General features: G+C 42.7%; 1 protein-coding gene across 1 annotated transcript; it reads left to right on the top strand.

The window, feature by feature from the left end:
- Positions 1-25,383: 25,383 nt before the first annotated feature.
- Positions 25,384-60,881, top strand: FGFR3 (fibroblast growth factor receptor 3). Its single transcript, XM_065404990.1, has 19 exons — positions 25,384-25,447; positions 25,719-25,724; positions 33,982-34,151; positions 39,765-39,888; positions 40,305-40,495; positions 46,689-46,833; positions 47,529-47,537; positions 48,691-48,707; positions 49,453-49,481; positions 49,592-49,729; positions 50,703-50,849; positions 50,952-51,073; positions 52,512-52,622; positions 53,782-53,972; positions 55,307-55,429; positions 56,602-56,672; positions 58,128-58,265; positions 60,296-60,401; positions 60,717-60,881. The coding sequence occupies exons 1-19, from the start codon at positions 25,441-25,443 to the stop codon at positions 60,879-60,881; spliced, it is 2,010 nt and encodes a 669-aa protein (XP_065261062.1). The 5' UTR covers positions 25,384-25,440.
- Positions 60,882-72,089: the final 11,208 nt, after the last annotated feature.

The following is a 72,089-nucleotide window of genomic DNA, read 5'->3' as shown; positions in this document are numbered from 1 at the left end:
AGGCCTATATTTAATAATATTAATAATATTTAGGACTTTTCATCAGTAGATCTCCAGGCACTTTACAAAGGAGGTCAGTATCATTATCACCATTCTACAGATGGGAAAACTGAGGCACAGAGAAGGGAGGTGCCCATGGTCACCCAGCAAGCCAGAGCCAGGAGTAGATCCCAGATCTTCTGAATCTCGGTCTGGTGCTCTGTCCACCAGGTCATACTGAGACTTCTAGATTTGAATGTCTTGACCACGGTTTACCTTTGCAGGTACTGCATAAAATCCCTTTACAATTTTCTCCTCTTCGAAGTGAATCGGCTACAGTCTCAGCTGAGCTTGCCCATCTTCAGTCAGTTGTTGCTCAGAGGCAGCTCATTGGGAAGAGAGCAGTTTCAGAATCTAGCCACTGATGCTCACAGACTCTCTTGGGTGGAGAAGAGTAGAATGACCGGGTGGAGAAGAGCAGAATGACCATGCTGAGCAGGGGCCTCAACTGTGCCTCCATTCAGCTCTTTAGCCATTCACTGGCCAAATGCATTTCAGGGAGGGGAGCACTTACAGGGCTGCCTCTTCCTTCCCCCATTGCTGCTGCAATCATTATCAGATGGAAGGGGTGGGAGGGCATGTCAAGTGGATGGGGCAGCAGAAGGAGTTGGGGACTCCAGAAAGACCAAAGATGGGGGGGGGGGGGGAGAGATTGTATTTCCGTTTCTTTTGGCTACTGATTCAATTAAATAACACCTTTATTTGGATCCGAAGCCAAAAGAAATCCAGCCATAAAACCTCTGTCCCCAAAAATGTTTTGAATCTTCCCCCTGCTGAACCACATGCACACACAACCCAGACAAAAATGAAAATAAGTCCCTGGATGTGTTTATTGATTTTGTACTATGACTTCAACATGTCTATTATTTAGTGAAGAAATAAATTTGTCTTTGACTCACTTTTATTTATAGTTATGGTGGTAGATGTGGGTCTTAATAAGGAATTTGAAAGAGAAGGTCATGGGCTACTTGATCAACTCAGGCTCTTCATGGGTGGGTGGGAAACCACAGAGTAGATAGTTGTATATGAAGCAGATGGCTTGTTGAGGTTGGCATCAGTGCCTGAATAAAGGGATTGGGGTTGATATAGTAGTTTGGTGTTCTGGAGAAGGGATATTTAGGTCCAAATCCATAAGGTATTTAGGCTCCAGTTTTCCATTGATTTCAAATACTTTTGTGGATCTGGGCCTTTGTGATTAAGGCCACTGAAGCGGGGCTTAGGAGACTAGGGTTCTGTTCTCAGCTGTCTCACAGTTTGCATGTGTGACCTTAGGCAAGTCATTTGATCTCTCCGCGGCTCGGTTCCCCATCTGTACAATGGGGATAATGCATCTTTTCGGTTACCTTTTGTTATCTTGTTTGTTTGGACTGAAAGCAGCTGGGGGCAGGGACTGTTTCGTACTATGCGTTTGTAGAGTGCCTAGCACAATGGGCTCTGATCTGGGTTGAGGCTTCTGGCCGTACCATAATACCAAATAATACATTGACCTATCTATCTGAAATAATACCATGTGATCCAGTACTTCAGTGTGACTGAAACACAAATCCTCCTTACAAGGAGCCATTTAGAGTAGGATAATACAGAAGATGGAATGTGTTAGTCCTGGCAAAAATGCCTGAAACATTTTTTTTAGGTATTCTCAAAAATGTGTAAATATTTAATTTACTGTTCATTGGGGGAAGGGGGGGAAGGCTACTGTAGAATTAAACAAGTCCCAACACTCTTTGCCAACCTGCTTCTTGAGTGCAGCTACCTTTGGGGTGAAAAAGTAGCAACCGTTTAACAATGCAGAGCAATACCACACAATAGTTAAGGACAGAAAGTGAAGAAGAATACTTGAGCTGAGAGGTGAAAACATTATCTACTATCCATACGAAATTGGAGAAAACTAGGTAGGCAGAATTTCATTCATGGATTAACCAGACTAGAGTTTGGCTAGTCTGAGGCTAACACACAGCTCTGCCAAAGAGCCGTTCCACGTTTTCAAGACCACAGGTGGTGAGGACCTTAGTTTTATATCTCATCTGAAAGACAGCATCTCCAGCAGCATAGAAATGCACCATTGGGTCAGAAAGGATTTGTAAGGCCATCTGTTGAACCATTAACGCTATTCCCTGCACCACCGTAGGTTTTCCTAGCCAAGTTCTGAGAAAACTCAACATGTCTCAGCCTGGAGATATGACCAAATCACAACCCAGTATGTTGTTTTAGGCCATTGTAAACCCAGCAGTAATCCTCAATATGATCAGAAACTGCCGTTTCAGTGATTCAAGTAGGAAAGCAAATATGAAAAGAATCAATTTCTTTGTCCTGGGCAAAACGTACATTCTTCTACTGTTGTGTTGTGTGCAGGTTGGATTCCACCCCACAAGTGATTGCATCTAAGTCCCCATATATGGTACAAATATAATTGTCAGGGAACATGGTGACAACACAGTTGTCCCCTGACCTAGCTATGACACAGTTATAGGTTTTGATCCTGTACTTACTGAGGTCAATGGTAAAGCTGCAGTTGATTTCAGAAGTGCAGGATCAGGCCCCAGAGTTGTAGCATGGCTGGGACCTAACTGTGTCCCGGTAGCTGGGTCAGTCTTTGACCATCTAAAGCTTTAGCTTAGTTAAATCACTTCCACTCTACACACGTTGATTATGCTGAAACTGTGTCCTCGGTTATATTTGTAGCGTGGCATATGTGAATCATTGGTGAAAATCTTTGGAATCAGTAGTGATATCTAAACACGCAGTATACCAATCCATGAGACAAAGCCTGCTGGGGTTTTTTTTTTTTTCTCTGATAAATCCCCTTGAAGTCAGAGAGAGTTTTTTCTTCGGTAAGGGCCGTGGGATTTGGCCCAATCAACAAAAGATAGTCATAGTCTATATTCAGTTGTCAGAGGGCAAGAATGGCCTTTCTGGTTAAAGAACTGCCCTGGGACTCAGGAGATCTGGACTGAGTTCCAGCTCTACCAGACACTTTGTGTGATGTTGGGCAAATTGCTTAATCTCTCTGTACCTCAGTGGCCTATCATTAAAAAATGGACAACAATACTTCCTTCTCCCACCCTTTGTCTTGTCTATAAGATTGTAGGTTTTGGGGGGCAAGGACTGCCACTTACTGTGTGTATGTACAATGAGGCCGTGATCTCTTGTTGGGAGCGTTTATGTGCTGCGCTAATACAAATAATCTGTCCATCCTAATTGAATGGGGAGGGGAAAGAGATTCTCTGAGAGCTCATTCTCAGCTGTCACACCAAGAGTGTTTTTAAAACTAGCAATTTTGGGGGAGTGGGAAGGGAGGTTTGGTGGTATAGAGAAAGGTTTGAAAAACTTTGGTGTGGGAAGGAAAGAGAAAGATGTCAAAATCAGGAGATCACATAGGGTAAGCAGGTGACTGAAAGTGGCGAGGGACCTTTACCTAAGGAAGCTAGTAAATATATTCAGAAGTTATAAAACAATGTACAAATGTCTGTAGATCACAGAAACCAAACAGACTTCTATTTTACTCCAGGACACAGGAAATGACCAGTCTTGGAAAGTGCATTTCCTTACGGAATTATTAAGGGAGTTTGGAACAGAAGTGTTAAACTGAATCTGGCATTTCTGTAGCCGAATCTGTTCCAGAATTTTGGACTGATTTGTGAAAGAGTATGATTTGGTAATGTTAAAATTTGTTTTTTTGAGGGGTGGGAACAGAGACACGCATGACTTCCTTGAACTCTCTCTTAATTTATTACGTGTTGTTAGAAACCCATTGTAATAGATACGGTTACACAAGACCATTAAAAGATCAATTCTGTTGAACTTGATGCCCTGCTGCTGGAAATGATCAAATGTTGCATTTGATCGGATTTGTGTGCGTGTATGTTATTTTTAAGCCAACAAGTTCTGATAATTTAGGGTTTGTTTTCCACGTCTGTTTTGTATAACTTCATGGACTTAATAAAAATAAAGAACTGACTGTATTTCCTACTAAAGAAGTGGAACAGACATCACCATGGCATTTGAGTGCAGCAAGGTGAAAATAGAAATTTGTGTAGAAAAAAAAGATCAAATAAGCTGAAAAAATCTAGAGGCCAATTTAACAGAATATTGAATTGGGAGCTGTCTACTCCCTTTAGTGATTGTTTTTTGAGAGAGAGAGAGAGAAATAAGAGACCTTCACTTTTTAAAGCTGAGGGATGAGAGCGAAGTTTTGCAGTAGATGGAATGTTGCAGCCTCTGTGCTAAATGTGCTTTTAAAACCCATCTCCATGATTTCTGGCTTAGGTTAAAATGGATAAAACTCAGTAAAACCCCACAGAAGGGGAAATTGGAGACTACAGACAAGCTTTTCAAACTGGGAAGCCTGGCACCTAAATCCACCCTTAGCACTGAAATAACTGGTGTGGTTTTGAAAGCTGTTGAGCAAACACAGCTTCCATTGAATTCAATGGATTGAGCACCTTTATAAAATCAGGCTACTAATTTTAGATTGGGATTTAGATGCCTAGCCTTAGACCCCTAAACTTCAGAAGTTTGGCCTTCGGTTTTGTTAAGTATACAATGAAAATACACCAAATTTATGTATTTTATTTTATTTTTACACTATTAAATATAACTTGTAGAGAGGAGTCTAAGCCCTGAAGACACTTGCTCTGAGCTCATCCTTAAGAATAAGGAACTATGGAAGGGGCCCATTTTATATCATTACAGGAAGACAATTTTTTTGTTTGGTCCTGTTTTACTCCCAAAATATGATCCACGGTATACATAAAAATAAGCGCCAGAAACCTTTACCATCTCCTAATGTGTTGTGAGAGGTTTTTTTAAGTGTATTTTTTTAAATTACTGAACTAAAGGCAATTGATAGTTTCATAATTAAAAACACAAACCCTAATCTCCACGTAGAGGAGTTTCCCTCTTTATATGGAGGAGAAGGTAGAGTGAAGAAACAGTGCCAGGAGTTTTGAGGTTGAATGCTTATTAAAGTTTTAGTGGGTGGGAAAATTCAATCAATACATGTTTAATGCACTGAAACTGGTGTTCGCTTTCACTAGCTGCACTGGAGAGTAGTTTTCATTTTGAAACTAGGACACTCGTAGTTGGAATGACAATTAATGCTGAGTGAATATGGTCCCAGTTGGAGGCCCATTTTTGAATAGAATGAAAACTCCCCCACCCCCAAACATTGGCTCCAGAGTGTAGTAGCTTCCGTTTTTAATTAGCAGGCCAGGCAAAATTTAGCTCATTGTGTCTTTCTCCTTTGGCCCAGTGGATAGCATGGATTTCTCCATCTTGTTGTCAGGAGGCTGTTCTTTTTATTTTGCTTCGTTTTTGGTGCAGGGGGCTTTCAGGATGCTTAGGATTAAACTCATTGTTCTGGGGTATTTACAGCCAGCTGCCTGCATTAAATGAAGATTAGAGGAGCGCACATTAAAAGTGCAAGGAAACTCAGAGGAACTGGGATTTGGTATCTGCATAGCTGTGAATTGAAGGGGAAAGGTTGGGGCTTTATGGATGGTAGATTTTTCTGATGCCATGTGATCTCGAAGCAGACTCCATAAAGCATCACTAATAAATGCCCAGGCTGGTCCTGGCTGGGAGTGAAAAAGAAACTATGTTACAGCTCTATGAATCTTTGCTGTTTCAGTAACTACCTCAGAAACAAAACTTAAATCTAAACTTCTCCATTTAGACCTGCTGAACTTTGCACTGTTTAAATGTTTGTCTCATGACACATCCAGAGCACTCACATGTAGACATTAACTAATTGTCTAAACGCCTCTCTGAGGTAGGTAAGTCTCAGTATGCGGGAGATTAACTGTTTTGGAAGGAGGTGGAGGAATTAAGGGGGAGGGAACACAATAAAAACACCCCAAAAACAGTCTTTAAATCTTTGCAACGTTTGCCTTTATAATGATGATGTACATGTTTGAAAGATTTTATAGCAAGGTTAAAAAAAATCTTGCATTTCCCTCCCTCTCCTACGCCTCTTGTACTACTTGTTCACTACTTAATTGCCTGAATCTTGTTACAAGCTTCCCAAGAGCCTAGCCAGTACCCTTCGCAACAGCCCAGCTGTGTGGGCTGGTCCGGCAAAGGGAGTAAGGATGTTGTGGTTATGGTCAAGGTTTGGATGCTGGGATGCTGAGGTTCTGTCACACCTCAGCAACAGGGTTCCTTACTGACCTTTGACAAGTATATGTCCTGCTCCCATAAAGATCAGTGACAAGACATCCATTAACTCCAGTGGGAACAGGATCCAGTCCTTAACCACCCTGTGCCCTAATTTCCCTACCTTTGTTGTGCGTTTAATATTTACCTACTTCGTAGGGTTATTGAGAAGCTGAACCTGGCAATTGTTGCAAGGCCTTCTGAGAGCCTTGGGTATAAGGAGCGCAAATCAAAATATTAACAATACATGCAACGTTGTGTTAGTGGCAGTCTCCTTTCCCCTTATGCTTAAAACGTTGTGAGGGCAGGAGGCTGGTTGCTGCTTTTTCTTGTATTTATGCAATTCAGCCTGCCTGTCAGTAGCTTCTCTCAGGTGCAGCAGGATATTCAGTCTTGTTCCTCCTTGTCACTTTGCCAGTCTAGCTTCCCCCTGTAAACGGCTCAGATCTTGAGGAGAGACCCAGAATGTGCTAAGCATGTGTGTTGCCATCAGCTGTTAGCCAACTTTGGAATGTATTAAAATGCAGCCTAAAACATAGCCTGCAAGTCAAACATGGCCCAAAGAGTTCTAAAAGGTAGCTCTCTATTCCTTCATCTTTAATAGGGAGCTTCAATCCATGAGGGCTACAGGTCCCAGGTATAGAGCTCCATCTTGATCCAGCAGTCGTCTTCTTGGATCAAGGCGGTGCATTGCATTCTGGGGCTTGTAGTTTCCATGGGCTGTTTTGAGCAACTATTTCTGCAGTCCCAATTCAGGTAAAATGGGCACCTCACAACATCCTGTGTTTGCAAACACAAAATCCTATGTGTTTGCAACATCCTGTGTGTTGATTAATAAGTCAAGGATACTTCAAACCTGTTTTTAGAAAATGCTTCTGAATCATAATTGGGATAAAATCAAGGTTGGTCGTTGTCGTTTTCATTTAAGTTCTGTTTAAGGATCCCCACATTGTGAAACAAATGCAAACACTTTTGAGCTATATAATGCACCAGATTTTAAGACGAACTCCCCAATCACTGTGGCCCACTGCTTTTAAGAGGAAAAACACAGAGCCCAAATCCTGCCCTCAATTCTGGACACGCAATAGCCATCGAAGTCCTGTGTCTAAGGGTAGATTTTAAATATTCCCAATTTGTTAGCTGTATCTAGTTTAGTATAATGAGACATGTTTGACTTGCTACCTTATGAGAAAGGAGAGTAAATATGAGCCAGAGTATGTCTGTAACTATTTTATGTGTGTTATTTTATTCCTTCTTCTGACTCGGTATCTCAATTAAGTGATTTAAAACAAAATACTGTAGAATCCTGATGAATCCTGTTTTCTACTTGGTTGATGAAACAGAAAGCTAATTGCTAGTAGTAAATCCATTCAAAGGAGGATAGGTGGGAGGGAGAAAAGTTAATATTACTCCTTGAATGCCATTTAATCTCTGAAACCTTTCATGCAGATGTAAATTAGGATTTGCACAACAGAGAGTCAACAGTGGCTCAATAGATGAGGCAGATTTGTAACATCTGCTTTTCCATCCTAGAAGCCCTTCAAATTCAGTATGACTGTATCCAGTCCAAACACTACTGATTTTTTTCCCATCGATCCAAGTTTATAAAGAAAACAATATACAAACAAAACAAAATCTGCTTATCATTTTTAATTACATTTAATGTTGTTTGTTTTTTTAATTAAGTCTTTACTAAGAGGACTAACATTTTTTTAAATACAGTTGTGGTCATATGATGGCAGTTAATCTGTTTGCTTTTTTTTAGTAAAAGAACATTAACTTCTTAGGAAGAAACCTAGGCCAGTAACAGTTCCAGAGTATGGAGGCTCCCATAGTGATAAACTGTTTTATACTGCAGTGGTTCTCACTATTATTTTGAAATGCATTTAAAGCTTTTTAAAAACAAAAAAACACAAACTACTGCTGAAAGATGAAATTGCTTCTTCAAAAGACTAAGGTCACATGTTTGCAAACTTGGTTTCCTAAAGTCAGGCCCCTAGATTGCTGTTTAGGCACCTATACATCTAACCTGATTTTTTTTCAATAGTGTGGAGCACCCAGGAGTTCCCGTTGACTTCAGTCAGGCAGCTGGGTGCCCATTGCTTCTGTGAATCAGGCCACTTCAGTGTTCTACTGTAGATGCCTGTGATTGTCAGGAATGTTGGGCAACCCCAATCCCTGTTCTTGTTGCCTGTGAAAATCAGACCACATACCTGGATTTAGGTGAATAACTTGGGCAACCAGTTTTGTGAATTTTGGCCTTTCATCATTTGAAGAATTTGTCTTCTTTCATCTGATCTCAGTCTTTTTTTAAAAGGTTTTAAAAAGATTGCAGAATAGTACTGAGAGGTGGCACCCTTTTGTTATTAAAGAAGCAAACAGTTTTTTGCCCTAGTAGTTTCTGAACTCCTGAACAATTACTGATCTTTGTTTCTTCCATAGAAGCTAATGCAAACACCTACCTAGTGAAACATCCCAGATGGCATTGTTATCTGAAAGGAAAGACACTGTTTTTCTTGGGTCAACACTGGTTACAGTCTGACACTGTGGAAAAATGTTCCATGAAGGTTGAGAACTGTGCATTGACTTTTTTTTCCCCATTTGTCAAAGATCTTACACAGAAAGCAACAAAATTGGTTTTGCCTGACAACACTGATCGTTTGATTCCTAACACATGTTGGCTCATTTATGTAGCCATTATATTAAGACTCTAATGGCATTTTCAACAAGGCATCACTGCTTCATTGGCATTATAATATCAAATCTATGTAATGTGATCTCTGCAAAGCAGTATAAATATCTCAGGGCAGTGATAGTCTATCTGAGCCACATTATCCTCGGGAGCATTGAGCAAAAGGACTGGAGTTGTTGGGATCACAGCAGCCAGAAGCAGAGGGGGGAGATTTTGTGTTCTGTAAAGTTGGAGAGCACTGCAGAATAATCTCATCATGATAGCCTGACATTGTTTGGTGACATTTCATCAACATTTGATGTTTGCTGCCCTGGATCAACTCCCCCACTCACTGCAAGGGTCATTCCCTTGAACCTTATCTTTACTGACAAGATGTGCTTTATAAACAAGCAATCCCACGATCTTAATTGTAACTGTTGCTCTCCCTTTCACCTCCCCTCTGTTTCTGTGTTACCACTTTTAATGTGATGTCTGGATGTAGATTGGGAGCTGCTTGGTGCAGGATCTGTTTCTTCTCCATGTTCTGTGACATGCCTAACACACTTCACTCACCCACCTAGAAATATAATCATTCAGTATCTCCACGCTAACATGGCAATGCAGTGTTCATGTCGCTGTGGATCTCTGATTGATGAGAACCTTGGATGTCCTTGCTTTGGGGAGTGTGGCTAGATCTTAACATACGCAGGTAGTGAGCGGGTTTATAATAGGAGGAGGAAGGAAGAATAGCAGGAGTACAATCAGGTAACACAAGAGTTCACCTGGTTCTGTTCTCTCTGACTCTGATTTTGATGCTACTGTAACTTCCTTGACTTCATGGAGTTACTCCTGACTTCCTCTGCCAGGAGATTGAAATTGGAATCTGGACCCATGGATTCAGTGCTCAGCTGTGTCTATTAGCTTCTGCCCTTAGCTGGGTGGGGAGAGAGTCATAGCTATTTGAGACTTCCTGATCCTGGAGCTTGCCAGAGCTGCTCTAAATTTTTTCAGTAGAGTTATGGCCCTCGCGGGACCAACTGCCAGCTGGGGATGGCTCATTTGGCCACATCCCCTTCCTGGAACTACCCTTACAGGCCCTATATGCTGGGGAAGGCAGAGGAGCTGGCTATATCAGCTCTCTGTTTCCCCCCCCCCCACCCCCACCCCCCCCGGCAAAGTCTGCTGTGACACAGAGGGCTGAGTGGGCCTCAGAGCTGTGTTCCCATTGCTCCACAGAGTCATCTGTATAATTTTGAGCTCAATTCCCATGGAGTGATCATAAATTAACTTTAATAGGAGAGCATACCTTGCATAGTTTGTATTCTAGGTGAAAGGTGGTTGGAGCAGGTTAGCCTGCAGGTAACAAGGTGTGTTCTTCACAATACCGAATTAATCAAACACTTTGATAAGATTGCGGAGTGACTATCTTTTTGTGTGAGGCTTCATGTGCAGTATGAAATACATGCACCTTAAATAGAAAGGAGGTGCAGATGATAAGAGGACTGATAATTCCATAATGTGACTTCCTTGACTTCAGTGGAGTTTCAGCAGGAATAAATTAAGTTCAACCTATGTAGCTTTCCCCCCTATGACATAAATAGCTTTCATTCAGCATAAAGAGAAAAACCACAGGAAATGGTAGAACTCAGCATGCCTTCTATTCAGAATTTTTTTTTTAACCTGTGTCTTCTAGAACAAAAATTTCCTCCAACCTTTGATTCACAAGTAGACCTCTGAATGAGGGAAGCAAAGATGTTTGAAGTGAAGGTTGAAAGTGTGTCCTATGGTACCTGGATATTTTGCCACATAGAAGTTATATATTGAGTCAGTGAGTGCTGTGGACAGATAATTATGACCCCTATTAACCCTTGTATGGAAGTCACCCTAAGAGAAGGGAAGTCAAATCTCAAGTCTGATGGAATAAACTGATTACCCAACAGAGTAAGGATGGTCTGGTGGGTAAGGAACTGGGCTGAGGTGCAAGGGATCTGTCTTCTATTCCTATCTCTGCCATAGGCTTCCTGTAAGACCCTGGGGAAATTATTTATTTAATCTCTCTATGCCTTAGTTTCTCTGCCTGTAAAATAGGGATAATACTTCCTTACCTCACGGGGATGTGATGAGGTTAAATTCATTGCTAGTTTTGGGGTGATGAGATTCTGTGAAGATATGGGCCATCTAAGTATATACGCACACGTTTCCTTACTTCTAGCTTCACACTATTGGCCAAGTACTATATTGGTGTAATCATCTTCCTCTAGAAACAGGACACCACACTCAATAGGCAGATGGTCTGATGCTGTATTTTACTCCCATGTTCCTACCTAATATGTTGTCACAACAGATTTGTCATGATAAAATATAGTTGCTGAATTAAGTAGTATAGAGTTTCTGTCTGTAGAATTAAAATGAAGGGATAGATATAGTGTTATTACCACTGTGCTTATTAAAATCTTGCATGTTACCTGCCCAGTTTTCAAAGAGTAAAATATCCATTTGAAAGTAAAATAGCAGAATCACTTAGTCCCTTGTTACTTAGGAACTGTAAAAGGATCCTGTAAAACATCGTTGTCGGGTTAAGAGGTTTAGGTGCATGACAGAGAGAGACCTAGAGAGAGACACAATTCTAACTGTACTGCTGCAGTTTAAAAACGACTGCATGAGTTAAAAAAAAATTGTTTCCAGGTTCATCCCAAACTGAGTTTTGATGCCTCAGAGGAGTAGACATCTGATGGAAATACTGGCATACTTAAACATTGGAACTAAAAACCACACAGAAATTATTGCTATGGATGAGCCAAGCAAATAGGGAGATACTTCATATCTTATAAGTGAATGCACGCACAGTCATTTGGAAGAGCTCAGCCAGTTGCTTTTTATTGTAGAAGACATTTCTTTATTAGCTCTTGTGGCATTTCTTTTTTTTTTTTTTTTTTAATTCTAACCCGTCTGAAAATTGCATCTTTGATCTAACAAATTTGCTACAAGGTCTTTCTAGCAGTGACATGCATTACTGCAAGAGCTGATCTTCATTAGAAGAGCCTCTTGGTAATTCTCTGCTCATTACTGCTTTGGATAAACTAATAAATGGTTGAATTTTAGTCATATCATGGGAGTCCAAAACCTAAATTACCTCCTCCTTTATAAGAACCTATTAAAGCTTCATACTCATTAATTCTAGCACTGTTGGCAAGTGACATATAAGCTCCCATAACCCTTGTGATAATTTATACCTCTGAAAATATTTGTTTGTAACTGTCTATGGATTTTGAAGAAACAGTGTTAGGTCATTTAGGTCCCAAATTATTTTTTTTTTCTTTTGGGGGAGGAGTTTTATGACCTAATTATAATAGAAATAGTTCATGAAAGTTTTTGAAAGAAACGGCATTGAAAATGGTATTCTCTTTGGACTGGGGATGGTCTTGTGGTTAAGGCACTGGACTGGGACAAAGGGGATCTGAATTCATTTTCTGGCTGTGCCCATAAGCTTCCCCTTTGACCTTGGGCAAGTCACTCAGAGTCGTACCATTTAAGGCCAGAAGAGACCACCACATCATCTATTCAGTTTGACCTCCTGTATATCATAGGGATAGGCCACCAACACCTCCCAGCACCCGCACGCTAAACCCAGCTGCGCCTCAGTGTCTCCTCTGTGAAACACTTCCAGTCTCCCATGCTTGTCTTTTCTTGTTTCAATTATAAGCTCTTTGTGGCAGGGGTTGTCCCTCTTACTGTGTTAGGCTGCAGTCACTATTGGGACCTCTAGGCCCTACCATAGTACAAATAAATAACTATAGTAACAGATGTTGCAAGATTAGAGAGCCCGGAAGTGAAACTAATGATTATTTTGACAGATCCCAAAGTTGTGCTAGGCACTTCACAGGAGAGACTGCCTAAAGTGGCATGTAGCCGATCTGCGACTGCCAGTAGTAAATATCTCTAACGATGGACACTAGATGGGGAAGCCTCTGAGTTACACCTCTACCTCGATATAACGCTGTCCTCGGGAGCCAAAAAATCTTACCGCGTTATAGGTGAAACCACGTTATATCGAACTTGCTTTGATCCACCGGAGTGTGCACCCCCCCCCCCCCCCATGAGCACGTTATATCCGAATTCGTGTTATATCGGGTCGCTTTATATCGGGGTAGAGGTGTACTAGAAGAATTCTTTGCCAAGTGTCTGTCTGGTGGTGTTGCCCACATGCTCAGGGTGTAACTGATGACCATATTTGGTGTCGGGAAAGGAACTTTCACCCAGGTCAGATTGACAGAGACCACCCGGGGAAGGGGTGGGTTTCGCCTTCCTTGGCAGCATGGGGCACGGGTCACTTGCAGGTTTAAACTAGTGTAAATGGTGGATTCTCTGTAACTTGAAGTCTTTAAACCATGATTTGAGGACTTCAGTAACTCAGCCAGAGGTTAGGGATCTAATGCTGGAGCGGGTGGGTGAGGTTCTGTGGCCTGTGCAGGACATCAGATTAGATGATCACGATTATTTCTTCTGGCCTTAAAGTCTGAGTCTATAAGCAAACTAGAAAAGAATCCTAGAAAAACAGACCTGTCTATTTTCCATTGTCCATATGGATTAAAATGTGTGTAGATAGATAGATATAGCTAAGTAACTCAGTTGAGATCCATTCGGGCAGCATTGTAGGGGGAAGGGCAAGGTACCATCCTAACAACCCTCAGCAAAACAAAGCTGGCAGAAATAACAGATGACGGTGCTGTGGCCACAGCAGAGACTTCAGAGTCCAGCTGTTGCCAGTCCAAAGCGTAGAGTAAGTGTGTCCTTTATTACAGTATGACTTTTGTAAAAAGAGTTTGTCACTTTGTCATGAAACAGTTTCATTAACACTTTAAAAGGGAGGCTTATTTTTAAATGGCTTTTCCATTCAGTGCAGTTTGCATTTGTCTGGGCTTGTTCCCGTTTGGTGAATTTATGATATAAAAGCCAAAATATACAAGTCTTGATCACTTGGCAAACAACTTGGGTAAAACCATGTATTTTATATGGATGAATTGTGCAGCTGCATGGGGTTTGTTTTCTAATGGATTAAAATAGCAAGAACTTCCATCAAGGTCAATAGACAAAGAACAGTACTGAGGCTTGCAAGTGTGAAGCTATATATGGGGTCCTTACATTGCAGGCCAGAAGTTAGCGCTATTGAAGTAATACTCAGGTTGTGGTGCAAACCAGCAAAACCAAGGAAATTCATAGTTAAAACGGAAAAGCCATCTTTAACTGGCTAGCAGTGTTTCTTTTCCTCAGCTGTGTTCTTCCCAGGGATCTCGCAGGTCTGATGTCAGTGAGGAGTTTTCCCACAAAACTGTTGTTCAGTGGGAAACTGGGTTTTTGACCAAATGAAATTTTTCATGCAAAGTGTGTGCTTTCTGCAGAAACTTAGTTTTTTTCATCAAAATACTGAACACTTGAAAACTGAAATATTTCAGTTTGTAAATGTTGCTGCAGTACCTCTTGGGGATTCTGGTTTGGTTGCCTCATATTCACATTTTCCTCTATGGGCCAGGCTCCCAGCCAGATGACATCTCCCATGAGGGGCTATGGCCAATGACTCGCATGATGTACCATCTCCCGCTCCAAGAGCGGAGACTATGGTGCATCATGGATATGTAGTCTGAGCACGAAGCCTGTAAAGAAGAATGGGAACATGAGGCACCTGACCTACAACTTCCATAAAACAACTGAGCAGCACTTATAAATTTAAGTATTTAAGTTTATGGCTGAAATATTTTGGTATTCAAATTTCCACTGAACATGAAAAATATCCAGGGGAGGCCAATTTTTTCACCAGCTCTAATCATAACACTTAATTGCCACAGGACAACCTATAGATACAGGCCCAGATCTTCAGCTAGTGTCAGCTGGTTTAGCTGCAGTGAGTACACCAGCTGAGGATCTGATCCACTGATATCCAATTACAAATCCAGACCTGAACTTCCTCAGATCTGGACAAGGATCTGAAGCTGAGCCAAATTTAAGGTGTATTTGAATCATAGGTTTGGACCCATCTTCTTTGAATGGTTCCATTGAAGTCAGTGGGAGTGTTGCAATTGACATCAGCAGGGCCAGGGTTTCACCTCCAGGTTCAGTGGCAGTTTACTGATTCTTCTTATTAATTGGTGTAAACTGGGAGTAACTCTGTTGAAGTAAATAGTTACACCAGTGTAAAATCAATGCCAGTGCAAAATCAGCCCCTGGAATTGCAGTCTCAATGTGTATGTATAACTGTTGTTAAAATTGATGGAAGTTAAACAAACTGCTTACCTATGAGAAACATCTAGGCTTTAAACTTATTTTCTTTTGTCACCGTCTCATAAAATTAAACACGACAGCATCTACTACAGTAACTGCCCAATATGCTGCAGCATTGTTGCCACAAGCTCTTGTGTTTTGGAACACCATGATTGACTATAGATACCTTGTGTCCAGCCGTAGGTTTGCTTTGTCTGTGCAGCTTCTGGCTGGATGGATAGATAAAATTCGGCTCCATTTTGAATGTAGTGGCCATTTCAGAGCTACTGAATGGGTTGGTTAACTTTAAAAACTCCTCCTGCCCCTTGTGCTCTGTCCAGCCTTCTCTCCTGGAGTCTCCTTCACCCATTCTGTGTGTACCATCACACCACCTCATATTTCTGAAACAAAGTCTCCATTAAGGTCCATGTGTTCCATGAAGCATTCCAGTGGTACTAACCATATGCCAGTCTGTGTGTGTTCTACATTGTAAAGTATGACCACGGTAAGGGCCAAATCCTTAGTCACGTGAGTATCCCCATTGAAATCTGTGCAGCGACTCAGGGGACTAGGATTTGGACTCTGGACCATGAGCCCTTCAAGTCAGGGACTTATTTGTTTGCCCCAGCCCACCCAGCATGCAGCATCATATGTGGTTATGACTCCACATAAGAATACAGCCTCACTGCACTGCATTTTGTAGGTTATCCCACATTTTGGCCATTTTTCTGGCTTTTTCCTGCCTCAAGAAGGAGTGGAGACAGCCTCTCTAGCCCTGCCAGAAAGCAAGCTGTACAATGGCGCTGTGTGTGCATGACTGCGATTCTAGTGATTTTTATTTATTTTATTATTATTTTTTGCCTTCCTGCTTGCTGGGGGATCAGGAGGAGGGCAGCGCTTAATTCTGACAAGCAGCAGGAATGGGAAGCTCTGGGAAGAGGAGAACAGCAGGAGTAGAACTTACATAACTTGTTGTGGAGAGGGCCCCCATGTTTCCCCTTTTTAGAGGGGAAGAGACGCATAGTGGCTTATAAAGTGTTTTGAAGTGAAAGATCATACATTAGCATAAGGGGTGAAGTCTTGCCCCTCTTGCAGTCTGTGAGAGCTTTGACATTGATTTCACTAGGGCCAGGATTTCACCCTAAATATCAACCTTGGGGTTATCCATTTGCCATAAGATACACAAATAAGGGAGCCAAAATCATCCTCCCTCATGAACTATTTGTCTTTTCTTTAAAAAACAAAACAAAAACCACCTGAATTTAAAATTGGCCAAAATAACATGTTGTTTAATTGAAGAAAGAGAAACAAAGCCCCACGCCTGATACCTATTGTAGTGAGCTTCAGCTTACAGAAAATGACTGTAGCTGAATTACAAACCTCAAAAAGACGGAAGGCTTTGTAATGGCAATGCTGACACAACTGCCCAAAAAAAAAAAAAACACCCAACCCCAAAAGGCCCAATCCTGCCTAGTCCTGCTTCAGTCCTGTTGACCTTTAGCATATTGCAATGTGAGGCTCTAGGGAACAAGTTGTAAACCTGGTGGCAGTAATTCCAGAACCATTTATTTCACTGACAGCACCTACTGTTTTCATACTGCAACTTTGCTTGAATTTCATTCACTTCATTGACCCTACTCACAGTGAGTAAAGCAAGCAGGGTTTGGTGCCAAGTCAGTACCTCTAAGTGAGCTATTAAAGTACCGGCAGTCCTCAACTTTATGACGTTTGAGTTACGACAAACGGCACTTGGGACGTTTATAAATTGTCATTGTGTTTCGACTTTACGACGTTGGTTTGACTTTACAACGCTCGATCCAACATTGTTCCTATCGGAAATTCGCGTTATGACATTTTCGACTTAAGACGCAATTTTCAGGAACCAATTGTGTCGTAAGTCTGAGGACTGCCTGTACTCGGTCTAAACAGCACCTGTACGGTGCTGAATGCTGTTATGTGACTAAGGTAAACCATTGCTTGTCACCAATTGATGGCATTTCTGCAGTTTTCATCTCTTGGCTCCTATGTGCATGAAATTAGCAAGGATATAGGTGCCATGGCTGCTGTCATCAGTCATGCTAGGCTCTTTCATCAGTGTTTGATGCCTGCTTTATTTAGTTATTTATTTTCTTCTCCATCACAGAATATCTGGGGAGCGAGACTGCCTTTCTGGAGGAATTGGTGTTTGGAAGTGGAGATACCATTGAACTTTCCTGTAACACCCAGGGCTCTTCTATGTCAGTTTTCTGGTTCAAAGATGGCATTGGGATTGCACCGACCAACAGAACTCATATTGGACAAAAACTGTTGAAGATCATTAATGTGTCATATGATGACTCTGGGCTATACAGTTGCAAGCCACGGCATTCCAGTGAGGTTCTAGGTAACTTTACAGTCAGAGTAACAGGTGAGTGCTGTAATGCACATTTTTTGTTTTGTTTTGTTTTTTATTCTTGCTTCTACAGATGGCCAACACCGCTGGTGTTCTGCATTCATTCTCTATGTTCTGCGGGCTTCTACATGAACTCTCAATTTTTGGCAAAGTCAAAGTAGGCAAAAGTAAAAACCACTTTTCTGTAATGAGTGTAAGATTCTGGAGATTCATATCATGGGAGCTTTGGAAATGCTGTTATACAGATTAAAACCAAAATCATCCCCCTGAATGCTTATAGATATTTAATTCACAGTACTTGGTAAAGTACCTTAAATGATACACACCCTTTTGAGGTATTTTATGGATGGGTAAACTGAGGCTCACTGAGGTTAAGTGACTTGTTTTCAGGGTCACAGGGCAAGTCAGTAGCAAAGTCAGGAATAGAACTCAGGAGTCCTGACTACTAATCCCCAGTTCTAGCTGATAGACAGTACTTCCTCCCTAACCACATGACGTAATTTTGCAGATTCATTTTAGAAATATCATTTTTGTAGACGATCCATTTGGGAATCTGGTACTTAATCTTAGGGCATTACATTTATTACTACATCCTTCTTGCGCTAATGTTGGCACACAGGGTGGAAACACAGACTTTCACGGATTCTATAGTCATAAGGGACATTGAGATAATCTAATCTTACCTCCTGTATAGCACAGGCCATAGAATGTCCCCAAAATAATTCCAAGAGCAGATCTTTTAGAAAAACATCCAATCTTGATTTTAAAAATTGCCAGTGATGGAGAATCCACCACAACCCTCGGTAAATTGTTCCAGCGGTTAATTACTCTCACTGTTAAAAATGTATATCTTATTCCCTCTGGCCCCTTCCATCCCTCTGTCATTAACTGCTGCTTCCATCTGCTCTGTGGTGTTGTGATGGACTGTTTTGCCCTTCCCACTAAGCATTCTTCATAACATTTCTCTTGGGCGCCCTCATTTCCTCACACCAGTTGGTTTCCACTTGACAGCTTCATGTGGAGTCTGTGTGTTGACATCCAGAGTATGTGCCCCAAATATGTGCAGTGTCCCCTTCTCATTCTAGTGGAAATGGACTATGGCATTAAATGGAACATATCAAAACTTTCAAATAAGTATGTATCAATGAAACAGCTACTGTCATTTGCCTAACCTTTTTAGCATGATTAAGATAATTAGGGCTGGATGACCATAAACTGCTCCAAACATAGATTACTGAACTCCAGGGTGCCAGAATGTCTCAGTTTCTGACAAGTAATTAGTAGATAATTAGCTAAGAACACCCATCATTATTGAAAACTGCTGGACAGGTGGTTGGATAAACATCAGTGTCATTAGTTGATAATAATCCTGATTTAAATAGATTAAGGCAGTGGTTCTCAAACTTTTGTATTGGTGACCTCTTTTCATACAGCAAGCCTCTGAGTGTGACCCCCATATAAATTAAAAACACATTTTGTACATTTAACGCCATTATAAATGCTGGAGGCAAAGCAACATCTGGGGGTGGAGGTAACATCTCGTGACCCCCCATGTAATAACCTCACGACCCTCTGGGGGTCATGACCCCCAGTTTGAGAACCCCTGGATTAGGGCCTGATTTTCAAAGTATCTACTGATTTTTGGGTCACCTAGGTTCAAAGTGCCCATATTTCCGTTTATTTCCTTCAGAGTTGTGAGTGCCAAGCATTTCGATAAACTAGACCCTGGGCCCAGATCCTCCAAGGTATTTAGGTGCCTAAAATACCTTTTGCGGATATTGGCCTGGGTGTCTCAAATTGGACACTCAAAAATGGAGGCACCCACTTTTGAAAATTTGTCCCTAACCTTTTACAGTACCAAGTCACTCTTCCCCTGCACCCGAAGTGATAACCAAACAGATGTAGTCTGGAGACATATACTCAGTCCCATCACAGGGGGTTCAAAGCTGGAACATTATACAAATAGTGAAATCCAAATTGTTTAAGGAAAAAGACATTTTCAGTGAATCTTGACAAACATCTGATTTTAATTGAACGTTATTGGAGATCACTGTGAACATTTCAGGGTCATATCAATTAAATAGTTAAAGAAGTATTTGGCCTGAAAGATTTTCTTTAACTAGGTGCGATTATTGGGAATAGGGAACTTCAGGTTGTTAGAAATGTTTGTGTCTTTTTTTTCTTTTTTTCTTTTTTTTTTTTTAAGTGACATTAAAATGCTTTTGAGTTCAAGGAGCAACAGAGGCAGGAAAGGGCAGCTGGCTATACAATCAAGTGAAACAGCTGTCAGACCAAAAAGTGGTAAAGTGAGAAATTGTTTTTAATAGTGGAAAGACTGATAATCTTGTGCTTTTAAAAGTTTAAGCCCCTGTGTTTTTCTTCTTGGCTAATAATAGCTAATAACAGCTTGAGAGCAAGTGAGTAACCTGAACCACCATTCTGCCAGCATTATGCATCTTTGATTCTGTTAGCTCAGTCTCATTACAATCAAAGTGCTGCTAATGTGGGAGTTTCAGTTTTAGCTGTCAGCCATGTTTGTTTTAAACTTTGAAGCCTTTGCATTGGGTGGCACTAGTGGCGCCTGTTATATTCGCTTATGTTTCTTCATAATTATTAGTGATTGCTTAGCGTTCAACTCCAAGAGTGAGACTGTAATCTGAGAGTGGGGTTTACATTCCTGCATTTTAAAAGTAACACCAGGGTTAGTTAGAATTCCTTAGATATCTAAATATTTGTTCGCTAAGATTATGTGCCATAATTACTCGGAGTTACACTGGTATTGGTAGTAACAAACTGGAGTTTACTCTGTAACTGAGCAAAAGTAGGTCTTTTAAATTTATAGACATGCATATTAAAATTTCCATTTAATAAATGGTACAGGTACCTAGTGTCTCTTTGAGAAAGAGCTTCCTTCTTAATGATGCTTCCAGGCCCTCGTTAGATTTACTCAGGAGGACCAAATTACTATGTTAATGTCCATCCCTTTCGGGGTAACAAAGTTCAACAAACAGTTCCTAGATCTGGTGTCCGGTCTCTGGCCCCTGACGCTGCTCATGCCGCTTTGCCAGTGGTGGGTAGGGGAACCCAGGCACTCCCCTCTACACTGGGTTCCAGCCCAGGGACCCTATACTTTCAGCCATGGTTTACATAGTCCCCTTGCCAGTGTTTCCCTGGGCCTCTTCCTACCCAACCTTTCTTCCCCACAACTTCCCTGGGTTGACCCTTCTTTCAGGGCTAGGATCCCAGGGTTTATTCTCCCCTCCCTCCCGGTTTCTTCCCCTGTTCCTAGAGAGAGTGATTGCGCACTCTCTCCCTGCAGCTCTCTTCTGCTTTTAACTTCCTGGCTTTGTACTAACCAGCTTGCTCCTGCTCACCTGGGCTTCATGATCAGTTACGCCTGGTTTTCCTTCCAGGTGCAGCCAGGTACCATAATTGGCCTCTCAGGTCCATATTAACCCTTTCTGGGCCTGTGTGAGGCATACACCCTCCATCACAAGGAGTAAAATGAATCAACTTTTTCATTAAGGTGGTTTGGAAATCAGGTTCAAAGTTATTGCTTTGTACCGTAAAGGTTAATTAAAGAATAGATTTGTGTATGAATAAACTTAGAACCTTTTAAGCTTGGTCTTTAAAACACAGGACCCTGGGTGTGGGTGGGATTCAACAGTTCACTAGTTAAGAAGGGATAGCCCCATTTCCCTCCTGCAAACAGTAACGCTTACATCCGTCTTAAAATAAATAAATCTTCAGAATTGATCCTGCATGCCAATTATTGACACTCCAGTTCTGCAATCCTCCCATGCACAGAACTGCCCTTGGAGCTGATGGGTGAGTGGAGTCCTGGCAGGACAGGATCTCAGGTTACTTGCTCTTTTCTCACAGTACCAAAATGCAGCTTTTGAAAACCCCAGGCCAAGATTTTCAAAAATGGGTGCCTAATACTAAGGTCCTGTTATCATATTTAGGCACCGACACAAGTGACCTGGTTTTTCAAAAGTAGTGTGTGCCCAGCAGCTCCCATAGAATTCAGTTCCAGTCTGGAACTCTCAGCACTTCTGAAGTCAGTCCACTTCTTTAGGCACCTGAATATGAACTTAGTCTCCTAACTTTAGACACCCATTTTTAAAACCTTGATTCTAGTCTTTCTGAACAGACTCAGCATTGTGAGTAAGATGAGACAGACCTTTTCTTTCTGTAGGTAATAACACTTACCCTGACAGGAAAGGAAAACACCATCCACAAAATCTGTTTGATTTCTTGTCAAAGTATAGTATTTAATTAAAAATGTGCCCCCCTCTTCTCCCCCCTCTCTCCCCCCCCGCCAGTTAAGACTGGTATATTTTAAAGCATATAAATATCATTATAATCATGCATGCCAAAATAAGGATTACCAAACCTCATGCTTTCAAGATGCAGGGTCAGGAAGGATTTTACCCCTTCCCCCTCCCTTGTGCAGCAGTGCACGTTTGGTCATGTTCTTGCCTTCATCAGGGTCTGTAGCAGATGTTGTCAAAAGACCCAGTTCAGCAAAGCACTCAAGCACATGCAAAACTTTCACCAAGTCCCATGGGATTTTAGTGGGACTTAAGTCCTGGGGCTTAGACACATGCTGAAAGTTGTGCACGTGCTTAAATGAATCTGGGCCAAAGACAGGATGTTAGGTATGATGCCCTCCCCCCCCCCCAATAATCTAATGCAATATGGTAACGCCTGTGTTTCTATACAGTGAATATTTCTGCAGGTCTCTCCAGATTCTGTAGAACAGTAATACCTTTGTTAGCTTTTTCACTGTATTTATCAGTCAGCTGGATAGAAGACGATACAGAAATTGCAAGAGCTCATCTTGTAACAAAGGATATTCTGCCTGACTTTGGCTAAATTGGATGCATTACATTTCTGGCCACATGTTGAACATTCATAGAATTTCCTACTGCCTAAAAATCTTCTGCCAATTTCTTTTACGGCTGTATCAAAATGTAAAAGCAGCTGCATAATATTATGCCTTTTTTATATTTATTGGAGATTATTTAAAGTAAGAGGCAATGAATAATGCTAAATCTTACAAACAGGCTTCAGGGTATAATTTTATTGATTGGTGGTTTCTAAACAAACAGTAGCCACTCAGAAAAAAAGAACTAACAACCTTTGTAGACAGCTCAATAAATGCAAACATGGTGTTAGGCGGTGTGAAATGACAGGGGTGAATACAGAAAATAATATAAAGACATTACATATTAGTGATATGCGCTCACCTGGCATGTGCTGGTTTGGTCTCAAAAAGAATATATCCCATTGCAGAAAGGATATAACCAAAAAAGAAGAGATCCAGAGAAGGGTAGTGAAAGTGTCTAGAAGCATGGAGCAACTTGGATATGAGGAGAGATTTTTGAAACATTGGGGTTGTGTAGCTTAGAGAGGAGCTAACAAGAGGTTTAGTCCGTCGTTGTTATGGGGGTTTTTACATCTGAAATATCTGATCCTGGCCATTATTGGATGTGGGGTATTGGAGTAGCGGACAATTGGCTGGATCTGGTATGACCATCTCAGTGTTAGTCAACTGTGTGATTGGGGGAGTGAGGAGGTAAAGTGCCTCATTGGGCCTCACACCCGCAAGGTGCAGTGGGAGCAGTGGCTCCCTTACATGATACCACCCAGAGGTGGCACGTGACCTCACGTGTCCCCCCACCCTCATTTCTGCCTTCCATTTGGCCCTGCTCCCTGAAGTGCTGATGTAGCAGGGCAGAGCCCACCCACTCCCATGCTGTCTCTAGCCCCCCCACCCCAAGAGTTACACGTCGTCTCTGATCCCACCTGGCACCCAGACACTTCAAAGCCCTTCTTCATGGTCAGGACTTTGTGGCTCCCGGAGGCAGAGCCAGAGAGCAGCTGCTTTGTATGACATGCACTGTTTGGAGCCAGGGAATTATTCCCGTCAGAAATCTACTGAGCTGTAGTAGCTGCAGAAGACTGCCATGTGCTTCCCTTGGGAGGGTTTTGTCCAGTACATCCATATAGATTGGACGCCCTGGCCATGACCCTAGTTTCCCCTCAAATCCTCCCTCCCTGTGTTTCTCTAGAGCAGCACAAAACAGGCAAGAGATGCAGATCAGCTGTGCCCACTGCCCCCCTCATCCCTCACCCCAGGTACTGCAGTTCAGCTTCTCATGCCTGTAGGAGCATCATGAACTGCCATTGCAAATGTGTGTGCTGAGTCTCCAGAGATGAAAACACTTAACAACTCCACTGGCAGGCAGAGCCGCACTTATGTAAAGTACCTGCTTTCCTAGGCTGGGTCTGCACTACATACATACTTCAGTATGAAAAATCCACACTCGAGCAACGTAGTTTTGCTGACCTTAACCCCCCATGTAGACAGTGCTGTGTGGGCAGGAGAGTTTCTCCTGCCAACTCTCACGGAGGTGGATTTATTAAGCCGACAGGAGAGCTCCAGTCAACTTCAAGCGCCTTCACCAAATGTGCTACAGAAGCGCAGCTGCAAATTTGTAATGTAGACCTGACCCATGTCTCCTGATTGTCACAACTGCAGCATGGTGCCTTCGTTACAGCATGATAAACGGGGGGGTTCCCTGTCCTTCTATCTCAAGCATCTTCCCCTTTGTAGTACTCCGTTCCCAAGAGTGTTACTAGAAAGACCGGCTCTGGAGAAGAGGTGAGAAGAGTCTGTGTCAGAAAAATACGGGTGGGGAAGATGAAATGAAAAGGAAATAAAATTCTAATTGAATCGCTCTTGTGATTTCACCATTGCACTAGTTCACTAGTCATGGTAGGCCTTCAAAGACTTAACACACATGCTTAATGTAATGCACCATTCATGATCCCATAGCAGTGTGGAGTCAATGGGACTACTCACAGTGTGTAATGTTATTCATGTTGGTAAGGATAGCTCAGTGGTTTGAGCATTGGCCTGCTAAACCCAGCGTTGTGAGTTCAATCCTTGAGGGGGCCACTTACGGATCTGGGGCAAAATCAATAGTTGGGGCTGCTAGTGAAGGCAGGGGGCTGGACTCTGATGACCTTACAGGGTCCCTTCCAGCTCTGTGAGAGAGGTATATCTCCATATACATACATAAGTCTTTGCAAGATCAGGGCTTCAGAGTCTTTCAGCCTAGACAGGAGCTGAGGTCCAGCTCCTCAAAAATCTTTAGGCACCTGGACCATGAGTTAGGCCCCTAAATACTTTTGAGCATCTGGACCTGAATATCTAAGATTTGAAATAACCAGGCAGGATCCTTCTTGGGAAAAATGCTTTCCGGCAATCTTTAGCCATCATAAAGAAGCAAAAAAAAAAAAAAAATCACAAGTCTTGGGGGAAGGAGGTTGTTTGTTGATTATTTTGGTTTTTTTGCTGATCATCTTTAACCCAAGATTGAGGGGAAACAATTCATATTTCTGCTACTTCTGCTATTTGGTTAGCTCGTCTGCATGGGAAAGTTGATAGCAGTGGAAAAGAGGAGAGCTTCCTTTATTGTTCTCTTGGATGAAATCTTAGATTCTGCAGAAAACAGCAAAAAAATCGCAGAAAGGCCCTGCAGTTAAGAGTTTCTGAGACACATAGGGCCTAGTTTTCAGTAGGGCTGCAGCTCCCCACCATTTTGGCATGCACACACCTGTGGTATTTATCCATCAATCTCCGTTCCCCAGACAAATGTGAAAATCCTCTCACTTGTGCCCAAAAATGCAGTTATGGAGGGTGGGTATGGAAGCTGCCTCTTGAAAGTCTGCTCCGTAGTGGTTTAAAAAAATGACTGAGTTTGATCTACTGTTTCTTGTAGTGGTATCAAGAAAATGAAATACTGAAACACCAGTAATAGTAGCACAACAAGTGACTTTTTTTCTTCCCTTTCTAGATTCTCCATCATCGGGTGATGATGAAGATGATGATGACGAGTCTGAAGACACAGGTAATGGAATGCATAGTCTGTTTCTTTAAAGCTCTCATTCATACTATTTCCACTCAAGAAGGTGTTGTGTTCATTGATTACAATATAGGACATACAGCATATTATTATTATTATTATTATTATTCAAAACAGAAGATTTCCAGAATGTATACGGGGAACTGTGCGGCCTGATGGATAGGACACAATCATGCTGAGCTCTTGTCCTATCTGTGCTGTGGACTCACTTGGTGACCTTGGACAAGGGACAGAACAGCTTTCTGCCTCAGTTTCCCTGACTGTAAAACAGGAATGCGTTACCTACGTTTTGAAGTGCCCTGAGGAGGTCTCTTACCTCATTCAAAGTTGAAGGTTATAGCCTGTAGCATTGGAAATAAGAATTCCCCTAGATTTGGTACCTAGCCACCATAATGATGTGTGCTCTAGAGTCTAGAAGTTCATAAATGATGGCAGGCCAGATATTTATTATAAGGTCTTTATATTTATGCTCAAATACGAGGACGATGATGACCTTCTAAAAATCTAGATAGATTTGACCTATCGCTTCAGCTTCTTGAACTATAGTATTAAGCCTGTCCGTGTATTTAAATTCAGGCAAACTCATTCTACCTGTGTTTTTTATTTCAGTGTAGCTATACTGATTCTACACCAATGGAGTATCTGAGCCTGTATTTTTTTTATCCAGTTTAATGCTTTTTCTTTACTAGCTAGCTTGCTGAGGGAAGGAGCAGCCATAGGCAAGATTCATTGATGCCCTAGGCAAGAACAATTCCATTTGATCTGCACCCTCTGATACTCATAGTGAAATCAGCCCCGAATCTGAGCCTCACATTGTTTTCCTTTTCCAGTGAGGCTCTTTCAACCCTCGTGCTTGGTACTTTGAGTGTAATATCATTAATCTGGATCATTACATGCTTCAGAGGCGTTAGTGTTGTGTTTTATTATGCACTTTATATTTCTGCAAGGCAAATTGCCTGTGTGTGTGTGTGTGTGTGTTAATAAATATATGTCTAGTATTTGAACTCCAAATCAGCAATGTACCTTGGCAGAAATTCAGTATGACTGGAACATTTCTCCTACCCACAGCATTAGATCTCTAGGACTCTGTAAAACAGGTCTGCCACTGTAATAAATGTGTACCAGAGTGTCTTGCAAGAGGTGAACAGTAATTGGGAGTTATGGTGCCAGGTGAGCCATCGGCAGCAGTTAGTGGTTTTCTGATACCTGCTCGTTAAGGGCCTGCTTCTACAAGGTGACCAGCACCTCCTGACAAACACTCAGCACCTTTAATGCCTTAAAGCCAGCGGAAGTGAAGCAAGTAGTCATCACTACTCAGGATTTGGCCCTGACTTAGAGAAACACCTGATTTAACACAATTTAAAGTTCTTTGCTGGTTTATATATAGATTTTATTTTGAAATGTGGTTTATAGTAAACTGCTTCATCTCTTACCACCGGGTGTCACAAAACACGGGCTGTGTGGTGTTACAAAAGGACACATTTTTCTTAAATTAAAAAGAAAAACCACACGTGTTTTGCCACATGTATTTATAGCTTATATTCTGGGTCTCCTTGACTTTTAGAGCTGAAGGTAACCACTAGATTTACACAAAGGCCTAGCTATGAAGAGCTGGATTCTCTTCGGCTATACAATGGTCAATTAGGCTAGTGTGCCAAAACAGAAAGCTGTGAAATCATGTGGCCTGTGGCAATGTGAAAGTGCTTTTTCCACCAGATGTAGTCGGACCCGCCAGTTAATCTTTGTCCAATGTTCCTGAGTTTATTGCATAAATGGGAGCCATGTCATCAATCCCTTTGCTGCTGTATGGGATGCTTTGACACATGACCATCTGTGGTCCATTAATTCTAAGTGCCAAAGATGGAACAGATCTGTTTGATCATCTAGGTCTCCCCCTAACTCCCAGGGCAGTGTATTCTGAGTTCTTCATCCCAGGGCCTTATGTGTTGTCCGGACCCCACACTTCCCGTTGGCAAAAAGCAGTTAGCAGTAGGTACGTGCCAGTGAAAACCATGATGATTATTAGTGGAAACCTTCTGTATGTGCATGTGTGAAAAGGGGCCAGGCTGGGGGGGATGTCTGTTCTTTCTCCCTCCAACCCCTCATTGACTCATGCAGTCAGAGCGGGAGCAGGGGTCAGTACAAAGGCCCAGTGCTTCCTCACAAATGGTCCCATGCCTCTTGCAGAGATCTGGAGAACTGCACAGATCATGAGGGACCCATACGATGTAAGAGCCAAGTCCCTTGCCCTTCCTCAGGGACGTGCCCCACAGAAGAATCCTCCATGGGAACCTGGCGGAGCTTCTTCCTCCCCAACTTTCTCTCAGGTTTTCCCCACAGGAGAGAGAATGTCGTGACCCTTAGTTCTCAGTCCACGATTTTATCAGGAGTCTCACAATACGTGGAGTTTTTCTTAAAGCTCCAGTTCCTGGAGTCATGTGATAATGTGAGATTCTCAGCTTATTTCATTCTGGTTTTGGTTTTTAAATTATGTTTCTAGCTCTCGTGGCTGCAGAGAAAAGCTTGAAAATGCGACCCCCCTAAGGTTTCCAAGATCAGAAGGGAAATATAAGACCTATCCGACCTCAAGTGTATTCTTTTTTTAATGTTGTGGTTTTTAAGCCTATCTCGTGATCTTTTGGAGCCTGACTTGTGATTTTTTGAATGATTGGGGCTGGCAGTATTGGAGCTAGAAAACAAAGCAAAGACTCTCCTAAGCGGGACACATACACGCATCTGCATGGAGTTCTCTGCTACTTTCATCTTCCTTTAATCCTCTGCTCCTAACAGTAAAATTGGAGGTGACCCCTCCTTAAACAAAAAACACACGGGAATAGCTTCTGTAACTTCAAATCACACCCAGATTTGCTGCAGCCAAGTTACAAATTGCAATCTGTGCTTGCAGCATCTAAATTATCTACAGCTGTTTATTCTGATTCTAAAACGAAAACAAAACTCTTCTTTCAAACCCTCCTCCCCTATCCCTCCAATTTTATCTATTTATTCAGAGTCCCTGCTGGCTAGCCGGAGCACCTTCAAAGAACCAATGTAATCTCCAATTAAATCTGACTGTGTACTCAGAGGCGTCAGATGGGGAAATTACACAATTAGACTTGATTCTGTCTGGTGCAGAATTTCATGGCAGTACCTAATTGTTAAATGAGCGCTCAGCTACATTAATTATTTCAAGTATCGCTCCTCTTTTTTTAATTGGTCATTCAAATAGGATGGGTGGCCAGGCTTAGTATGTGATTGTGGGAAAGGCTCTAGATAATATTTGCTGTTCCATTTTTCACACCAGTGAATGTAGATTTACTGCCCAGAGTTAATTTAGAGGGTATTTATTTAAAATTTCACTTTTGCCCTCAGTGGTTTGTGATCCAAGCACTCACAGGGGTTTGTGATTTGCATTTCAGAGGAGATTTAGCAGCGTTTTCTCCCCTACAAATAAAAAACGATCTACGTGCAAGTTAAACTAAAAGCACTGGTATTCGGTCAGCTTCCCTGGATAGCAAGAATGAACACACCTTAAATGGGACACTGCCATAGATATTTATTCTCAGGCCAAGCCTGACGCTAGTTGTGTCCAAATTGCACAGGGGTGGGACTTCAGCGCAGGAGATCCCAAGATTTTAGAGGTCCCTTTGTGAATGTGCAGTCATGTGGAATAGGACTCCAGTGAAGGAGGTAGGTCATGGAATAGAGCAATTAGTTTAATCACTGTGGGCCTGATCCAGCTGGTGCCCACTGCACTCCCTCCTCTGCCTTACGAGCTTTAAGGGCCCAATCCTGCTCCCCACAATGTCCAGCGATAAAATGTCCTTGGGTTTCGGTGGCAGTATTTGTTGCCAGTGATTGATGCAACCTGTACTTCTCTCATTACATTCAAACGCGTCTTTAAGTGAATTTTGATCTGACTGACATTCCTTTTGCTTGGGAAGTTTAGATCTCAACCTTGGCCTGCCCTGCTCCCCCCAGACTCGGGAAGGTAGAAATGGGGAGGGTGTGGGGTCTAGCACATATGAAGTATAACATGGCAAGGAGCAGTCGTCATGAAGCATCCCCACATGTCTGTTGCTTTGTGAGTCATGAAGCCAAAGCTCCCAGCACCTATGAACTGTAGCTGTCTTATTACACCTCCATGCCCAGAGGAGGGTCACTGCCTCAGGTATTTTATGGCATTTGAAACCGCTCTCATGTTCATTTGCTGTGCACCCAAGTTTACTGCATCGATGATTTCCAAAGAACATGTTAACTGTACAATTCCTACATTTCCTTTTATTGTTGTTGCTTATTGCTACAAATGCTTTAATCCGGTTGTAGCTGCACAGTTCTGATCCCAGGGGGGTCAGGGCCGTAAGCTGTCTACTCAGCATAGTAATGTTAAAAACTAGGTGAAATGTGGGTGGTTTTGCTGCTAGGGCCAGATTCTGACTTCTGAGATACACAAGCAGCACCCACTGGAGTCAGCGAGAGCTGTTCAAGCATATATGAGGGGAGAATCAGGCCCTTAATATTTAGTCTTCATGATTACAGTTGTCAAGGCTGTTGAAATATTTGGGTCCATGTGGTCTGCAGTCTGGTTGATGAAGCGTTAAAACAAATTAGAGTTGAGAGCAGTGCAAACAATACAGCTGTTCTCCCCAAATAAAGAGATGTGCACTCCTGAGTCTACAGTTTCCACCTCCTTTCCCACAGCCTGATGGCTTTCCAGCGAGGCAGGACAGCTACAATGAAGTGGAACTTGTGTCTCATGTTTGCAGATGCTAAAAATGCATGCTGGCTGGTGCAGATGTAGCCTACGCTACAAGAACGTGCTTGCCAATTAATTCCTTGGGCCCTAAGGCACACGTTTTTAACAGTGAGATTAACTATCCATTGGAACAATTTACCAAGGGTCGTGGTGGATTCTCCATCACTGACCACTTTTAAACCAAGTTAGGATGTCTTTCTAAAAGATCTGCTTTTATTTGGGGGAAGTTCTGTGGCCTGTGCTATACAGGAGGTCAGACTAGGTGATCACAATGGTCCCTTCTGGCCTTCGAAAGCTGTGCCCAGTAGGAGAAAGTAAGGAATGGAGATTAGATAGTGAGGTGCATTTCACTTCAGTGAGCTATGCACTGAGCAACTGAAAATCTAATTTCAGCAGAGACAGTCACTGTGTCAAAATCTGCTCATGGTTACTCTGATGTAAATTCAGAGTAACCATCCCTGTGATTTTAATGGAAGCACTCTAGATTATAACCATAATATGTATAGTACTTCACTGCTGGGGGCTAAGGGAGTTAGGCACTCTTGACTCAGTGGGATTCAGGCACCTGACTCCCTTAGGTACCTTTGAAAAATCCCAGCCTACGTGTTATCAACAGAGGATGAAATTCTTGTCACATTTGAGTCCATTAAGTTTACCTTACGAGCTTGATTGTGCCCAGCTCTGCATGGATTCAGTGTGTGTTCTGGACTCAGTGCAAGAGCCCGGTGAGGTTAGCACCTCTCCAAGGGGGCAGGGAGGGCTGGCATGTCCATTTCTGTGCTTTCTTGAAATCTGGGGGGCATAATGCTAGCACAGTGTCTTCAGCAGCTTTCCTCTGTGGTGGCACATAGGGATGCAGGTGGGGTGATGCCCCCAGCACAAGGCTGTGGAGGAAAAGTGCTCACTAATTAATCCCATCCCCTACTTTCTCCTTTTGGGCATAGCTTTGCAGGTTAGGTGATGCAAGTGCCCAAGGAATTTGCAAGCAAGTTCTTGTAGCTCAGACTAGATAAGCTGCAGCACCCATATCAGGAAAAAATGACTTCATGCCCCCGGCGTTGGTGTGCTGTTATAGACAGGACAGCTCGGGCTCTATGATGTAAGATCAGCCTTGTTTTTGTTTTTTAGATACAAGTAGAAACATGAAGAGCTAAACCTATGTAGGTCTCAGTCTGTTTTGGGGAGGAATAAGCTGGCAACTTAACAGAGGAAAAAATAACTCTCAGTGCTAGGTGTTGGCCCCAGGGGATTCTACAGCATTTAAAAGTTTTTTCCTGGAATTAAAATTAAATACTGAATTAAGAACCAGCAAGAGGGGAGGACTTTCCATGTTAGACATGGACAGTTTTAGCCTCAAAATCATCCAGCCAGTTTAATTCAGGTATGTTTGTTAAATGTGGGAAAATGCAAAGTGTAATTGTTGCACCAGAAGTTTACCTGGCTAATATAATAAAAGTGGCACTTTTTGGATGTACTTTTTGGACCCATGCATATGATAGAAAGGTATAGACACAGATAGTCAGTGACTTCAGTGGAGCTGTAACAGTTTACAGCAGCTGAGGATCTCTCCCATTCAGTCAAGTTTTCCAGGACTAAGCCAAGCATGAAGTTATAGAGATTACAGTCTGGGCACACCTAGTTCCATGAGAAGATCCAAAACTGGGCAAAGGCCCAGTATTATCGAGGGCTTCAATAGAAATGGAAACCTAAGTGGCAGCATTTCTCAGAGCTGACACACGCACACGCACAGTAGGTAGTTTCTAATCCTTTGGACGGTAGCTGCGATTTACTATTGACCCATGGCTGGCCTGTCGCAGCAAGCCTTGATTACACATCATAGCTGAGAAAAATAAATGAGCGTAACATTGGCGCCCTCCTGCTGGGTGAGAATTGACGCCATTCCTTTATTGTGCTGCTGTCTGTAACACGTCAGTGGAGATGAAACATTGCTGGGAGGCAGTTTGGGACTGTGATAATCTCTCCCACAAGAGGATGTACGAAGTACAGTGAAGCTACGTCCATGCTAAGTCTTTTTTGCCAACTAAGGTTTCCTACTGGTCTGTATCTTTATGGTCCTCAGCCCTGTAGTGTCTGGGTGCCTCTCAAATGATGTTCCCCTCCACACCTTGCATTTTATAGAGGCACAGAGTGATGAAGTGATTTACCCATGGTATACAATCAAGTTGTGACAGAGCCTGGAATTTAACTCAGTGGTTGGAGCCCTAATATAGACAGATCTCTAGGCAGCCATTGGCATGTTACTCCTATGTGGTCAAACCCTGCTCAAAGTATTTCTAGGCTTGTCTGTGTCTAAATTGCAGACAGTGTTTTGTCTATGCTAATGCTCCCACCCAGGTGTCTGCACTTGTGTTAGCAAGGAAGGAAAATTTGAGGCAAAAAAAGTCTTAATGGAGACAAGGCTTAAAAAAAGGGAGAGGGAAGAAGATTGGGTAACATTTTCAAAAATCCCATTGACTTTCAGTGTCATTGAAATTCATTAGGGGCAGCAGAAAGATGTTGGAATAGTGAAAACACTTAATTTTCAATGGGACCTAGGTGATTTGGCATATGAAACATAGGCTCCTAAGCCACTTTGGTGCTTTTGAGAATGTTGGCAAGGAGGTTCTCTTGCCTGTTAGGCCACATGAGGAGTTTAAAGGCCTTGCTGTGCTCAAACACCATTCTCACAGGTGTCCCCTGTCTGTGTCAGAGACGTGTCTTCCTCTTTGCAAAAACTGGTTTGCATGCCCTGCATCTCCAGGGCTGGCGTTCTGCTGCTGGACACTTCCTTTCGACTTAGACGTTGTATCGTCTTAGCTGCCAGCCTTGCCTTCTTCTCCCAACCACTGCAAGCCATTAGGGACAAATTCTGTATGCCTGTGTCTCCCCTTGATTTCACTGGGAGCCGTATGCATCAAAGGGCAGAACGTAGCCCACAGGGTGATGTGAAAAACACCCAGAAATACAACCCTGTAATGTTTCCTTAAGCAGAAATCACACTTTGGGAGACTTTTTGTGCCGCCCTTCCTCATACACACAATGTAATAAGTTTTCTGCCACTGTCTTAATATGTATATATGTAATGCATATATGTAATGGTTGTAGCAATGCCAAGAAACATTGCTGTCTACTTAAGGCAGATTATAGAAGTATCTTGTGTTAGCAGCAGTATTTAAAACTTATCCTTGTTCAAAGGTAATATGAATCCTTAAAACTAAAACCACTTGTAGTTTAAGAAAGTAAACATGATAAACCAGTTTGGAGTTTGGTTTTTGTCTTTTTTGTTTTTGTAGGAGGGTGGGATACATTCCCCTTCACTTAGAGGCAAACTCTTTCAGTGCTTTCTGCTAACATTACTTTACCTTGGCTCATTGCTGGACCATCATCACACTTTCACGGTTCCAACACCTTACTGCCACCCACAGTTCTTGGCTGCCATTCTGCTGAAGTTACATGTATGCATTTGTAGAGTCTGAGGGTCAGATTCTGATCCTAGTCTGGAATAACTCCACTGGTTGATTGCAGTGGAGTTGCTCCAGATTTACGCTGGTGTTACCAAGTGCAGAACCTGGCCGCAAACAGGTCTTAAATGCAACCACTCTGTCTGCATATATGAGAATCATTTGACTGGAAAGTATTTCAGTATAATTCATCTTAACTACACAGGGAGCAATTGAGTTACCACTCCACATATGCTGAAGTCTCTTAGAAAGCAGATGCTCCACCTCATGTTATATTCTAAGGAAATAAGCCTATTTGTTTTGTGTCTTTCACTTCTCAGGTGCTCCTTATTGGACCCGTTCAGAAAGGATGGAGAAGAAGCTGCTAGCTGTGCCGGCAGCAAATACCGTTCGCTTCCGTTGCCCTGCAGCAGGCAACCCCACCCCATCCATATACTGGCTGAAAAATGGCAAAGAATTCAAGGGAGAACACCGAATTGGGGGCATCAAAGTAAGGCATTGTGGGTCTAATCTTGACTGTGCTGTGTTCATTAATCTCTTCGATCTATTATTGATGGATCGATCGGAGCCAGCGTTCACTGCGCAATCCTGAGAGGGGCAAATGAGCGTGAGATCCCTGGCTTTACATAGTAAATACTTCCATGACCATTAGGGCTTATGACATTTTTCTGCTCAAGATGTTTTTTCTAAGATATGTACAAGTTGTGTTTCCCTCAGTACTGCCGTTATTCTGGCAACTTTGTCATAAGTGAGAGAGAAGAAGATCTGTGTATATCATCATGAACCACAGTGACTGTGCCAGAATGGGGATATTTTTGATAATCATACTAATTGTTCAAATAATTGTTAAAACTAGCTGCTGCCCGTTTTGGTGGAATGCCAACGCTGAGCATTTGCTCATGTTGCTAGTCTTTTTAAAAGTAACCTAATAAAAACAGATCAGGTGTATTGCTGTGCTAGCTGCAAGAACTAGATGCAACGAGGTACAAAGAGACAGGTTTTTATCCAAGTTACAAAAGTGTAAACCCAGAGTGATAACACTGAAATCAGTGAAGTGACTCCTGAGTTACACCCGTGTAACAGAGATCAGAATCTGGTCTGAGCTCTTAAGCATACCTCATTCAGTTATGTAACACGAGCCCTGCAGAAATACTGGGACTCTGTTGTGTTTGGGAGTCATTAACATTCTTGTGATGTAAATGATTGACCTGTGGTGAAATGATGGAAGTCCCTTTGCCCTGGGTAATGCCAAAGAGGCACAGGTCGGCAGTGTGATTTCGAAGGTCTTGCGGCCATGATGTCTACAAACAGAGCCCACGGACACTGAAAACCAGTAAATAAATGCCTAACTAGGCGACTTATCTGACCAGCAATTTCTGCGCCACCTTGTAATTGTACATCAAAATAAGGCAGTAACTTAGCAGGAAAATCAGTTGCTCTTGATTTCCCCCCCCACCGTACTATACCAAATGCCTTCCCATTTACCATTTTGGGGAACAGAATAGCTGGTGGGATGGTTATAAACACAGCAGAGTCGCACAGAAGCTTCCTAATCAGCACATTGTGGTTTGTTGACAAGGTTGAGGGCGCACAGGCAGTTCTAGATCTTTGGAGACGTTAAGGCAAGACGAGAATCAGGGAGGTAACTCCTCTCTGCAACTGATCTGATAATAGATAACATTTCCAAGTCACCCCGTACAGCACAAACATTTTGTACTAATTACATGCTGTGCGGATCATCATGAACTGCTTTCAGGCTTGTATGTGCAGTTTTAACTGCTTTAGACAAAAATATGTGACGACAGCTGCACTAAATGATGCTTGCAGAATTAAACCTAAAGTTAAAAGTAATTCCACTTCCCACTTTTCTGTGGTTTGAATCTACCCTCGAGTTCAGATAGAAAAGTTTAATCCTCTGCATCACAGTAACGATAGCGCTTTATTTTCTCTACAGGCACCTTCCAGCAATAAGTAAATGTTTAAAAAGCTATCAGAGGCAGTGGTAGAGCCTGTTACAGCCCTATTGGTTTAATCCCTCTCTCTGTCTAGACACAGACTCTCTCTCTCTCTCTCCATCTCTAGATACAGAGACATCGCTTTGTTTCTCTCTTTCTTGCTCCCCACCCTCGTAGAGCTTAGATAGAGACCCTTGTCTCTTGTAAATATGCCAACTTATTTTTCATAGATTCTAGGTCTGGAAGGGACCTCGAGAGGTCATTGAGTCCAGTCCCCTGCCCGCATGGCAGGACCAAATACTGTCTAGACCATCCCTGATAGACATTTATCTAACCTACTCTTAAATATCTCCAGAGATGGAGATTCCACAACCTCCCTAGGCAATTTATTCCAGTGTTTAACCACCCTGACAGTTAGGAACTTTTTCCTAATGTCCAACCTAAACCTCCCTTGCTGCAGTTTAAGCCCATTGCTTCTTGTTCTATCCTTAGAGGCTAAGGTGAACAAGTTTTCTCCCTCCTCCTTATGACACCCTTTTAGATACCTGAAAACTGCTATCATGTCCCCTCTCAGTCTTCTCTTTTCCAAACTAAACAAACCCAATTCTTTCAGCCTTCCTTCATAGGTCATGTTCTCAAGACCTCTAATCATTCTTGTTGCTCTTCTCTGGACCCTCTCCAATTTCTCCACATCCTTCCTGAAATGCGGTGCCCAGAACTGGACACAATACTCCAGCTGAGGCCTAACCAGAGCAGAGTAGAGCGGAAGAATGACTTCTCGTGTCTTGCTCACAACACACCTGTTAATACATCCCAGAATCATGTTTGCTTTTTTTGCAACAGCATCACACTGTTGACTCATATTTAGCTTGTGGTCCACTATAACCCCTAGATCCCTTTTCTGCTGTACTCCTTCCTAGACAGTCTATGAGGATCTATCAGATGAGGATCTGTGCCAGAAAGAAAGTAAAAAATAAATCCGTTCAGTGTATCATTTATTGAAGATTTAACTCTCCAGGTACGATTGAGTTTTCATCCCAGGATTTAGGCCCGGTGAAAGTGAATGGTCAGATCCACAGCTGGTGGAGCTTGGACAGTTTACACCAGCTGAGGATCAAGCCCAGTGGATTAACCTGCAAAGGCTAGAATCACAAATTAACATTTCCTCTTCCTCTTTTTCTCCAGACTTCAGAATAGTTTAGACTTTGCTGTTTTGGAAATATGTGGCCAGCAGAAGAAAGCTGGAACTTGCAACATGCAAGTTTGGATTTTTTTTTTTTTTTTTTAATATCCCGTCCTAACCTCAAATTTTTGCCTCTAGTAAATGGGATTTCGATACCACCTAATGTGCATCAAAACTCAAAAGGGAGGAAAAGAAGACTTCCAAACATGGATGAAATAAATTATATACAGTTCATCCTTAAATGGCAAAGGAGTGAAATTCATATGACTTGTCACATGAAATTTCCCAAAGAGAATTAATAGTTAAATCCTTGCTGGAATCTATAATATTGTAAGCCTGTGTGTGTTAAATGACCCTAGAAGGGAATGGGGGGCTGGAAGAGGGAGATTGAGGATTATCCCTTCCCCAGACCATTGCACCGGCTTGCATACCAGTCTAGCAAACATGGGCTGAGTTTCTAAGTGTGTCTGCAAATATTTGTCTCACAAAGAGCCAAGAATGACACCACCAAATAAACCAGAGGAATTTCCAGTATCACTGATTTGATTAAAGTCTGCAAAGAGTTACTTTATGTTTCTAATGGTTTATCAAGTACAGCGACTGCCCAAAATTGGGAACATCCTTCTTGAGATCCCTTGGGTCTGGACTCAGCTTTTGACTAAAACTTTTCCTTATTTGTTTTTAAAAAAAACCTTTCCAGACACCTTCTGTGTCACAGGAACACAGCTCAGAGCCACAGTTCGAATCTGTATTCAGACCCCACTTCCCCAGAACTCAAGTCCCGTACAATGAGGTGATGGACACTTTGTCTAGAATAGGCAAGACACATGGTTGGATGTTTGGAGTGTTTGGATCTAGGTTTATGACACCGCTCTGCCACATGCTTCATATCTGGAGCCACGCTTTACCAGAGTTCAGATCCTAGATACTACCATGATGGGTGCTTTACAAATGCCTAGGAGAGAAGGATAAAAAGGGGTGTGCAGATGCAAGGCTATGATACAAGCCACTATGGAGATAGGTCATTAACAGGTTTAGATCGAGACCCCCCCGCCCCAAGTTCTGGCATCAAGTCTGGTCCAGTTTCCAGAATCTCCAGGAAGAGTATCATTAAAGAGATGGGTCAGTAAAGAGATGCTCTAATCATGGTGAAATTTTGGTCCGAATTTAGCCCTCAGATGCACGAGTGCATTGGATTCCGGGTGCAGAATTGGACCCATAATCCTCAGCAGCCAAAACCTTTCTTTCTTTCTATTATGTATACATTTAAATGCAGTGACATGCTTTGTTGTCAACACTTAGAAACAAGGTTAGGAAAATGGGCCAGTCAACACTGTTACTTGTGCAGATACTGAGATACAAAAGGTTGGGGGAAGGTATAGCTTTATGGCAAGAGTGTGACTTCCTCCATTAAAACCAAGCCACGTTTGCTTCATAGCCCTTACACCCAATGCCTAGTGCAGAAACACTGCTTTTGACAGTGTAATTGTGCTCTGATCCCTTTCAAACAAGGCATGAGGATCCAGATAACAACTAGTGAAAGGTGATTACAGCAGCTCCGTTTGAATTCACCTGCTGTAGCTAAAAGTGCTGACAATTGATTACACACTCATTTTCTGCATCAGCCCTTGGTCTTCTGTAGTGTGCAGAACTGGCATCACTGATGCCAGTTGATTCTGTGTACCAAGAAGCCGCTCCAAAACGTGTTGTTAAAATACTGTTGACAGCTGTTTGGGGGCAGATGGCTTCTAATTAATGTCCAGAGGCTTGGGAAGGTTAACTGACTCTGCTCACGGGGATTATGCATACCGAGCACGTTTGTGTGTGTATGAATCACTTTGAGTCTTGACTGCTCACAATTGCTTTCTACATCAGTTCAAAATTTTCAGTGCTTCCCACATATGTGATCTCACTTAACTAACTGAGAGTTGTCTAGTGAGTTGTGCAAGGTCGCCAGCATTCATTTTCAACTCTGTAACTGATGGGCCCCTGCGACCTTGGCCAAGTCACTTAAAGTGGACACCATTGGTCTGAAATCCAATCAATTTAAAAAAAAGGACATGGAGTTTCATGTACTACACTCGAGCCAGGGTCACCCTGACAGTTTTGTGCTTTACACTCATGGTTTTCCTATGGTTTTTAATCTTGTCTCTCACCTGTTACCCAACGGAAGACGTGCCCAATGAGAAAGGGAAACAGATAACTGTATAAAGGAAATAGTGAGTCTGACTGTACATAAAGTGTTGCCTAATACCCAGAATAAACAAACTGTAAAATATAGAATTTTTTTTCTCCCTGGTCTCTTTCAGTTCTACTGATTGGTGGGTGGGTGTTACTGGTAACACAAGTAGGTTAAAGATTTGCCAAAAAAACCCAAAGGTGTGGTTCTTTAAGCTGATGGAGTCCATTTAACCTCTCTGGCCCTCAGTTGACTGGAGTATGTGATGCTATCTTATTTAATGTCTTTGAAGCACATTCAGGCCCTCTGATGAAAGGCACAACATAGAAATGCAGCTAGCAATTATTTGTTTTACCTTCACACCAATGAGCTCTAGTTGTAGACCCGGCCCTCGGAGTGCTAGGTGCTGTACAAACATAGAACAAAAAGATGGTCCATGCCCCAATGGGCTTACGGCCCAATATTTATATTATGGGAGCACCTACAGCCCCAGGCAGGATCAGAGCCTGTTATACAGCCCACTGTACAGCTGATTCACTGGGCTTGATTCTCACATAAGGACCACTTTACACCAGGCAGGCAACTTAAATTGTCCTTAAAGTGGTCAGAACTTATATTTACAGACTGCGGCCCCATCACACTGGCAGAGTGGGGGTGAAAAAGGCCTGGGAATAAACAAGAATGAGGCCCATTGTATTTTGCCATTTGTTCATTGATTATAATGGTCCAACGAAATATTAGCTGGTGATGCCTTATGGTTGGCTGGGGTTTTTTTCCTCCCTCTAGTTACGGCATCAGCAGTGGAGCCTAGTGATGGAGAGTGTGGTTCCGTCAGACCGAGGGAACTACACGTGCGTTGTAGAGAACAAATACGGCAGCATTAGGCACACTTACCAGCTAGATGTATTAGGTAAGATTTCTCTACTTCCTCTTAACTTCTGATACGCAGTCTTCATCAAGAGGCTGCTTGATGGCTTATGTGCAATGATGATTTGGGGATTAATCATATACCCTGTCCCCTGAAGTGAATGACGCAGGTCCATAACCACAAACCCAGCTGGCCCTCATTCTCAGCGAGCGTTCAAGGAGTGAATGTGCTATCCTGGACGTAATGCTTCCTGTTCAGGACTGAGGCATGTTGATTGGGGCAGTGGCTGGGAAGCCTATGCTGCAGCTCCCCGGGTGTACCCTTTCTGTGGGAGAGCAAAGAGCTGTGTTCTTTGCTCTCGCTCATCCAGTGCCTTGCATGAGCCCTAGTACAAGCTCCTGTGCAGACATTGGCAGTGGGGAGAGAGGTTAAAAACGGGTTCCCCTTTTTCATTTCAGAAAGGTCACCCCACCGGCCTATCCTCCAGGCAGGACTCCCTGCCAACCAGACTGTGGTGGTAGGGAGCGACGTCGAATTCCACTGCAAGGTCTACAGTGATGCCCAGCCTCACATCCAGTGGCTGAAACACGTGGAAGTCAATGGCAGTAAATATGGATCCAACGGGACGCCGTATGTCACGGTGCTAAAGGTTGGTAGACACTGTTTGCTTTCGCATACAAGGGAGGACGAACGCCTCCTCTGTGGTGGTCTCAGTATCTCAGTGATGCCATCTGAACTGCTTAGATATTACAAGGATTCCCAGAAATGTTACCTTCCTGGAGCCCTGCTTTGTCCAATGCTAATGCAGTATTGCCAGAAAGTTATGGATCTTGGTGTGAATCCAGAGGGGTGTGTTCCATAGCAGTGAATGTGCAGACTCCTCAGTTAGCCAAGGGATAGAGGTGCCTGTTCAAAACAACCACTCTCAAAGTTTGAAGGCATAAAATTAAGGAGGCCTTCTGAAAATGTACATCCATAGAGTAAAATCCTGACTCCATTGAAGTCAATGGGGATTTTGCCATTGACTTCAGCGGGGACAAGATTTCACCCATAATGGGCGAAGTAGATGAGATGGTTTTTATGCTCAGGCTCTATTCATTTGCTGTATTACTAATACAGGTAAAAATAACAGGAGTACTTGTGGCACCTTAGAGACTAACAAATTTATTAGAGCATAAGCTTTCGTGGGCTACAACCCACTTCTTCGGATGCATCCGAAGAAGTGGGTTGTAGCCCACGAAAGCTTATGCTCTAATAAATTTGTTAGTCTCTAAGGTGCCACAAGTACTCCTGTTATTTTTGCGGATACAGACTAACACGGCTGCTACTCTAATACAGGTAAGGAATCTTTCTTTTGTGTTTAAAAATGTGATGCCAAATCCAGTCTTTAGTGACCTCTGTGCAAAAAAACAAAGTTTGGCCCGTGATTTATACCTTGACAGTTTCACTTTTAATTAAATCTCTGCATTTCAAAAAAAAAAAGAGAGAGAGAGAGAGAAGTAAAAAGCAGTTGTGTTCGAAGCCTTGCTCTGTTAGGAACTCCGTTTTCTGCCTTTTTAGGATCATGTTTTTGCAGCTAGATGAGGCTTTGGTACCTAATTGACAGGCAACAATGATATCTAGTGTCATGTTAGATTAATTACAGCTAAGTATTCCCTCTGACTGTCAGAGGACATGTACAGTCATCTGCCCTATCACAGTCAGAGTTGCAATGATTGCCAACTACTGTTTCATTGGTGAAATTTATAGCTGGTGCTGTGGAGAAGAGGAGACATACAGAGAGCTCAGAGCTGTGGACTGGGGTGAACACAGCACTGTGCAGGTGACATCATTATTTGACAATTTGTTAAACCACCCACAAGTGGATAGATGAGGGGGCAAATAAATGCCATTAAGGATAGCATTTTCAAAAGTGACGGGTAGGCCGATAGAAACCCAACTTTCATTAAAACTCAATGGGACTTACGCTTCGAAACGCCTATGTCACTTGTGAACATGTTCTTAGGCTGCTTAGTTTCTTGAGTGCATCTGAAAAGTTTGCCCTAAATGTTTAGAACCAGGAAAGATACAAATTAGAGGGGATGGTTTTCCTTCCCCTTGTTCTTCTAAAAAATAAATAAATCTCTGCCTGTAGCTATACAGTGCTTAGGTTGAGAGCTCAGTCCAAAGATTAGGTGTTCTCATTCGTGGTGAGACAGTAAACTTTATTTAGATATTCATAAACTCGAAACTGGAATTCTAAAACACAACAGAGCCCCCACCTGGCAGCATCAGCAGTTCAACACCACAGGTCCTAGGGGGGAAAGTATTGTTTAAATCTCATCATCTGTGCGTTCCAAGTTTCCCTTATATAATTGTTCCAGTGTTTATAGGGGAAGGATAATGAGAGTAATCTGGGCAGATGGGATATCTTTTTTTTTTTTTTTTTTTTTAAGATATCTTTAAGTGGCACACAAAGCCAGAACATTTAGCTGTAAAAGTCCCTTTTGACAGTAAAATATCACAAGTGTGTCATTTAAAGTAACGTCTCCCCTCCCACCCCCCATTTTTTTCTGGAAGCGGGATAGGAAAGTGTCCTGAAACAGCTATGCCACAGTTTGAGCCCAAACTGAAACGGTCAGAGCGTATCTGATTATGTACACTAGCCTAGATAAATACCCTGGGCCAGCACATGGTTGTGAGAGTCCTGACACTTGTGGGGACTGTGTTGTAATGAATGAGATGCTGTCAGGTGGAATTTGGCCTAAAATGGATGAAAAAAACATATTTCCATATGTGTGCATGTACACACATACCTCTACTTTTAACATATAAACGTTCCGCAGTGTTTGCACCCTAAATAACACAACATGGTGCTAGTGCCTGAGAACAAGGATGTCACCATGAGCCTGATTCTCTTCTCACTGCTCAGACCAGTGACATTAAAGCAGTTACCCCTCATCCAAACCCAGATTCAGGAAAGCATCCCTAGTTGGCAAAGCACTTAGGTTCCATTGTAGCCTAAAGCTAAGCATGTGCTAGGTGCTCTGCTGAATAGGAATGAACTTGAGCATGTGCTTAAGTGTTTTCTTGAATGGGGCCTTCCAGTGTTGTGAGAGAATATGGCCCAGCGACAGCAAACAAAACTAAAACTGACTGGTCCTTTTTCCTGGACTGAGCAAATGCAAAAAGAAAACAGTGTAAACCATGAAAAGTGTATTACTTTTAAAACCCTTTGCAGTTTACTGAGATGCTGATGTAAATCCATTTAAAATTCATAGGGCTCAATGGAGTTACTCCAGATTTGCAGTTGTATCTGAGAACACAATTTGGCCTTTGATTGTCAACCCGACGATGTCCCTTTTACATAACAGATCCAGCATATTGTCAGTTTCAAGGCACACTTTTTTTCTACATGTGAAGTTAAAGAATGGTCAGACTGTATGTACCGTACTATAACTCAGCCAGTTAAATGATAATGGAAGCCAGAGACCTTGGAAATCATTACCCAGATTGAACTAACACACTAGAAGAAATGGTTTGAGACTGTTCTTCTGTACTTGGCACCACAAGTTGATAAAACTTTTTGTTTTTCTGGCTATGCATAAAGATTTGCTTAAAATATGCACATGTTAATTTCCCATTGATTTCACAGCAAAGTACCAAGTGCTGTGTTACATGCCACTCAATATAGTTTCGTGTGGTCCTTACAGAATAAAGTGCTGCTACCTTTGGAAGTTCACAAAGTTGTGCAAACAGCAGATTGTCACAAACCCAGGATCCTGCTCTGCTGTGACAAAGAATTATACATGTAAATAGTGTTTAAAAATTAAACACTGAGCGACAGAGGTGCTAGATTATTAGAACTGCCAAATGCCTTCTCCTCTTTGGACAGAGTGAGCTATACCTTCCTAAAGGTGTGAGCATAGGCAAGCATTTGGAAACGGAGGTTTGTTCTGCCCCTGTGGGAGGAGACAGTGGCTCCGATCTCAGTTCCTAGCAGTGCAGCTGTGATGGAGTCATGCTACCAAGATCTCCCGTGGCCATGGTTGCCTTAAAAGGGATTCCTGGCTATAAGTCCCTCCAGTGCAATCTCCACAGGGTTGGAGGGACGTGATGCACTTCCACGAGGCTGCCCAGTCTCCTGACCCCGGGCAAGTCCCTAGTCCAGCGGAGGGGCTTCTGCGGAGTCCAGGATATGGGTTGGATGGCACACTAGAAGCAGCTGAGGCCCCTTTCGTGCAGGAGGGAAGGAAGAGCTGCATGTCAAGATTGCCCTCTGCATGTGGATCTGGGGGAGCACAGACTCTCCTGATCATTGCATTTAATGCTACACTTTAATCCGTTCTGAAATTGCTTGACAAAACCAAACTGCCATCTGGATCAGTTACCACAAAGCTGGGCCTAATCTGCGAACAAAAAGAATTCTGTAGAACACAGGAGGAATTAGCAGGATGTGCGGAGGAATGTTATCCATGTGCCAGTCAGGGGGATTGAAAACTCCTCATTCCAGTCTCCAACAAGGGATGGTGTTAGCCCAGGATAAACTGTACCCTCTCTATCAATACACAGAGACTTTAATTATAAATAATGAAGCAGCAGCAAGGAAACTGTCTCGCTAGTCAACTTAAAGATGGGTTCAAACAAACTTTGCAAAGGGTGAATATCAGCAGTGAGATTGGGCCTGAAACTGTAAAGTTCACATCAGAATTTAAACCCTAGGCTCATCTGGAATGAGTTTAAGTTCCTAATTATGGAGCTGATCCTGCAGTCCTTTTCACAAGTCAGTTCTGCAGAATCACACCCTAACATTGTGTCTGTAGATTGGGCCAGGCAGGGGAATAACAAAGCGCTATCGCTTCATTTTATCTCCCAGAATTGAAAGGAGTATTTTTCTAGGCTTTCAGGCATGTGTTGAGACCGTCCAACAGGGTTGCACAGTTTCAGACAAAAGAAAAACAACTGTTTAGAAACAAACAAGCAGCCTCTTGGAAGACAAGAAATAAAACCCCGTTTAATGGTCTGAAGTTGGACTGATTTATATGCACCACTTTATTTAGTAAAGAAGAGTCTCCTATGTGCAGTGGAAAAAGTTACAGCTAATTTCTGAAAGGCAAAGTCAGCAGTAGGCTTCAGACTGCCACTGCTTATATTTTGTCTCCAAATTCTATTTTGGAATCCTGATAATTGAAACAGTATTTGCTGAGTTGGGTTGCAAACACAAATCTCCATGTACGCCGTTTTCCTGCTGCTTCTGTCTACAGCATTATTAAGAAACCATAGAATCTTTGGCTTTCTGGCTGCCGTTAGATGCAGAACAGGGTAATTATCTTTTTAAAAGAGAGATTATGTATGCCTTTTAATTGGAGAAGCACCAGTAAAAGGAGAGGAGTGAACTTGTGCACTGTTAGTGGGCCAGATCCAGGTCACCTTGATCACTCAAGTCTTCAGTAGCTCTCCTCGCGTGAGTACGGTGAGCAGAAATTAAAGTATAAAACAGTCATGCTCAATCAGTCCTAAGCTAACGTAGCTTCGATGGAGGTATTGTTTGGTTTACTGAAGTTCAGGTTTCTGTCTGTTCCTGCAGTCTTGGATCAGTAAAAACGCTGAAGCCGATGCTAACCTAAATCTGTTCAATGTGACAGAACAAGATGAAGGAGAATATCTGTGTAGAGCCAACAATTTCGTAGGCATAGCCGAAAAACCATTTTGGCTCCACATTCGCAAACCAAAACCAGGTAAACTATAGACTCTGTCCCAAGGCCCTAGCAACTGCAAGAATGAGCTTTAACATTTTAAGAAGCTAGTGATTAAAATGACTCTTCATTTTGTATTAAACCCTGTCAACTGATGCTGAATGGCTTTACCTTATTTCCTTGCTAATTATTTTGAAAGAATTAAATGCCTATACATCAATTGCAATGGAAAAATTCCCACAATAAAATGACTGTCAAATTTTGCTATCCGCTTTTTCTGCTCATATTCCTTTCTCTTCCTAACAGCTGAGTGCTGATAACAGGATTGCATGCTAATGATCTTTGATGTTCGAAGCTCTAAGAAATCAAATTCACTTGAAGATTTTGCCCATATTAGTATAGTCAGTAAACAGACTTTTTCCTTTCCAATAGTTATTCACAGTTAACATCGGTATTAGATCATGCAGGCAAATGCATAAATAGAGAATAGCCGAGTCCAGTTAGTCCCTGGTTTAATTCTATTGGTTTACACTCAAGAAGAATTTTGCCTATGTCTTGAAAATTTTCAACTAATTATAAAGTGAGAGGCAAGTCAGCCAGTCTATCTCCTTGATAATGTAGGAATGTTCCCTAAAGGATGCTTTCTAATGATGATCCAGAATTACATTATAGCATCAAGAGCTGTATTATTAATAGATAAGCTTTTGGTGTTGAAATTGATATTAAAAATAATGTCCTCCTGATGAACATATTTCTGTATTAAATCACCATTTATCTGGTCAGCACTTTACCCTTTCCTCTCTACATCTCTTCTTTTTGTCTTTCTCTTTTTCTTACAAGCTCTGTTTTTCCCCCACATTCACCCTGCTAACCAACAGTCAGTCCTATTGTGGGGGCAATTTTTCCTTTTGATGCTTTTGCTTGCATGCTTCATTAGTGGGACAGAGTAAGAGCCTGGTGAAGGGAACCTTTTGCTTTTACTACAGGTTGCAAACGGGAATGAATAAATAAATGTGGATGACAGGGCCACTGAAAACAAACAAAAAAATCTTCATCTGCTTTTGAAATTTGCCTGTAAATCCATGTGGTGTCCTCAAACTTGCTGGGAATGTGGCTTATCCTCTGTTTTTCCTCTCTCTATATATGTGTATTTTTTTTCCCCTGTAGACGGCAGGTGTTAACACAACGGATAAGGAGCTAGAAATACTGTACTTGCGAAATGTTACTTTTGAGGATGCAGGGGAATATACTTGTCTCGCTGGGAATTCTATTGGGTTTTCACATCATTCTGCTTGGCTGACGGTTCTACCAGGTATTTCCTTCTGCGCTGTCCCCTTTCTTTCCTCTTGGTGATGCTTCAGAGTTTAATTTAGAAATGCCAAGTTTCCGCAAACTCTACATTACATGGAGCAGTGAGTTTTGATCTTTAGTCGACTTCTCTGCAGAAAGAACTCTCCTCTTCAGTTTGCTGTGCAGATCTCTAATGCATACTGCAGTTGCATGTTAAATACTGACATACTTCATGTGTCATCTGAGGCTCACAAAGCACTTCAGAGATAATGATCTGAACATCTCAAGATCCCTTTGATTTAGGCATGTAGTATTATTCCTACTTTAAGATAATTTCTCAACCTGCTCATCTATAAATGGAAGGTCACAGCAAGAGTCACTTGTAGAGATGGAGGTACAGAACCCAGGAGTCCTGGCTCCCAGGCACTGCTGGGCTGATTTTCAGAGGTACTAATACTCTGAGCACCAACTGACGGCAATGGGAGCTGTGGAGGCTCTGAAAATGGAGGCTGAGATGACCCCAGCTTGTACTGATTTCATGTGCAAGAGTGACATTGACATAGGACAGGTTCAGACCATGCAATAGAGAGATCTGCACTGCTGATGAGAGAGAGAGAGACTGCACTGTCCCACACCCTGAAAGCTGGCCTTGTGTTAAAATGCATGAACTCGCTTGGGGAAGGTGCAGTCCTTACTCAAGCAGCATTCCCCCTGAAGCTGATGGGGGTTCTGCCCCAGAACAATTGCAGAAGCAGACCCAAATTCAGCCTTTTCTTTTTATGTAATTCTCATTTTTAATAATCCATTGAATGGGCAGCAAATAAATTATATTCTCTCAAATTCCCTGGTTATAAAACACATTTTGATCCTCCCTACCACCACCACCACTGTTGGTAGCCCTTGCAAACAGACGTGCCCCAGAACATTTTTCTGAACCAGAAACTTTGGCATTTCTAAACCCTGACGTTAACGGAATTGGTGATTTTTTTCATATTAATTGCCTTTGTTAGGGGTCAGAGTGTCTCCTCAAAGACGGGCCTTGAGGCAAGTGGGATCTGCCGGTTCTTCTCTCTAAAATGGCTGGTGTCTGATTCTGTTTCCGCTTCTGCCATCCCCTTGATTAAAAAACATTTCTGTTGGTTTAAGTTCGGAGGTTTACATTATTATAAGAATCTGCCTAGATCGTATCATCAAATTGTTGCATTGGTTTTAAAATGTATGAACTCGTAACATATTTAAAAAAAAAAAAAAAAAAAGCCCAGCTAAAGTGGAACTTTATAGTGAACTCAGATGCAAGGAAGCTCCAGATATAGCAAACTGGAATGGGGGGGTCCAGACTGCACCAACCATTAGGGCGATGCAGATTGTAGTCCGTCTGCGGTGACCCTTCCACTTTCAGCAAAGGGAGAAAAGGCCTTGATCAGAGACTTCGGAGCTGTAATCAAACGAAGCAGAACCAGCCCAACAGTATTTCATGGCATCCATACTCCCGGCCCTGATCCTGTGAGGTCCCTCAACTGCTTCTGACTTCACTGGGGGTTAGCAGAGCTCTACACAAAGGTTCTCTGCTCATTTGGTTAGCTGGCTCACAGCCATGTAGCTTGCTGCACAGTGTGTACATGCATGTACAAGCCATGCCCTGTTTGAGTGGAACCTCCGTTTTTCGCATTGCCATGTTCCTTCACAGACACAGTCCAAAGTCTAATAAAGTCAGTGGAAAGACTCACATTGAAATAACTAGACTTTGGGGTGGAGCTTGAGTGGTTCCATATCCCCTTTGCCCATGAAGGAGTAGAGCTCCCCCATGAGTTTTCTTCACTACTGTGCCCATGGCCGCTTTCAAGTCACATGCACCCAACTTACCCAGCTCAGCATTTAGCCCAGAGTGAAGTGACTGTGTGAAAGGAAACAGAGTGATTTCACTATAAGGAGTTCCACTGCTGACTAAAGAACCATTGGGCATCCTCTTTTTGTTAGTATGTTGTTGGTTTTGCTTTGACCCCTTGTAAATTCAGAAGTGCCTGGACTGAATGGAGCAGGTGGGGAATCATTCTTGATTTGTGCTTTGCTTGAGTAGAAGTTGCAGGATTGAGCTCTGAGTGCATAGTGCTAATTATGTTATAGCCATCAAAATGATTGGGCCCAAGACTGTTCAGTGGGCCTACAGGAAGTTCTGACCTTCTGGAATCCTGGGGTGGGATTTTTGCTAAAATAATTGGGATAATCTGTCCTTCCTTTTCTTGTCCAAACAAAATATTTACATTATGAATTATAATTAAGCCAAGTTTCCCATTTATCCTCACCCAAGTATCACGTTTTTAACCTCACCATCCTTTGGAGACAGGCGTGATTCAGGTGGGATCTTAGCTTGAGTTGCCATGTTAATCTCTTGTCTAGGGCACATCTGTTGCCAGCATTGGGGTCAAAACTGATGAGTGAAATAGAAGAAGGGCCCAATCCTGCATTGTTTGCAAAAGCAAAACACCCAGTGTAGGCATTCAGAGTTCTGGGTTTGGGAGGGCTCCTGGCTCAAGTCCAACGGGGTTACACAGATACAAAGATGTGTCCAACCTAGGCCTGATCCAACTCCCACTGAAGTCAATGGGAAGATTCCCATTGGTGACAGTGAGCTTTCGCTCAGGCCCTACCTGAATTTCTCGTGCTGCTTGTGTATGTGTTGGCTGCCGTCGCCTGTCCTCGCTCCTCACTTCTGTCTCTTGTTACTCTACAGAGCTAGTGGAGGTGGATGATTCTGGCTCCGTTTATGCTGGCATCCTCAGCTATGGGACTGGCTTCGTTCTCTTCATCCTAGTGGTTGTCGTCGTGATTATCTGTAGGATGAAAATGCCCAACAAAAAAGCCATGAACACCCCCACTGTACAGAAAGTCTCCAAATTTCCTCTCAAGAGACAGGTAACAGAAAGTAGATACAAGATTCCTATCTCCCCTATAGCCCCAGCCTACCTTTACATTTCCTTTCTATGTTCGGAACCTGACCCTGTGTTTTTTACTCAGGCAAAAATGCCATTAATGTCAGCGGGGCCTTCGCCTGAATAAAGGTCGGGCCCTGTGTCTCAGTTTGTTTCACTTATTCATTTACTTTAGATTTTTCAGTGAAAATGTCGTGTGTGGCAGTTAACTCTCTTTTTAGTTTACAATTGTTTGTCAGAGGCCAGCAATTCCACAGAGACCTGTGCTTACCTAGGTCTAGTAAAACAGACCCTTAAGCCAGCCCTGTGGCCACACGTCACAACACCCCAGGGAAAATGGACCTCCCAGAGAATAGTCTACTGTCCTGCACCCCTAGCCAGCCTGAAGAGGAGGAGTGGGAGAAGAAGTGTATTCTTGGACCTGTTCCCACTGAAGTCGCTAGCAAAACTTCCACTGATGTCTGTGGGTCCAGGATTGGGCCTTTCTGCAAGGGACAATGATGGCACTCCGTACAATAAAAATCCCATCCAGTCATGCATCAGTGACGGGCACTGCAGAGCAGTAAACGTAGGAATTAAAAAGGACTGCAAACCCTGCTCATTCAGCCTCTCTGGCTGTAAACCAGGACTGACTCCACGGACGCAAACACACCCCATGTGTATGGGCCAGAACTTTAGCTGGTATCAACTGATGTAGCTGGTGTAAATCAATAGATTACTGGCTTCAATGAAGCCACTCTGGTTTACACTGGCTGAGGATCTGGCTCTGCATGCCGAGATATATACACTCCCGTAATATGAGACTGATCTTTTTAATTTTCAGGTTACAATTTATTGTAAGTCTTCAATAAACAAAGATTAGTTCAAACTGATTTTCTTGGCTGGCTCCTTTTCAAGCACCTCTGCATGTATCTGACACAGAGGCAGTTGGCAATAACATTTTATTTGCTCTATTCAAGCAGGTGTCATTGGAGTCGAACTCTTCCATGAATTCCAATACCCCGCTGGTCAGAATCACCCGCCTCTCGTCCAGCGATGGGCCAATGCTAGCGAATGTCTCGGAGCTCGAACTGCCTGCTGATCCCAAGTGGGAATTAACGAGATCTCGGTCAGTCAAACCCACAAGCTGAATATACGTGTCGTTCTTCTGTCTTCATTCCACTTGTCAGCATGGTCACATTAATTCATTTGTTTGTGTCTGTCGCTTCAGCCTGACTCTGGGGAAACCTCTGGGTGAAGGTTGTTTTGGTCAAGTGGTGATGGCAGAAGCGATTGGGATCGATAAGGACAAACCAAACAAGGCCATCACTGTAGCTGTCAAGATGTTAAAAGGTACAGAGAACAGCACCGTGAAGGAATGGCAGGAGGTGGGGGTGTTAGGCATTTGCCCTTGGCATTTATCTCGGTTTGGATTTTGTTTTTTATTTTAAAAATATGACTACATAAGAAGAGCAAACCTAAGGCCAAATTCTCCCTTTGGCTTCCATAGCTGATGCTTGTTTCCACAGATTCCACTTAGGGTGGGTCACAGGAAGTGATAAGTCTTATCTTAAGGATGGCTAAGTGGATACAGCACTGGACTTGGCCACAGGAGACCTGGGTTCAGTTCCTAATCCAGCCACAAATTTCCTGTATGACATTGGAAAAGTCACTTTATCTACCCTTTATCTGAGCACCCTGCCTTTAAAATAGGGATAATGCTTCCCTATTTCACAGGGGTGTTGAGTATAAAATCCATTCAGGATTGTGAAGTGCTCATCTGCTTGGGTGATGAGGGTCATATAAGCATTTCAGTAGATCTTCATATCAAATTGAACCCTGGCCAAGCTCCCTGAGATTACATCTCAACAGTTTAAGAAGAGGCAAAACAATGAGGTTGTTTGGGCTCCTCCAAATGCTCCTGTTTTCCCTGCCTAAAGCACAGAATCTGCAGTAACTTGACTAGCTTTCCCTTCCATGGAAAATACCTGGCGGCGAGTGGCATGGCTAAGCCAAAGCAAGAAGTGCTGAGGTTCTGCACAGTATTAATACTAACAGCAGCTGAAACTTTTTTCAAATGAAAATTTTTTCCATGAGAAAGTGGGGTTTGAGGGGGAAAGTTTCAACATTGCCAAACTGAAACATTTTGATGGTTTGTGTTTTGGTTTGATTTTGAAAACTGAAAAAAAAAAAAATTGGTTTTCCAATTTATTCTGGAGGCTTTCACCCCACTTTTCCATATTTTGTAACTCTTTTTCTAACTTGAGAAAGTTGGAAACAGTAAAAGAAACAGAAACAGAAAATTGTTTTTCACCCATTTTATCACATCTTTTACCTGCCCCTGATTCTTTTCCAATACGAAAAAATGGGGGGAAGTTTGTTTGTACGTATGTAAAAAGGTGGGGTAGAGTGGAGGTGAAGCCCCAAAAATCCTAAAACTCAAATCGACAACCCAGTTTTTTTTTTTCAGTTTCTAAACATCAAAACAAAACACAATGTTTTATTTCCATATCAAAATTTTTCAGAAACTTTTTTGTTTGGCAACAAGTTTTGATGTTTCAAGTTTTCACCCCGATTTGGAACAAAGGCAAATATTAACATTTCCCACAGGATGAAAATTTCATTTCCTGACCAGCTCTCCTAAATGGTCAGATGGCCAGCCACCATTCACTGAGTGTATAACCTATTTTATAGTACTAATGCACTCTAGTTATGCTTTTACTTTCTAGACTGCAAGAAATGCCTATTCCCTTCCTAACAGTTTCTTTCTTCCCCCCCCCGTCTTCTCCAGATGACGCTACTGACAAGGATCTTTCTGACCTGGTGTCCGAAATGGAAATGATGAAGATGATTGGGAAACACAAAAATATCATTAACCTCCTAGGCGCCTGCACGCAGGATGGTATGTTTCAGAGAAAGCCATATGCTACCATCGTACTTCATGATTTCAGTGGTAAACAGTCCCATTTTGCTCTGTGGTGCACATCGTACTAGCGCAGCCTTATGTATACACAGTTGCTTTTCTGTACCTCTACTGCAGGTTCCTGGCCCAGCAAGCATAGGGATTTCCCCCCTCCAATGTAATATTGTGCTCCAGGAGCCGCTTATTCAGGCTGTGTAGAGGCCAGGAGGATTTTACCCTTTCCTCGTGCATCTGAATTGGCCACAAGATTAATTGTGTGCACAGACATAACTAACTGTGCTTTGCTCAGTGAGAAGTTGGGTGGCTTTTAGATATTGGAGCAAATATATGGTGTTAGGAAAGTCTCTACTTGTTATTGATACTGGTTTTTATTTTGTTTTTCAAATGCTTTTCCTTATTGTCCTTCTCCTTTTTGGGGGGAAAAATGGAGCTGGAAACGGAGAGATTGGTGGTTTGACTGTCATTTATTAGTATTTACTCACTGAATGCCCAAAATATGCTGGGCAAGACTCGTGATTAGAGCATTGGCTTTGAGTCCCAACTCTGTGGGTTTAGGCAAGTCACATAATACCCTCTATGTCTAAGCCTTTCCAGCCACCAAACAGAAAGGATAATGCTCACCCACAGGGCAGTTAGGCGGGTGAGTTAATGTTTGTGAACGGCTCTGAAGAGATGTGTTTGTCAGAGGCCGCTTGGCTAGGGAACCTGACTGCAAGTCGAAACCTGAGTGCTGTTCCTATCTAACTTTCTTAGGTACTTTGGTGGCCCTCAATACTATAGTATCTGAGCACCTCATAGTCTTTAATTCATTTATCCCCAGAACACCCCTGTGCAGTAGGGAAGTTCACAGATTGGGACCTGAGGCACACAGACAACGTGACTCGCCCAGGGTCACACAGGAACTTTGTGGCAGAGCAGGGGCTTGAATTTGAGTGTCCTAGACTAGTGTTCTAACCACTGGCCCATCCTTCCTCTTTAATGCCACATTTGCTGCTGACTTGTCATATGACTTTGTGTAACGTCACCTCACCACCTCATTCCCTTTCAGTAAAATGAGGCTAGTGACGCTCACTCCATTTTGCAAGGCGCCTTGTAATTATGATATAACAGCCAGATTGTGACTGTTTTTTGTTGGCAGGCCCACTTTACGTTCTGGTAGAATATGCGTCAAAAGGGAACTTGCGGGAATATCTCAGGGCTCGTCGGCCGCCCGGCATGGACTATTCATTCGACACCTGCAAGCTGCCAGAAGAGCAGTTAACATTTAAAGATTTAGTCTCGTGCGCCTACCAGGTGGCCCGTGGCATGGAATATTTGGCATCTCAGAAAGTGAGTTGAGAGACTTAGTTTGTTATTATTTATCACGTACATAAACATATGTGTCAGGCCACAGATGTGCAAAGTGCATTGCAGGCAAATAAATGACTGGGTTCTGCCTTTAAGAGCCTACAAGTACAGGAGTTATCTTTTTCAGTAAGAAATGCATTGCTACTTGCAAAGAGAACTAGAAGTCCATTTGTGTATGATGACATCCATTTATGAGCAACTTAGCTGGGTGCTCCTTTGCTGTAATCAACAATCCACCAGTAAGTGTGTGAACAGTGTGGCAATACATGGACACTGCAGAGTCCGTATGAAAGGCAGATCTCAGTTGTGTGTTTTCAGTGAGCAAATACAAAGGTCACACAACAGAAGCATCTAAATGCAGAGGTAATTGACTTTCAGATGTCCGATCCTCAGTCAATCCGATCCTCAGTCAATCTCAGCCACTATCCGAGGGCGGCCACGGTCAGATTTAGAGCCATGCTGAGCTGCATGCTGCATCTTGGTGATGTCAGCATGACAGCAAAATTGAAAGTCACTTTGAGAGATAATCTCATCTCAGACAATAGAATCAGGAACCTCTGTGGCCCCTTTTCAGTAATGCTGAAAGTGCAGAGCATCAAGGCCGAGGCAGAGACCCAGCCTATGACAAACATTCGTTTGTTAGAAGAGCAGTATCTCTGCTAAGTTACCAGGTGAACGTAGACTCCCTTGGAGTTAGCCCAGCGAAGGATTTGGCCCATTCAAAACAAGATCTGACACTTACATAGAGCTATCCATGGGCTCCGAAAGCGCTTTACAAACATAGGACCCGACACTATTCTCACACTTGCTTCACTGGAGTTACTCCTGATTTACACTGATGTAAACAATTGGACAATCAGGCCCATTTTACAGATGGGGAAACTGGGACATTAGATTATACACAGTGAGTCAGTCGTAGAGCAGGGAATCAAATCTTAAGGTCTTGATTCCCATGGCCGTACTGTAAGTAAACCATTAGCCCACATTCTCTTCCCTGGTGGTGGCAGCTTGGTGTACAGCCGTGGGATCTGGCCGATCTCCCGTGGAGGAGAAGGGGCCCTCTCCAGTCCAAGTGTCCCGCCCTGAGAGAGCAGATGAAGAAGCACTGCTGTCTTGCCACTGGAGGCGAGCGTGTATGTTAGATGTTGCTAAGAAGCAGTTTGTCTGAGACTGCATGTAGCAGCGATGACCTAAAGGGCGAAGAATTAAATGGTGCAGCTTTATTGGCTTTCGAGTAAATGAAATGGCACTTCATAAACCGCGAATCGTAAGCAGCTTAACGAGCCCAAATGTATCTCTGTGCTCACCTTTCGCAGTGCATTCATCGAGACTTGGCAGCCAGGAACGTGTTAGTCACTGAAGACAATGTGATGAAAATAGCCGATTTTGGCCTAGCCAGAGATGTTCACAACATCGACTATTACAAGAAAACAACCAATGTGAGTATGGAGCTGCCAAGTGCCTGGGAGGTCCCAGTGGTGGAGGAGTCAGCAGCACATGCCCTTGGTCCACACCTTCTTTTTAAACAAATTACTGCATTGAGAAAAACAATTTGGCCCTGATCCAGCAATTGGGAGCAGACGGGCAGGCCCCCTGCACCCACCAGGAGTCCTGTTGAGATCAGTAGTGCTGCCTAGACACAGCAGTCCATCCGTGCACTGTCAGTTGCAGGATTGGCATTTTCTTACCCAGTTATTTCTAGTAGTGATGGGATCTGTGACATCAAGGTGGCATCTATGCATCGTGAGCTTTGACAAAGTGAAACTCACTTTATGCTGAAGGAGAAAACAAGCCACCTTAGTTGTTCCTATTCACTGCAGCTGTGATTATATTGACCCTGCACTGCTCATATTCAGAGCTTTCCAGTACCCCTCACTTCAAGGGACATAACTCATTCTAGTACTAGAGTTACCTGCATTTCACATACATCCCTCGCTCTTATAGCTGAAAAGTATTTGCATCAGGTACAAAGAATCCTAAGGCTGAGGCTCTAGAAGGAGTTATTTACACTACAGGAATGAATCCTGCAGCATTTTAAGTTTCCTTGGGAATCATTTTCATATGACCCTCGTTTCGGGCCTGTGTCACACATTGCATTCCCCCTTTGGGCCCCTGGCAGGGTGAGAGAGAGTCTCCTGTTGAAATGACAAAAACACCCCCATTGGGTGAATTCACTCTGTGCATTTCCCTCTCTATTCAGACTAAGCAGCATTTTTGCATTGAGTGAAATAGTCTCTTCAAGCCAGCAAGGCCCGTGTGTGTCGGTCCCACTCTATTTTGAAAAGGAACAGCCCCACAGCTGCCTTTGTACACGATGGATGCTGTTTTTCATGCAGAGATTTAGATGCCTCGATACATTAAACCTGCCTTGGCAGTGAAATGCAGCATGCAAGAGGGAGGGTGTTTATAACACAGATAGTCAGTGAAGATTGGGGATCAAATGTTATAATCTGTTTACATGTGGCCACTACTGCCTGCACAGTGATCAGGGAAGCAGATGTGGTTGCTAATGAAAACGTTTCAAACTGGATTAAAATAGAAGATTCAGATGGTGCCGTTGTGGCTGAGTGAATATGCTGATGGAACATTCCCTTTGTCTTCCTAATTACAGGGTCGGCTGCCTGTGAAATGGATGGCTCCAGAGGCATTGTTTGACCGGGTCTACACTCACCAGAGCGATGTGTAAGCATTACCCACATTAAAAAAAAAATTAAAATAAAAGCAAAACAAAATACCGGAGGATCATAAAGACAAATGCCCTGCTAAGCACAAATGGGACTCTGAACTCTGGGCCCAGTGCTGGTGAAGACTGATCGCAAAAAACAAAGCTCTCCGCTCTACAATAAGCTTTGTAATTGACTCTGAAATACAGTTCTGTACGTGCGACATTGCTCTGTCCTCAGATAGCAGCTTTCATCCAAAGATCTCCAAGCTCTTGAGCTAAGCCTCCTAGTACTTATATAAACATAAGCAAGTCTTTCATACTCCGTTTGTAGATGAACAGACTGAATCGCAGAAAGGCTTGATCTTGCAGTCTTTGCTCAAGCAGAATTACCATTGACTTCGATCTGGACGATCACTTAGCTACAGTAGGAGGTTCAGGCCCTACCTGACTTGTTCAGAGTTACAGGAGCTGGTCAGACAATAATTCATTAAATACATTATCTGATTAATTTTGCAATTTTTGGGGTCAACTAAATTATTGTACAAAACCATGTTTACTTTAACCTAGCTAGCTTCAGTGGCTACACGCTGTAAAACAAGGGCATAACTGGAATGAAGAGCAGAACAGGCTGTTAAACTATTTCGGGTCACGGCTGAACTCAGAACTATCCACTTTAATGTCTATGAAAGCTGAAATCGCCCAGCTAAGCAAAATGGCTATTTTATTTTTTAATAGTGGGCTCCTTGTGCCAGTTTAGCAGAAAATCTGTGGGACTGCCAAATACAGCTGTTTCTCTGCTGAGCTTCAGACAAATTTGTATTCTCTCTTTCTGTAAATTTCACATGCTGTAGCTTTGGTGATCTGAAATCAGAGTTTCAGCACGTAGGTGGACAAGTCAGCTTATCTAAATTAGAGAGAGAGATCGAGAGACAGATCATCTCTATTTTAAAAAAGAAAATTAAGGAGGCAAAAGATATTTTGAAAAAGAGGACTTTTAAATGTAGCGCAGCTGCAGTGCTAGGGCATGTAACATTAGACCTCTGCTGATTTTTGTAGGGGGTGTTTCTTCCAGTCTGGCCAGTGAAACAAGGGTTGTAACAAGCAAGTTTTGATATCAGCTTGCACAGTGGCCTGTGGTTCCTAGCCTGCGATTCAGTGAAGCTGTGCATGAATAATTTGATTTGTTCCATTCAGTGGAGCTGGTGGAAGACCTAACAAAGCGCCAGGGGTAATAAATGGGCTGTCACCTATCTGATTAAATGCTCATTTCAGTTTCAGACATGGTGCCTGGGATTTCTTTGCTATTGAGTTGGATCAGCAGAGATCTCCAAGTAACTAGTAAAAATGGCCTAGGCAATTAGTCATGCTATTGATGGCTGTGTTAGCTATGCATGGCTGCACCGAAATAAAGCAAAAAAACAAACAAACTGAAAAACCTCATTGAATTTTAAACATCTTTCTTTGGTTCCCAGCTGGTCTTTTGGAGTGCTGCTATGGGAGATCTTTACTTTGGGTGGGTCTCCATATCCGGGAATTCCAGTCGAGGAGCTCTTCAAACTCTTAAAAGAAGGCCATCGGATGGACAAGCCAGCAAACTGCACTCATGACCTGTAAGTGAGAGCATGGGAGGGAGTATCCTTACGGCTTCGTTTCTAGAAACCTTTACTGACGCATGAGTTCATTTTCCTTCTTAATTCAGTTTCTCCAGTCCCCTTTCCAGTGTGTGTATAAATATCGCTGCCCGTTCCTTTGTCTGACCCCCACTTACTACTATTTAGCTGGCCCTGCTGTGCGACTGTCTGGCTGGCTCCAGATAAACTTACCAGACCTGATGCATTTAGACTCATTATGTCCCTGACAGACAAAATATGCAGCTATGCTTGGTCGATTCATGTCAACCCGTGCCCAGCTCAGGTCTATGGATTTGCCTAGTGAGGCTCAGGCATAAGCAGACTAAGCAATTGCTTAGGGCCCTGAGCAGTATGTGTTGTGGGTGGGTGGGTGGGGGTGGGGAGGATAGTCCTGTGGTGACTTACCCTTTGAATACAGCTTTCCTGCCTGATGTATTTGTCTGATTGCGGCACTATACCAGAAACAAGGGTTTATATTTCATGGCACCCCTGTAATAAGGAACTTTGAGAGATTGCTCTTCAGAGCCTCTTTCTGTTCAACATACAAGTTGCCTATATATAAAGGGGGCCAAATTCTGTCTTTTGGTAGAGTTAAGTGAGGTGTAAGTCAGGAGAGGATTTGGCCCACCCAGATGACAGTGACAAGTAGTAATGGGGAGATAAGCTCTTCTGTCCAGTCCCGGCACGTTGGTCACTGTGCAGATGAGAAACACTTTCTCTGGCCCTGAGACCATTGCTAGGAGGCTGGTTCTGAGCCTCAGAAAATGGCATCGTTACGTTTAGTTTCCTTCCTTGTTGTTTCAGCTTCAGTAACGCCCTAAACGAATGTGAATTAAGTAACATTTAATTGCCTGTGTCTAACTCCAGTCAGTACGCTGGGACTGAGGCAGGACAAATCACTATTCAGTGAGTGTCCTGCTAGCAATGCTCCATTTTAAGCCTATTGTCTCGCCATTCCCTACTGTTGTCTTTTAACTCTTCCCTGGTCCAGTTGGCTTTGCCTACTCCACACTGTGGACAAACCTGCTGGTGGCAAAGCTTTCCCTGTTGTATGTTGGATTTAAAAGCAGACCAATCTGTATGAAATTGGTATGTGCTCTTGTTTCATAAGTGCTGCATCTCTGTGGGAGGTTGCCCTCTCCTGTAAACATCATTGGTTACTGCTCAAGGGAGAGGGCATTCAAGACCAATAGGGCATGATGATTGTCCTCTTGCCCTGTCACTTTGCTGGGAGCAAGAGCCAGGCCTTATCATTGTTTACCATGCAAACCAGATTTCCGACTAGGACATTAGGGGTTTCTGTTTGGATAATCCAATGGCTTCCTCTTCAAATGTGATCATTTATGGCCAGCTTTGTGATTTGCAGGTTGCCCACATTATTGTAAAGGGGTGGGCGTGTATGTCAAAGAAATCGAAGTGTGAATTTCCTCCTCCTCGTTTTCCCTTTGGGGCCTCCGGTCCTGCTGCCAAGACCATGAATGCTGGGGCTACATAGAGCTCCAAGCCATTGGCAGCCTTAGGCCTATGCTCCCGATGCCATTGCCAAGGACCGTGTGATAGCTACAGTAATAAAGCTGCTGATAGACCCAGCTGCCTTTCTCGGTACTCTGTAACCTAGGCTTTCCCTCACTCTCCACACCCAGTTTCCATACCTGTCCCTCTTGGGCTCCAGCACTGCGGGTTCCTACGGCACCGTGTTGGAGAGGTTTCCCTAGGGGATCCTCTTCCTTTACTTTACTTCTGCTGCAGGCATACCAGCTGGGTTGCGCTATGCCCTGCAGCAATGCACTGACTGGTGGCCATGTCTGGGCTGGGCAGTGGGTTCAGGCACAGAAGGAGCTGCATGTCTCATTTTGCTTAGGGCAATGCAAAGGAGCGGGGGCTGGCTCTGCCTCAGCAGTTGCATGGGCCAAAGCCTGGCTGTGCTGGGACATGTATATCTGCACACGTGCTCTTCTCTTCCCCCACCCCGATCACAGGGAAGACCTCTTGCTCTTTGTTCTCCTCAGGTACATGATCATGAGGGAGTGCTGGCATGCAGTCCCATCGCAACGGCCAACCTTTAAGCAGCTAGTGGAAGACCTGGATAGGGTCCTTACTGTAACATCAACTGATGTAAGTATTTCTCTCTGGCTAAAGATCAGTCCTGAGCAGAGATGGGCCTGAACCAGAACCCTGCAGTTGATCTCTCTTGAGCTCTGGAGGTGGTTTGAAATTCAGACCTGGCCCCTACCTTTATAATGAGCTAAGCCAAAATCCCAGGTCCCAAAACCCTCATGCTTCGGGGGTGTTCAAAACCCAGCTCTGGCATTCCCAGATCTAACACTAATGCTTGCGGTAACTGAAAAGCATTGCAGCATCATTACCTATCTCTTCTCCCCCACCCCTGACCACGTAACCATGTGACTTTTCTCCTTGCCCTCCTTGCAGGAGTACCTTGACCTCTCCGTGCCATTCGAGCAGTATTCCCCCGCCTGCCAGGACACACACAGCACCTGCTCTTCGGGAGACGATTCCGTGTTTGCCCACGACCTTCTGCCAGATGAGCCATGTCTTCCCAAACACCAGCAGTGCAATGGTGTCATCAGGACATGATGACTCCAAAAACACAGACGGACCATGGAAAAAAAACTCACGAATGTAGGCTTGGAGGAGGCCAAGGACAAACCGTAGTGAAGGATCTTTGAATGAAACTGCTTGGTAATTCAAGAAGTTTTTTGTTGTTGAGCCGTAGAAGGGTTGTGGGGGTTTGGGGTTATTTTTTTCCCCATTTTGCTGTATAAGAAGTCAAAAAGCACTGTTTGGCCTGAAGGACCTAATCTCTTGCCAAGATGATTATTATATATACATATATATATTTAAAAAAAAAAAGGTTAAATCTAGGGGTGCTGACCTCTGGACCTCCGGTAATGTATTATCGAGTGCCAGAGTTGCCATTCTGTGCCTGCAATACAAAGAAGGGGGGGGGGGGAACTTTCTTTTTCTGGGGAGGAGAAGTGTAAAGAATGTAGAAATGTTTTGCTTATGCAATCTGTACATGAACCTTTTTGGTGAAGCTGAAAAGCCACATTGCCTGCAGGGATTAATATATTTATATAAATAGCTGTATTTTTGTTGGTTGGGGTTTTTTTATAGTCGCTTGATCATTACCCAGCTACTTCGATTTTTTTTTTTTTTTTTTCAAAAAAAAAATTCCCCTTTTTTTTGACATAGTCAAAATCTCAAAGGAGTTAATGGTTTGGTGATAAACAGCGGTTTGACTGTAATAGATCATAACCCACTCTTGCACTAGTGCTGCAGGTGACGGGTGTATAGAGAAGAGTCGGAACGTTCCAAATGGAAGGGCAAATGCATGAAGGTTCATTTTTGGGTTCATAGGGAGGAAAGCATCAAAGTGGCGGGTATAAAGGTACCACATGTCTCCAGGGAATTGCTAAATAATTAAATCACAACAGAATTAGTCTCTGATCTTGCAACTTCTTACACATGCGTAGACTGTCCATCCAGAGCCCCATTGTCTTCAGGGGGGCTTCATGTGATTGCAGTATTTTGCCAGTATGCTGGATGCTGCAGGATCAGGCTCTAAGAGATGGAGATTTGAGTTTTTGGTTTTTGCCTTTAAAGCCCAAGAGAAGCAGCTTCTCCCCTTTAAAGCTAGCAAGTTGTCTCCATCCATACGCAGTGACTTGGAGAGAGAAATTACGGGTACCTGTAGGCAAGAGCCTTTAACTTATATCAAAAAGGTTTATTCCAGAGAATTGTGTACATATCTATAAATAGATACTGTATATATATATAAAAGAGTGTATAATACTAATGCAACGTAAAGCAGTACTGAGAGGGAAATCTCTCGAAATAAGAGCATTGCAATCTAGGATATACTGATCTGGGCAAAAGATTTTGTTTTTATATCTTCACAGTTTTGTTTTAAAAATTGTATCTTAACATGTATATTTGTAAATTTATTTATAGACATTAACATATCTGTTCATTGGTTGAAATAGCATAGCATTACTGTAAACTTTAAAATTTACTGCGTTTAAGTTCTTTAACTTATTAAATATGGAGAAAAATATATTAATCAAGTTTTTCTTTTGTGTTTACGGGAAATATTGAGAGAATGTATAGATGTACAGTCCTCTAACAAATTACATTTAATGTTATAAATATATTCATTTTTAAAAAAATTAGTTTATCCTGGATTGCAGTGAGCAAAGGTAAGTTTATTTTGCAATACATCATCAGTGGTTAAATCCAAACAAATAACAGAGAGATGATTTTTACATATTTGAAAAACTAAAGCCAAGAATTCTTCCATCAGTTTAACCACTGTGCATTAAGGGGGTGTGGGTGTTTATTTTTCTATTTTTGAATGAAGGTATTCTTTGTGGTTGATCTTAAAAACAAGTATGCAGCAAACCTAAATGTTGACTTTGAATGATGCACATTATTTATTTATTTTTCTCTTTGCCGGTATCATTGCATTTTTGGATTTAAGAAATAACACACTGGCAAAACAGTAAGAGGAGCCGCATTCTTTATAGGGGAAGTAAAATGATTGTATATTGCTTTTAAGTCTTAACGCATGCTAAAAATGCCAATAATGCCTAATTTGCTGGACTTAAATTTGTATGCTATTTATGTGCCTCTGTGCCAAATCACTATTCAAAAGCACACTAAATAAACAGGGGAACTTTAGTATGGACCAGAAAGGCATGGGGAGGTATTTTTATGAGAAGATTTTAATTCTTTTACTAACACAAAGAGGCAAATATCATAATTACATGGTTGTTTGATTTATTTTTTTCTCCTGTGCATACAAAATATCAGTGATTCAAAATAACAGGCTGACAGCATCTCACATTAGTATTATTTTTTTAGCAATACAATGCTCTTCTCATAAAAGTAATAATTTATAGTTTGAGGTTAAGTCAGTGGAAGTTCTTGAGAAAGTAGATTTCTATAGATTTTTTTTTTTTAATTAAAAAGAAATTTTGGTATTTTCTTACAAATGTCTGCTAATTGTACATTCCAAGTACCTAAAGCATTAGGTTTCCCATTAAAAATGTACAAATTTGTGCATGATTTCAAATGTTATTAGATATTATAAATATATATATAATTTATTGAGGTTTTTACAAGATGTATCTGTAGACTTGTTGACTTTAACATTTCTTATACAATGCTTATAGTTTTATAGCCTGGACTGTTATCTTTTAAAGCTTTTTTTAAAAAAATTAAAATTCCGATTTTGTTACATTTTATACTGTTGATGTTACAATCCACAGATTTGCATAGTGTGAAATTTTTTTTTGTTGGTGAGCAACTTTATTCAGTTTATTTTAATACTGTATTTCTTTTCCTGACAGCTGCAACTGTCAAAGGTGTGAAATGAACACTAAATAAACCTATTCTGCTTTTAACATGAAAAAAAACGTTTTTACCCAAAAATACAAATAAATGAGTTGTTGAATTTGTTTTTCCAGTTTTAATGGGCCTGTTCAACAATAAATCCTTTGTTTTCAAGTATGTCTTTAGTGATTGTCATGGTAAAGAGATATTGTATGGTGCTGCATTGTGATATTTATTTATAGGCCCAGTCTACACCCAGATTTTGTGCAGATATAACTGTTGTTGTTAGGGGAGCAATTTTTACCAATATCAGTTATTCCACTACAAGCCCTGGTCTACATACAGGTACCCTATACTACTAAAATGTTTATTCCCCTTCCTGTACTGGTATAAGCACCTTTACAGCAATGTAACTTCATCCACAATGGGGGAGGGCGTGTGGGACGGCAGTTCATCTTTTGGGTGGAGATAAAGCCTTACTCGGTTGGTGAAATCCTAGCTTTACTGAAGTCAACAAGAGTTTTGCCATTAACGTTAGTAGGGCCAGGATTTCCACTAGATGAGTAATATTTACTCCACTGGGTCAGTGAGGCTACAGTGGTGTAAGATACTCTTCACTGTGAGTAAAAATATCAGTCTGGTCAGTGGAGAATATTTGGAGTTGTCATGGCCCCAATCCTGTTTTCCTTACCCAGGCAAAAATTGCATTGATTGTAATGGCAGTTGGCTTTAATGTGGACTGCAGGGTTGGTGTGTTTAGTATTAAGTTTCATGAAAAAACTCAAGTATTCATGCAAGGTCCTGAGTGGCCTCAGGTCCCATTGAGTGAGAGGTGAGGGCAATCAGACCTAGGTCTTCAAAGGTATTAGATGCCTAATTGCCACTGATTTCAGTGGGAGTTAGGGTGCCTTTAAAGATCAAGGCCTCAATATCTTGCAGGATCAGGCCCTGCTACAGCGAGTCCTGCTGCCTGTGAAGGGCTGGGAGCCAGAGCGGGCCCAATGTTTTGCTTTGTGTTGAGGTGTGGGTTAGGTTTTTGCATTAAGTTGCCCCTGGTGAGATTTAAAGCAGCCGACCTACATATCAGAAGCATGGGCTGGACTTTAACTGTAATATCACAGCTCTAGAACACCTAGGTTTCAGCTGTGCAACTAACCAGACCTACGGCGTGCTAGTCCTCCAAAGACTTGCGTCCATATTTAACTTCATTTACAGGCCACATGTACAGTAGGGAAAAGGTGTATTTTTAACATATGTTACATTCCTAGCGTAGACCAGGCAGCTGTAATTTTAGCACTTTAGCCGGTCAATGGAAATGCTGCGGGGAGGGGGAAAGCCCAGCCAACACAAGGCCACACCGTGTCAAGTTCATCCCATCCATAAGTCTCTGCAGAACTGGTGATGAACATTACAGACATTAGCTGCAAACACAAGGGGTAAAAAGGAAATGTGATTTCTTGGTTTTTAGATTTTCCATTGCATTTTAGAGAACACTTTTGGCATTCTGTGACGTGTATTGAAAGCAAACTGGATAGCAGAGTGGCTTATTTTTCATGCTTTGGGGGCAGATTTTGATTACATGGAGTAGTGCCGTGGGCTATGTCTACGTTACAGACCTTACAGCAGCACAGCTGTACTGTGCAGCCACTCTATGCTGATGGGAGAGAGCTCTCTCCCGCCGGCATAATTAAACCACCCCCAACAAGCAGCAATAGCTGTGTCGGTGGGAGATACTATAGAGCTGTCCACACCGACACTTTTGTCAGTGAAACTTATGTTGGTCAGGGGGTGTTTTTTCACACCCCTTGACCGACACAAGTGGTAGTGTAAACAAAGCCTTAACTGACAGTGTCCCAGCCTACTCCAGTGGCACTACAACTAAGGGTATTAGAATTGACCCTTAATTTTTATATTCCTGCTTCCTCTCCAGTAGGACTGTGTATTCTCAGGCATAGCTGCGTCGCATATGATCAAAGGTTTTTGTTTTGAACCCGTCATTTGCTGAGCATACTGTCTGTGGTGAGTGAATTAGTAAATGTCTTCAGCTAAACATGAAGACTGTCAGGGCTTCCTTTTCTCTGCTTATCGGAGCTGTAGCAAAGAGCTCAACCTACAGGTGTTTCTACCTTTGCCTAAAGGGTACCAAGACTATACATGCTTGATGAATGTGTAGCCTTGTGTGTTAATTAGCCTTGAGTCGCTAACTGGGTGTCCTGAAACATTTCAGATATTTGTCAGGACACGTTATGCTAACGTCTGCTATTCTAGGCTGCATCTTTAGCCTCAGATGTTAGGATTGAAAAGAATCCCTGATATCATCTTGAAGTCCATCCCTGAATCTTTGCAGATTTCTGCAAAATCCTTGTTTCTTTCTCTGTCAAATTTTGCCTTGAACATGGAGATGGCACAAGCTCCCTGGCATGTTATGTCATTGCCCAAGTGATTGCTGCCACTTTGAATCCTACCTGGGTTACTAGTGACTAGAAGCTATTACCAGCTGCGTCTGCTTGATGGCCAGTTTGAAATGGGGGAGGGGTTCTGAATCCATCTCCAAGAGGACAGCTGTCTATATCACAAAACCATGATCACAACCATTGCTCCCTCCACTTTCCTCTCCTCCCTCTGACTGGAGGGGGTGTTAACAGGCCACTTCCCCTTGAATGGTCCCTTGAAATATGTGTTAACTATTTACACGCTAAAGAATCTGTTCAAATCTTTTATTTAGCAGTGATACTCTGAGTTGGGGCACGTCTTCACTGGCACCGTTAAAGTGCTGCCACATCAGTGCTTTAACGTGGCTTGTGTGGTCGCAGTGCAGCGCTGGGCTCTTAAAAAAAAAAAAAAAAAAAAACCCACCTCTACAAGGGGAATAGCTCCCAGCGCTGGTGCACTATCTACACTGGCACGTTACAGCGCTGAAACTTGCAGAACTCAGGGGTGTGTTTTTTCACATCCAAGAGAGAAAGTTGCAGCGCTGTAAATTGCCAGTGTAGACAAGCCCTTAGTTTCTCAGACCAGAGGAAGAGCTCTGTGTAAGCTCCAAAGTTTGTCGCTCTCACCAACAGAAGTTGGTCCAATAAAAGATATCACCTCACGCATCTTGTCTCTGTGATAACATAGGAGCAACATGGCTACACCAGTGCTGCATGATGACAACTGGAACTCATTATTGAACAGCCATTGCAGAGAGGCTGAGACGAAACCGATGTGGTTCCTGATCCTCTTCTCACGTACATTGGTTTTTACACCAGTGGTTTGTCTATACGCCTATACACTTACTGTGGTGTAGCCAAGACTTGAATCTGTTGCATGAAGTGTAAAATAGTCTGTCCAAGATGCTCCCCTCAGGTCAGGGTTAACAGGTTAACATATTACTTAGCTATGGAAGAATCTGCTGCTGCCTGTGTTTGGGAGATGACTGCTATGTGCAGGCTGTCAACCTAACACCAGCAGAAATAAGTTCCCTTGATTTCTCCCCTCCCTCTACCAAAATGAAGCAAAAAGGAATGTTTAAAAGTGTATGTAACCCAACTATCTACAAAAGTTGGTCTGGTAGTGAGCATTCCTTGGGTAACTACTTTCTGTAAAATAAATACCCCTTCTGCAAGAGGACTGGCAGTAAGCCTACCTTTACTGACACAAAAATTCCTGTAGCCACTGACAGTGGCCTGCATCATGCGGGAGGTCAGACTAGATGACCATATTGGTCCCTTCTGACCTTAAAGTCTATGAGTCTATGAGACAGAAAGCATGGGAAAAACTCATGGAGAGTCAGCCTCTGGCCAGACCTCCAACCTGAGTAGGGAAATGGTGGGATATGTGCTTGCCCTCTTGGGTTTCATGATGTCATTCTTCCTTTACTCACCTTTCATTAGCAGCAGTATTAACTTTGTGGAGTTGGGTTTTGTTTTAATATTTTACTTTAAATTGCCCTACAATATTGCCAATTTTTAGTCAAGGAGCAATATTTCTTTGTCTGAAGAACATAAGCATTTTGAAAGTAAAACAATCAAGGAACATTGCCATCACACATTGGCCATGATTACTTATATAGCTGATGTACCCCTGAGGTCTCTGAAACTGGGACCCTCCTCTTATACTAATACTAGTGATTTTCCACCTAAATACTATTCACCTTCCATCTTTCGATCCCACTCCCCCTGGCATATTTTCAGAACAGAACATACATTTTGTATGATGATAACTATGCTAATGAGGCCTTGAGACGGCTACTGCTATCAAAGAACCTTATAGTCTTTTAAGATTTGCTGCTACATGAAAAGCTAAGGTAGATTTGATAAAGAGAAGTGGAGGCTGCAGGCCTGCAGTGGTAAAGGCAACTAGTATACTGAGAAATGTTGGCATTTTGGTTCTAAATGCCCCGATAGCTATATGGGGAAAACCAGACCCTCACTACACTCTTGAATGAACTCGCACAGGAAAATGATAAAAGACAAAAAACACCCTGTCACCTGTGGGTGAACACTTTTCACAAAGTGATCACTGGATCTGACCTATCGGTTCTCCTCCCCAAAGGAAACCTGCACAATTTCAAAAGCCTGGGAGATTAAATTGAAAACTTTCCTAGACTTTCAAAAATTATGGTCAGCACTGGATTTATGGTTTCTTACAACAATCCTGTAACCCACTGACCCCTGCTTTTTGCCCTATGGCTACAGGGCTGTTAATGGGGCACATCACCTTGAATGGGCCCGTAGAATACTTATACTAAACTAGCTGGTCAATCTTGTATGTAGCTGTGACACGCGGAGTACCTTTCCCACACTTGAAGAAGACCTCTGTGAAGCTCAGAAGCTCTCCTCTCTCACTAACAGAAGTTGGGCCAATAAAAGATATTACCTCATCCTCCTTGTCCCACTAACATTTCCCTGCCCAGTGCTAGGTGAAGTTCTTGAAAGAGTCCACTTCTGAGACTGTACCCTCACATGTGAGCATAGTGGTCTAGGTTGGCCTTGCTTAGTACGTAACTCCTGTAAGTAGAAGAGTGCGGTGTGGTGCCAGCATCATGAGCATAAGAGAAGGAGGCAAGACCTTTTGAACTCAGCACCGGTGCCACGTGAGAAGGTGCTAGTGCCACAACACTACCAAAGGGAAAACAGGAAGCACCACGCCAGGGTTTAATCAGTGGGACGACAGAAAGCTGCAGCCAGCTGTAAAAAATGCTCTTTTAGGGTTCCAGCAGTGCCAGCTCCCAAAAGAAATGCTGGGAATAACGTTCCCCGTAAGGCAAAGCAGTACTGGGGAGAGTTTGTTGGCAGCAGGGCGTCTCCAAGAAATATTCTCAGAGCACATTCTTTGCTGTGCATTATCACCACTGTAGTGCATTCGCCCACTGACACTTGCTGTGACCATTACTTTGACTCAGTTTCCCTGGCTATAAAAAGGTCAATAATCATAATAGTTTAGGAAATGCCATGACATACGATATATGTGGCACGTCAGCTAGAGTAAGTGTCACTCTCTGCCCCAATAAACATACGCTCAGTCCATTGGGGATCGATTTAGCGGGTCTAGTGAAGGCCCGCTAAATCGATCACAGATCGCTCTCCCGTGGACTCCAGTACTTCACTGGAACGAGAAGTGTAAGGTAAGTCGACGGGAAAGTGTCTCCTGTTGACCCAACACGGTGTAGATGCCACAATAAGTCGACCTAAGTTATGTTATTCACATAGCTGGAGTTGCGTAACTTAGGTCGACTTAGACCCGTAGTGTAGACCAGGCCTAAGACAGAGCAGATAACAAAACTGGCATCAGAATGCACAATAACGATTTGGACCATGAGGCGGTGAAAAGGAACTGGAGACGAGGTTGGTCCACCCCGCCCTTTATCTCCTCAGGTGAAACCAATACAGGGGCACATGCACGGACCGGCAAGGGATACCACTTTCAAAAAGCTCTGGCTCTGGGCTCATGGCACATACTCATAACCCTTGATGGCATACAATAGGGACCATCACTCGAAGAAGAACCAGGCAAGCTATACTCCAGTGTGTGTTTGTACTATACCCCTTCAGGACACAATGCTCTCAGTGACTCCAGGCAGCCTTTCCAAAACAAGGTCACAATTTATTAGTCACCTGGCATACAGATTCTGAAAGTCCTTTGCTAATCTAAGAGAGGCAAAAATTAAGACAGTTCAGCTTGGCCAGCTCCAGGCCAGGGCTCCCGTGAGCCATGCTGTCATCGAAGACATCACGGCTATCCCTGTCTATGTCCCTTTTTCCTTAGTTCCAGGAGAGAGCAGCTGAGTCTCTTCCACCAGCCACTCCCCTCCCCGATCAATCACTGCTGAGATAACATCTTCCACCTGCTGGAGATGCCCATGGATACTTGTCAGTTGTTTGGTCTTTGGGTCTCAAATTGTCTTGGTGGATCCTCCATTGATATGCCTGGGTTTCAGCCGATCCTTTTCCAGCCCATTCATTCCACCAACTACTTGACAATACCACACACCTCCTGCTGAACCTTAAGAGCAGCTTTTTAACCCTTTTGCACCCATTGGGTAGCAATGCAAAATACAGAGCGAAACAGAGGCACACATAGAAATCACAAAAATATTACATGTATTAATAGGCAGCAGGTTTAAAACCAACAAAAGGAAGTATTTCTTCACACAACGCACAGTCAACCTGTGGAACTCTTTGCCAGAGGATGTTATGAAGGCCAAGCCTGTAACAGGATTCAAAAAAGAACTAGATAAATTCGTGGAGGATAGGTCCATCAATGGCTATTAGTCAGGATGGGCAGGGATGGTGTCCCTAGCCTCTGTTTGCCAGAAGCTGGGAATGGGTGATGGAATGAATCACTTTATGATTACCAGTTCTGTTCATTTCCTCTGAAGCACCTGGCATTGGCCACTGTCAGAAGACAGGATACTGGGCTAGATGGACCTTTGGTTTGACCCAGTATGACCATTCTTATGTAAGTTGTTGACACCCTAAAGAAGTCTGGACCCAAGACCTGTGAATCCAACCCATGACCCTTCTGGCTTGTGAAAGAGAGTCATGACTGAAATAGTCAACACCTTATTCAGGGAAAGACTCTTCCCTTCTTTCTTCATTGCCTCATAGACCTTAAGGTAAGAGGGGGCCATCATAATCATCTAGTCCAGTGGTTCTCAACCAGGGGTACACGTAGCCCTGGGGGACTCAGAGGTCTTCCAGGGGGCACATCAACTCATCTAGATATTTGCCTAGTTTTACCACAGGCTGCATACCAAAGTCAGTACAAACTAAAATTTCATACAGACAATGACTTGTTTATACAATACACTGAAATTTAAGTATAATATTTATATTCCAGTTAATTTATTTTATAATTATATGGTAAAAATGAGTAAGCAATTTTTTTCAGTAACAGTGTGCTGTGACACTTTTGTATTTTTATGTCTAATTTTGTAAGCACATAGTTTTTAAGTGAGGTAAAACTTGGGGTTCATGAGACAAATCAGACTCCTGAAAGGGGTACAGTAGTTTGCAAGGGTTGAGAGCCACTGATCTAGTCTGACCTGCCCGTTGCAGGCCACAGAAACTCACCCATCCACTCCTGTAATAGACCCCTAACCTCTGGCTGAGTTACTGAAGTCCTGAAATCATGATTTTAAAATGTCAAGTTACAGAGAATCCCAAACCTGCAAGTAATCCATGCCCCATGCTGCAGAGGAAGGTGGAAAACTCCCAGAGTCTACCAATCTGACCCAGTGGAAAATTCCTTCCCGATCCCAAATATGGTGATCACTTAGACTCTGAGCATGTGGGCAAGACCAACCAGCTGGACACCTGGGAAAGAATTCTCCGTAGTACCTCAGATCCCTCCCATCACTGGCCATTGGAGATATTTGCTGCTAGCAGTCACAGATCAGCGACGTACCATTTTATGTAGTCTCATCATATCATCCCCTCTATGAACAGATGTAAGCAGGGTCTGAATGAACTCTCCCCTGACAGCTAGTTGGGGAGGGGGAGAGACTTCAGGAGCAAACTATTTACATGAACTCTGCGTAGGTATCTAGCAGACAGGAGCTGTGTAACTCCAAGTGATCAACTTTGGCTGGTGTTGGGTTACAAATCATTTTAGTACTGAATGCAGGGGTAGTGAAATGTTGTGATCTTTATTGTATGACTAAAGGGGAGCAGAACTGTGCTGAGCTTGCCCCGATTGCTCAGTTGAAAGGGACTCATTAAGCCAGGGGCTGTGAGAGTGAGAGGGGTGGTGAGAAGTATCTCAGCCAGGAGCTGTGGATGCTCCCTAAGAGTCCCTGGTCTGATTTAACCTGTTCCTCCCCAGTCTTCAAAGATAGAGCTAAATAGGCTCCAGGAGAAGACTTGTTATTTTAAGTTCTCTAAAGAGCTGACAATCACTTGCATTGGGACAGTGTCTCTGCCCAGCCTCAGAGCTGGAAATCGCTAAGCCCTGGTCTACACTACGAGT

Source organism: Emys orbicularis, chromosome 5 (genome assembly GCF_028017835.1).
Source record: "Emys orbicularis isolate rEmyOrb1 chromosome 5, rEmyOrb1.hap1, whole genome shotgun sequence".
In the NCBI taxonomy this organism is placed as follows: Eukaryota; Metazoa; Chordata; order Testudines; family Emydidae; genus Emys; species Emys orbicularis.
The sequence above is the reverse complement of the archived record's forward strand: the minus strand, read 5'-3'. Positions and strand labels throughout refer to the sequence as shown.

What these genes read in the sequence shown, in the direction of transcription:
- FGFR3 (XM_065404990.1), top strand. An exon ending in CGTATGTCACGGTGCTAAAG is followed by an intron (nt 40,496 to 46,688) that starts GTTGGTAGACAC and finishes TTTCCCCTGTAG; the next exon opens with ACGGCAGGTGTTAACACAAC. An exon ending in ATTACAAGAAAACAACCAAT is followed by an intron (nt 55,430 to 56,601) that starts GTGAGTATGGAG and finishes TCCTAATTACAG; the next exon opens with GGTCGGCTGCCTGTGAAATG.